Here is a 60,948-nt window from a genome sequence, read left to right on the forward strand (position 1 = left end):
GGATATATCCGTGCCTCTTCCTCCTCCTTCCACTGTTGGCAAATAATTTCTATCTGCCCCATTAGACTGTGGGTTATCTGAGGGGAGAAACTCTGTCTCTTGCTTTGTGCTCAATCGATTGATTGATTGTTTGATTGATTTACTCAAGATTACACAGTGAGTGGCAGAACTGGTATGAGAATTCAGTTTCCGGCCTGCTGCTTGGTCAAATGAGCCAGGCCAGCCACCTGTTTGCATTGGTCTGGGCAGTTGCCGGAATACAGCTTTCTTTTTAGCCCCGGGGTGGAAGTGTTCTCTCTGCCAAGGACATTCACAGTGGAATTCCCCACCGCAGCTTATCAAATGAAATGCCACTTCTCTGAAAAAAAAAAAAACCCCAAAAAAAACCCAAAGTCCAGAGGGGCAGAACAAGAAGGGCACTGAGGCCACATGGTTTGGAGTGGGATCCCCTGAGGCTGCTCTCAACTGGCCATCCCCCAACAGCTTCTGACCCTGCTCTGAAGATCTGCCTGCTCTCTGGCCCAGATGCTGGGGGCTCCTTCACATTCCTCCTTGCCACTGTCTGTATTGTGTTTGATCTCTCCCCCCAGCCCCCACCCTCCTCCTCAATGCTGGAAAGAACAAAGATCCTTGTGCAGTTCCACCTGAAGGGTAGCACCCAGTGACAAGTGGGAGGGAGGAGAGAAAGGTGAGTAGAGGGGAGGGGAGGAGAGGAGAAGAGAGAGAGGTGGACATGACAGAGGAGAGGCAGCCCAGCCGCCTGGGAAACATGTGGTCCAGAACAAGCCTGTTGTGTCAACCCAAGGGAACGGCAGGAATTTAGCTGTGGGGCCAAGCAGAGTGATATTAAACATATAACCCAAACCACACGCAGACCACATGTGTGTGCACACATGAGACATTTGCCTGGGCATGCACGCGCGCACACACACACACACACACACACACACACACACACACACACACACAGACACTCACACACATACCCTCAAGGCAAGACCCGATCCATCAGGCTATCTCTCTCCCACATATCCGAACCCGTCCACACCCACCGGGATACGAGATACATACGTATACATAGCCCTCCCACGGCTTTACTTACTTACCTTCCCCCTTCCCCACTCCCCCAACCTCTCCCCCTCCCACACCGTCTTTCCAAGCAGGGGGCCCTTACAGAACAATCCTCAGGGCAAATGTCCTTAATAATAATAATAATAATAATAATAATGGCATTTGTTAAGCGCTTACTATGTGCAAAGCACTGTTCTAAGCGCTGGGGGGATACAAGGTGATCAGGTTGTCCCACGTGGGTCTCACAGTCTTAATCCCCGTTTTACAGATGAGGGAACTGAGGCTCAGAGAAGTAAAGTGACTTGCCCAAGGTCACACAGCAGACATGTGGCAGAGCCGGGATCCAAACCCATGACCCCTGACTCCATCATTATCATCATCATCAATCGTATTTATTGAGCACTTACTATGTGCAGAGCACTGTACTAAGCGCTTGGGAAGTACAAATTGGCAACATATAGAGACAGTCCCTACCCAACAGTGGGCTCACAGTCTAAAAGGGGGAAACAGAGAACAAAACCAAACATACTAACAAAATAAAATAAATAGAATAGATATGTACAAGTAAAATAAATAAATAAGTAAATAGAGTAATAAATATGTACAAACATATATACATATATACAGGTGCTGTGGGGAAGGGAAGGAGGTAAGATGGGGGGGATGGAGAGGGGGACGAGGGGGAGAGGAAGGAAGGGGCTCAGTCTGGGAAGGCCTCTTTCCACTGAGCCACGCTGCTTCCTTGTCTTGCCTTTTGAAGGTAATAGGGTAAAGCAAGGCCAGGCATCTCAGCCTCATGGGATTGTGAAGGCCCAGGTCAGTCAGTGACCGCCAAGAAAGTCTTGCCTATTGGGGAACTTGGATCCATTCAGAAAAGTCAAGTAACAGCCAGATGACATCAGAAGGGCTTTTGAAGAAGGCCTAGTCAAAGTCAGGGATCTTTCCATATAATGATAATATTAATGATAGTAATAATAACAATAGTATTCATTCAATCATATTTATTGAGTGCTTATTGTATGCAGAGCACTGTACTATGTTAAGCATTTACTATGTTCCAAGCACTGTACTAAGCATTGGGGAGGATACAAGATCATCAGGTCAGACACAGTCCCTGTCCCACATGGAGCTCATAATCTAAGTCAGAGGCAGAACAGATGAGGAAACTGAGGCCCAGAGAAGTGAAGTGTCTTGCCCAAGGTCACATGGCAGGCAAGTGATGGAGCAGGGATTAGAACCCAGGTCCTCTGACTCCCAGGCCCATTCTTGTTCCACTAGGCCATGCTGCTTCCCCAGCTTTGAGGAGTTGGAAATGGAGCAAAGAGGTTCCCTCTAAGGAACCAGGCCTGAAACCTGTGACTTGGAGAGAAGGCCTGGGGAAAAACAACCAGCTGCTACCTTTGGGGATGAACTAGAATTGGTGGGAATAAGGTTTAAGAAAGGAGAAGCCGTAATTGGATCTTATTTCATGCTCTTTTTGTCCCTGCAATGGTGATTAATAGAACTGTTTCAATCAATCAACAGCATTTATCAAGCCCTACTGTGTGCAGTGCACTGAATAAGTACTTGGGAGAGTATAAGAGAATTAGCCCGGGCTTTGGAGTCGGAGGTCATGTGCTCGAATCCCGCTCTACCAATTGTCAGCTGTGTGACTTTGGGCAAGTCATTCAACTTCTCTGTGCCTCAGTTCTCTCATCTATAAAATGGGGATTAAGACTGTGAGCCCCACGTGGGACAACCTGATCACCTTGTAACCTCCCCAGCACTTAGAACAGTGCTTTGCACATAGTAAGTGCTTAATAAATGCCATTATTATTAGTAGCAGTAAACATGATCCCTACTCTTAAGAAATTTGCAATCTAGTGGGGCAACAGACACTAAAATTACAGACAAGAAGAAGTAACAGAGTACATAAGATATGTACAAAACTGCAATGGGGGTTGTGAGTACTTTAATGTTTAAGTGGCACAGAAGGGCTGAAGTGGTATTTTGGACTTGGGGGCAGATAGGGTGAGGATATGAGAGATTAATCAAGGAAGACCTTCTGGAGGAGATGGCAATTCAGAAGGGCTTTGAAGATGGGGAGAGCAGTGGTTTGCTAGATATGAAGGGTTAGGAACTTCCAAGCAGAAGAGAGGGTGTGAGCAAAAGGTCTACAGCAAGAAAAATGAAAGTGAGACACAATGAGTAGGTTAACTTGAGAGCAGCGAAGAAGTATGGACTGCCAAGGGGAGAGACTGGAGGCTGGGAGATCCATGATAATGTTGGCTGTGGTAAATGATATATTCTTGTTATTTTATTTAGTTTGCTCCTTACTTATAGCATCATACATTCCTTCCATACCTTTTCAAAATAAAACCTTCAGCTTCTACATTCTTAAGCAAAGTTCACATCTCATTCCCCTCCTACTAAAAACATAAACATTGCCATTCCTAGGTCAGACTAATAGTACATCCAGCCCAAGATTCTGTCTCCAATAGTGGTAACAGGACGCTTATAGGGACCATGTGATAATTTCCCCTCTTAATATCCATCCTAATGGTCAGGAATGTGCCAACTCATGTCCCTAAATTTCTCCTCCTTCTTTATCCTGTGCTTCCCAAGCACCTAGTACAATGCACTGCACAAAGTGGAAGCTTAATAAATGCTGCTATTTCTAATACTGCTACTACTACTACCACTCTCCCTCCTCTTCTCTACCTTTCCCTCTAGTAATAATAATAATAATAATGGCATTTGCTAAGTGCTTACTATGTGCAAAGCACTGTTCTAAGTGCTGGGGGGGATACAAGGGGATCAGGATGTCCCACATGGAGGTCACAGTCTTCATCCCCATTTTACAGATGAGGTAACTGAGGCACAGAGAAGTTGAGTGACTTGCCCAAAGTCACACAGCAGACATGTGGGGAAGCCAGGATTAGAACCCATGACTTCTGGCTCCCAAGCCCATGCCCTTTCCACTGAGCCACAGTGCTTCTCACAAGTAGTAGCCCTTTAGAGAATCTCTCATCCATTAATTCTTCCAAATCCTTCTTGACTCTGCTGATATTTACATCCTGTACAACTTCCTATGCTAGAAAACATACAATTCTATAGAGAGAAAGCAAATTCAACCCCAAGAACATCTGGGGAAAATCTGTCCAAGTCCCTGGGGTGGTAGCAGCCAGGAAAGGAGATATGTAGGAGGCCTGTCCCAGTCGGGAAGCACTCCATAAAGCAGAGGGAGATGCCAAAGACTCCTATGGGTTGGATCTGGGAAAATTCCTAGGGAAGGTAGACGAGCACTTATGTACCTACTCATCCTCTTCCTCAGCGCTGGTGAATATTCGTTCATTCAAATGTTCATTCATGGCTTAGTGGAAACAGCACGGGCTTGGGAGTCAGAGGTCATGGGTTCTAATCCCGGCTCTGCCACTTATCAGCTGTGTGACTTTGGGCAAGTCACTTAACTTCTCTGTGCCTCAGTTACCTCATCTGTAAAAATGGGGATTAAGACGGTGAGCTCCACATGAGACAACCTGATTACCTTGTATCTACCCTAGCACTTAGAACAGTGCTTGGCACATAGTAAGCGCTTACCAAATACCATCATTATTATTACTCTTAAGTCTTGCCTCCCTCATAGAGTGTAAGCTCTTTGTGGGCAGGGACTATCTCTTGCTCATATTGTACTTCTCAAATGTATTGCATAATGGGTGCTTGGTAACTACTGCTACTACTACTACTACTAATAATAATAGTATTTGTTAAGCGCTTACTATGTGTGAGGCACTGTACTAAGCACTCAGGTGGATACAAGCAAATTGGGTCGAACACAGTCCCCATCCCATGTGGAGCTCACAGTCTCAATCCCCATTTTAGTGATGAGGTAACTGTGGCACAGAGAAGTGAAGTGACTTGCCCAAGGTCACACAGCAGACAAGTGGTGGGCCAGGATTAGAACCCATGATCTTCTGACTCCCAGGCCCATGCTCTATTCACTACACCATGCTGTTTCTCATGCTGCTGCAGCTACTACTACTATTATTACTACTACCTCAAGCTAGGCTCAGCTCAGTCCCAGATAGGACCATAGGGTTCTAGCCTAATAATCCAAGTGGTACAGGTATGTCAAGTCTGAATCCTCCCACTCGTACATCCAAAGCTAAGCCCTTATGGAACAGCCTCCTTGCTCTGGACCACCAATACCACCTCCCTCCCCTCTTTTAAATCACAACTCAAAGCCACCTTTTCCTGATTACTCTCACCATTCTTCAACCTGTCCATACAATTCATGACCCATTCCCCCTCCTCCTGCTCTTCTTTCTCCTCTTCCTCCTCCTCAGGGCCCACTTGATCATCCTGTGTCCATTTGTCCTCACTCATGTGACTGTGTGTCAATCTTGTTTCCCCTATTGGCTGTGAGTTTGGTTCTCTGCTTCCTAAAGGCTCAGGAAGGGCTTGCCAGATGACTGAGATATTTGTCTGCCATTTCAGAACCATCCAAGGACAGATATGACTTTGGGATGTTTGAAAATCCCCACCACCCTCGGCCACTTTCCATGAGCTGCTTGAAACAGTTGTCCAGTACCGATGCCAGTTACTTCGGCCGTAACTAGACACTAAGGTCTCCCCCAATCCAGAATTCACCCGGACTGCTGGAAATCAAAGTCTCTGCTTGGGTGCCCAGAGAGAAAGGCTCAAAACAGCCCGGGAATGTCACCACCACAGCTGCTTCCACCTCCCCTTTTCCCAAATTTCCTAGGAGTTGACCCGGGACTGTCAATCCATGGATGCATTGCCACCTCTACCGCCTCCTTTCCTGGCTCGGAAAGCCCCCACTAGCATTTGCACTGAGGGACGTGGAACAGCCTGCCAATGTCATCTAGCCTTGGCCCTGCCCCGGCAACATGGACCTACTGGCCAAGTCTGCACAGGGGAAATCGAACAACAATTTGAAATCAATCTGCACAATCTACTCACTTCATAATCGCCCCAGTGAACTCTGCCTCGCAACCAATAGGGGAATTGGTTCCTTACACTTTTTGTTCAACTCAGGACAGTTGCCGGTGGGCACCTCGAGTTTCATCTATATGACTGCCCCCTGGTGTACCTCCTGATTGGCCCCCAACCTTCCTGAATGACAGCTGACAGCTGTCATCCCTCTGAAGGCCCGCCTGGATTCTGGAAGCTCTCTCAGGATAGGCCCTTCCCCGGTCCCATGCTGCCCCCACCCCATCTCCTCCCAGATGAAAGTGGAGTGAAAGGAACATGGATCGTGATGGAAAAGCTCAAAATGTTTTCTTTTGATCAATACAGGAGGTGATGGCATTGAGATTCCTGGAGCACTGGGATTCCTTCTAGACTGTGAGCCCATTGTTGGGTAGGGATTGTCTCTATCTGGTGCCGAATTGTACTTTCCAAGCACTTAGTACAGTGCTCTGCACACAGTAAGCACTCAATAAATACAATTGAATGAATGAATGGGGCAGGCAAGCTCTGAGGAGGGACTTGGAGAGCCTAGCTCCAAAAACCTGGAACAATCCCTGCTAACGTTGGCTTAGTTTCTGAGTTTGGTTTGCCCCCGCATGCAGAATCAGGCCAAAAAATGAATTTTCATGTACAAAGTCCCTTTCTAGAAATTTGCCTTCCCCAGCCAGCCCGGTAAGAGACTTGGAGAGGATCCCGGGGCAGAGGCACTTGCCAGGCCAAGGCCGGAAGGGAGCAAGAGCCCTGGTCAGCTCTCCCCAGCCTCACTCAGCTGGTACCAGCTATAGCAACAGTAATAATAATTGTGGTATTTGTTAAGCACTTACTTTATGCCAAGAACTGTACTAAGTGCTGGGGTAGAAGCAGCGTGGTCTTGTGGAAAGGGCATGGGTCTGGGAGTGAGAGGACCTGAGTTCCAATCCTGGCTCCGCCACTTGCATACTGGGTAACCTAGGGCAAGTCACAACTTCTCTAGCCTCAGTTTGCTCATCTGTAAAATGGGGGTTCAATACCTGTTCTCCTCCTACTTAGACTGTGAGCCCCATGTGGGACAGGGACAGTGTCCAACCTGATTATCTTGTTCCTCCCACCATGCTTAGTACAAGAGCTTAATAAACACCATTTTTCAAAGAACTGGCCCAGAAGGAAGGAAAACAGGTGCCTGGGTTCAGGAGGAGGGAAGGGAAACATGAAGGGAAGAGAAGAAGTCACAGTGTCTAGATGTCATTTTCCAGGTTTCAACTGTCCCCATAGCAGAGGCCCAAAGCAGCAGATTCCAAGTCAAATGAAACAGGCTTGCAGTAGGAGGGGGTTCAGGTTTGACATAAGGGAGAACTTCCTGAATTCAGGGTTGGAGACCCTGGAAAGAGGAACTGAGAGGCAGGAGGTCACTCTACCAAGGGTTACAGAAAGCCTTTCCCATCCATGCACACCCGTTAGTGCCTTCCTGCTCACCGATATTTGAGCGCCGTGCTTCCCCACTCTCCTAAAAAACTGATCCACCCCACCATACACGCCAACTAACAAATTCTCAAGGCCCTCAAAATGAGGTTTAAATCCTGATCCCTTCTTCCCTCCATCTCTGTGCCCGCCTGTCCCCCACCTCACCTCCGGCCCTGTTGCGCTCCCCACTTCCCTGAGTAGGACTTCTCTGCTGACTCTTGAGCATGGCACAGGGACCAGGCTGCCCACACTGTCCCTGCCAACCAGATGAGCTACCTCCTTCTCCCACAAGAAGCTAGCAGAATCTTGTGGTGGGGCCAGACCCAGAGGCCAGGTGCTGTGGCTAGGCCAGCAGGTGCTAGACCAGCAGAATTCTGGCTACAGGTGCAGAGACCAGCAGGGTAGCAAAATGGGGAGAGAACAGTGAGGGATGGGGAAGGCAAAGGTAGAGGTGACTTTAGCAATTTCCCTTTCGGTGGGCTCAGGGTCTGTCCTCACTTCTGATTTTCAATTTGCCTATCAGTTTGGAGCCAAAGAGAGAAGAGCGGGTCCTTATTGATCAAGGGGTGGCTGGACATCTGGAGTACTGTGTGGGAAGAGAGGGAGACAGACAGACAGAGAGAGCCACACAGAAAGATAAATTCCCATGGGCTCTATGACATTCCCTCCATAGAAGCTCTTCTGACGCCCAGGCCCATGCTCTATCCACTACTGTACCAAGCGCTTGGGTGAATAAACTATAACAATAGCATTTATGTCCATATCCATAATTTATTTATTTATAATAATGTCTGTCTCCCCCTCTAATCTGTAAGATCGGTGTTTGGAGTTTTTGTGGGGGGGGTTTATTATTATCTTATTATGTGCCAGACCAGCGTGGCTCAGTGGAAAGAGCACGGGCTTTGGAGTCAGAGGTCATGGGTTCAAATCCCCGTTCCGCCACTTGTCAGCTGTGTGACTTTGGGCAAGTCACTTAACTTCTCTGGGCCTCAGTTACCTCATCTGTAAAATGGGGATTAAGACTGTGAGCCCCCAGTGGGACAACCTGATCACCTTGTAACCTCTCCAGCGCTTAGAACCGTGCTTTGCACATAGTAAGCACTTAATAAATGCCATCATTATTATTATTACACCATGTGGTTCCAGGGGACAGAGCCCTTATCTGGGAATTAGGACACTGATTCTAGTCCCAGCTCTGTCACTGACTCACCAATGACAGATTAGGGGAAGGGGGAGAAGCAAGGCGGCCGACACCAATTCCCGTCCCCCCCACTGGGCCCAGAGCAGTATTGCCAAACTCTGGTTCCTCAGCACAATATTGTTTTTATTAATTCCTGTGGCCATGGTTACCGGGCTCAGCCTTCACCCCAAATGACATGCAGCTTTGGCTTGGACTGGGGTTCCTGCAGCCTGGGGAAAGGAAGAAGGGGCAAGGGGGAAGTAGAGGAGAGGACCAGGGAATGAAAGCATGGAGACAACAGGAACCCGGGGGGGTGGGGGTGGGGGGGCCGTGTTGAACTGCCCAGGTAGGAGGGAGCTGGGTACTCAAAGTGAGAGACAAGCAGAATATGAACTTAGGGACTCAGGGAAAGAGAACATCTCTGTGCCTGCCTGCATAATAATAATAACAATAATAATGGCATTTATTAAGTGCTTACTATTTGCAAAGCACTGCTCTCAGCGCTGGGGAGGTTACAAGGCGATCAGGTTGTCCCACGGGGGACTCACAGTCTTAATCCCCATTTTACAGATGAGCTAACTGAGGCTCAGAGAAGTTAAGTGACTTGCCCAAAGTCGAACAGCTGACAAGTGGTGGAACCGGGATTTGAACCCATGACCTCTGACTCCAAAGCCCGTGCTCTTTCCACTGAGCCACGCTGCTTCTCTACGCTGCTTCTCCATGCTGCTGCACGTGAATATGTGGGTCTCCTGTGACTATGCAAGTCTCCAACCCACAAAACTCCTGTCCTGTGGTCAAGCCCAAGTACTCAGCCCTAATAAGTGTCAAGTGACAGCCCTGAGCCAGTTGGTTAATAATGACCATTGGGATATTTGTTAAGTATTTACTCTGTGCCAAGCGCTATACTAAACATTGGAGTAGATACTAGATAATTAGGTCCAACACAGTCCCTGTCCCACATGGTGCTCACAGTTTAAAAGGGAGGGACACCAGGTATTGAATACTCATTTTACAGGTGAGGAAACTGAGGCCCAGAGAAGCCAAGTGACTCACCCAGGTCCCCTGACTCCCAGCTCCAGATTCTTTCCCCAAGGGGCCGTCCAAAGTTCTCAGTCCCCTGAGAAGGCGAGGGACACCCCAGGGCTTTCTGGGGGTACAAATGGAGCAGAGAAGAGTCCAAAAGAAGGAGAAAGATCACTGTGAGGGGGGTGTTGGGAGCCAGTTTTCAGGGCCCTCTACCCACCAATAGGAGCCAAAGGGACTTCTGTTGCCTGCCCCGTTCCTCTGCAGCCCAGCCTCCTTCTCTTCCTCCCTAAAGGAAGTAAAGTTCAAGGTCTAACCCATCCCTGCTGCCAAGATATTTTTGTGAGATCAATAGACACGCAAGACAGCACGAGCAAGTGACTGAGCTCGGGCAAAGGAGATTAGGAAATGCATTTTATCGACCCTGCACATCTCCATGCTGGGAAACTCTCACCGGGAAATTATTTACCCTCCAGTTAGAGAGAACTGCCAAGAGAATCCAAGTACTTAACGTGCAGCATAGGGAGCTGGGGGCCAGGGGAGCTGCCCAGCCCTGCCTGCTCCCTCCCTCCCTGTCTCTCTCTCTCTCTCTCTCTCTCTCTCTCTCTCTCTCTCTCTCTCTCTTTCTCTCTCTCTCTCTCTCTCTCCTCTCTTCTCTCTCTTTCACACTTGCTCTCTCTGAGGATTCTGGGATTTTAGGAAAGGGAAGGAGTGGGAGACCCATGCCCATGCTGTACCCACTGCTCACCACCAGACTGGACACAGACATTAAGCACACTCAGCCCTTGCTCAGTGCCAGGATGAGAGAAAACAACATTTCAGCAGATCCTGCAACACAGCCACTTCTGGGTCAGGGCCTGACTGTCGGATTCCTAGATGGGGCGATGGCTCCCCAGGTCCAACTAAAACAGTTAGGAAAAGCAAGAGTGGACGGAGAGGGAAACAGACTGGCAACTTAACTAGGTTCCCCTGAGAGTCAGGGGCTAATCTGGAAATGAAACCCAGGAGTAATGATTCCCAGTAGACTCTGAGGGGCTTGGGAAGTCAGGAACACCAACCCTGGGATACCATTTTCTTTCTCCACCTTGGAGGTGCTATGTGCCTGTGACTGGGTTCCACCCAAGAAGTGGCTGCATTTCAGTGCCAGGCCTGTCCTTTCCAGACAGTGCCCCACCTCCTTTGGGCTTGATTGCTGTCAGTTTGAGCTGGCCAAAGTTACAACCCATCAGAGCCCCACCCTGAGCACGTGGAGATTCAGAACTGGATTTAGGATCCAGTTTCAGGCAGCACTACACCCCGGGAGTCTGGGGGTGCTGCAGCCTTGTGGTGCTAGGTGACTTAGGTGGGACCTTCAGTTCCTATACCTCAGCTCTATTCACCCAGGACAGTCAACTCCCTCCCTACCTGAGAACATGAGGATATAGAGGAGTAAATAAAGTCCTCGAGGCACAAGGAGAAAAGGCCAGGCACGCAAAAATGGTCATCTCGCTCCCAGGCCTCCTCTTTGCCTCACACCAGGAAACACAACCCTCCCTGGGGTCTCTGTGGCCCCACCCTGGTGGGCCAATCTCAGGATCAGGGGAGTCTGAGCCCTGGCTGAGTCAGAGGGGTGGGGCTGGCATTCCCCCAAACAAGCCCAGGTCAGGTTGAAAGACTCTCCCATGGGGAAAAGTGGCTCCTCCGTTTCCCAGTGCCCCCCACATGGCACCAGCTGCCCTTGAGGAAATTGTGGACTGGCTCATGAAGGAGGGATGGATGTCAGCAGTGTTGCCTAGTGGAGAGAACATAGACCTAAGAGGCAGAAGGACCTGAGTTCTAATCCTGCCTCCACCATTTGTCTGCTGTGTGACCATGGGCAAGTCACTTAACTTCTCTGTGCTTGTTTCCTAATCTGCAAAATGGGGATTAAGACTATGAGCCCCACGTGAGACATGGACTGTGCCCAACCTGATTATCTTGCATCTACCCTGGCATTTAGCACAGTGCCTGGCACATTGCAAGCACTTGACAAATACCCTTAAAAAAAATGCTCCCCGAGGGGGAAACCACACAGAGAAGTGAGGATTGGAAAAGGACGTCCCCATATCCCCTACCTCATTGCTCCTGAGGCCTCCAAGAGCAGGCAAGGAACCTGAGGTTGAGGAGGGGGAAGACCTTGCCCAGGGTCACATGGGAATGGCCAGGCAGGGCTGAGACAGAAATAAAAATCAGGAGACATGACTTTCTGGGTGTGCACAACTCGGCAGATCCAGCTCAGCAGTGATGGTATTTATTGAGCACTTACTGTGTTAGGGCCACCGTACTAAGTGGTTGGGAGAGTACGATACAACAGAGTTGGGAGACACAATTCCTGCCCACAACGAGTTTACAGTCTGGAGGGGGAGACGGACATTAATATAAATAAATATTGATTTTATAGAGTGGAAGCCGCTCACAGCCCCACGCTAGATTGGCGTGGGTGTGCTGCCACCTGGTGGGCAGCCTGCGGCATGACTGCCTCATTTTGGGGATTGGCCGCTCCGGACCACTTTTTAGGTGTGATTCGAGGCACAGAATGCCCGCTTCCCTAACACGTCCGTTTTCTTTTTTTGTTCCTTCAATGTTTCAGTTGGCAGCTTTTCTTCTAGGATCAGGATGGCCAGGACTGGCGCCCTACAGACTGCATCTCTGCCCAGAGCTCAGTAGAATCCACCTCACCCCTGTCTCTGCCTGTCTGCAGTGGCTTATCCCCGCTCTGCCCACTCATCTGGGCTCAGAAAGAGCTTTGAAGAGCCGCCGCAACAGCTGCTATCGCTTCTTCCTCCCTCGGCCTCGCCCTGTCCGGGGTAGCCCACCCAAAGGCCTGGCTGTTGGAACCGAGGTGCCCTGGGCTGACCCAGCAGCTGTCAGCCTCCAGAAGGGGAGGGGGGGCAAGGGGAGCCGAGCAAGAAAGAGGTGAGAGGAGAATAGTGATGGTTCCTGGGGGAGGTTTCTCAGCATCAGAAGCTGAGCCTCCCTCCACTCGTCCCACCTTACAGGGTGGCCTTCACCATAGGATTGCTCCATGGAGGCAGGAAAGGTAATGCAGGAGGCAAGAGTGGCTTAAGGCGACACCAAGTGATGTTAGCAGACCCAAAGCCCAGGCTGCTCAGTCAAAGGCTTATTTGCCTGAGTCTTCTCAAGTCTAACCCAAGCATAGCAAACTGTTAGTGTCAGAAGCCACTACTCTTGATCCTCCTGGGAAGAATTCGATGATCCAAAATGCAGCCTCTACAACCACTTAAGATAGAGTTGGCTGGAGTAGAACCTGCCCTTTGCCTGGGCTGGGCTGAGGTGGGCAAAGATGGAGCTGGCCTTTGGCCTAACTCAGAGGAGGACTTTCTGGTTTGCACTGCCTTGAGGGGAGAAGGGGCTGGGGGAGGGATCTGGGAAGCAAATAGCACCACAGGCTGTATCCCTCCAAACCCAAGACCCTGCATCCAGAGCACCTGCTGCCAAGCTATTAGCCTACCAGCTAACACCTTAGTGCCACTGCTGAGTGGAAGCAGTATACCTGAGGTATACAGGTAAGACAATGCAATTTGAGGCTTAGCAAGTCTGAAGGGAGGGCTCAAAAAGTCATCAAGGATCCACCCAACTGCTTCCCAGCCTCTCCTCCTTGTTCATGGTACTCATGGACTGTGCAGCTCTGTGGCTCAGCTGCTGCTCCTGCAAACGATCCCCCAGGGTAGAGGGGAGACTCCAGCTTCAGTCTTTGATGAGCTAGGCTCCCATAATTAAAGAGTTTGGAGATCCCATTATGTGTGCCCTCACCTGGAATCCTCACATGCTGACGCTATCAGATGTGCCTAATTAGGCCACTTGTGACCACAGTTTAGAAATCAGCCAGCAGGAGCATTCAACTTGGATCCCTGCACCTCAAGGCTTGGTAACCTTTTCCCTGCAAAACAGTTCTTGGCCAAGTTGCTTCCCTAGCATCTGCTTCCACTAGAGCTCCTGCCATCCAATCAAGCAGGCCTGGGGGTTCCACCATTAGTTAACTCATCTCTTTACACTCCACAGAAGGTAACCTGTGGTCCATGAAAGCACAGGTACCCTTGGGACACTGAAGCCAAATGACACTCAAAGTCTGCTCTCCACTAGAGCTGTTTCCCTCCCAGAAATGTGCCTTGCCTTTTTTTTTTAAAAAAAAAAAATGGTACTTGTTAAAGCACTTACTGTGTGTCAAACACTGTCCTAAGCCCTGGGGTAGATATAAGCTTTGCTCATCTGTCTCCTGCAAGAGGCATCTGCTTCTATTTTTAGAACAGGACTATGACCATAATTTCTGCATGGAGTTTTGCCCCACCTCAACCTACAGATTGGGGGGTGGGGGGGTGCAGCACGCGCACACACACACACACACACACACACACATAATCTAGGTTCCCTCCTTTCCCCAATCCTGAGCCCATGCTTCCAGCACTTAGAACAGTGCTTGGCACATAGTAAGCGCTTAACAAATACCAAAATTATTATCGTTATGCAGAGAACTCATCTACCTCTTTCAGAGTCAAGCTCCACTGGGCAAACTGACCACTTTTATTGCCTGGCCTGTTCAAAAGCAGGTTACAAAGGACTGTAATAGCAAGCAAGAGCTGCTCACCACAAAGCCTCGATTCACCAAAGGTGGGGAGACACGGTAGATGATCACTGTGATAGCCATACTGGATTCCCTCCAATTGGCCTTGAAAAGTTCAAAGGGGCAGGCAGCTTGAGGATGGAGTGAAGCTCGGCACTTTCCCAGGCCCTAGGGAGGTCAGTCCCTAACCCCTTTACTTTCCTGGAGCCAAAATCCTGTCAGAGAGCACAGTGATAAGGCGACCAGCACTGTTCATGAAAGAGGGACAGAGGGGAGGAGTGATCATCCAGCATGTCCACAAGCCTTTGGAAAAGTCATTACAATAACACCTCACTTTTCTTAAGGCAGGTAAAGGGGCACACCTTTTATCTAATTCCACAACCATTCTCTAAATTGGAGAATTAAATTGAGACTGCTGAAGACGCTCGGGCATCATTAACAAAACTAATCTGCCTGGAAGCTACATCCGGACAGAAATAGCTGATGGAGATAAGTAGCAAGGCCAGGACGTTTAGAGAAATGCAAGTTGTGTCCAGGCTGCTGGACATCAGTTAAGTACCATGCCCCCTCCTCCCACCAGACTTGGGGAGTGCTGGGATGAAAGGGAGGGGCAGCATGAAGTTGGGCTCTAGAACCCTAGCAGGTAGGAGAGTTCGTGACACATAACAGGGGAAAGGGGGAGTGCATTCTCCCACAGCACAGCTCATCTGGAGTGTTTGAAGTGATCTTTGCAGTGGGTGATAAGCTGGAGGTGAGGGGGACCTTCTGAGATCAGGAGAGGGGCTGGAACCAAACCACAACTAGGGTCAAATTGCCCACCTGTGGAAGGCAAGCCCCCTCAAATTTGATAGTACAGAGAGTATCCAAGAATTGACGACCATGGCATGGCCACAGAGCAATGCTGACTGAGCTCCCTTTTCTCCCCTTTGATGCTCAGGCTGCCCCGGCCCCTTTCAGTAACCTCTCACTAGCTCCAAAGTGAACCCCTAAGGTCAGGATGGTTCTGGCTTCTACTTTCCTTTCTCCCTGCAAACAGTGCAAGACAGGGAATAAGTTGTAAGCAGCTTGAGGACAGGGATCGCATTTACTAACTCTACTGTCCCAAGCCCTTAGTACAGTACTCGGCAGAGAGTTAATGCTTAATGAATACTATAGATTGGAGTGACAAGGGCAAGCAAAGACACCTGGGGTCCCTGTGATCCCAGGCCTCCACGCCATGGTGAACCCGCCACAGAACTCAGCCTACAGATAGCTGACTGACAAACATGATCAGGGGACCAGCCTTGAAAAACTCAGCTTGCTACCACACCTCTGCCCAGAACTGGAAGAGGAAGAGGGAGGCTGTGCAGGAAGGGCAAAGGGACCGAGGTGCACGAAGCTGGAAGAAGTAGAGGGCCAAAAAAGCCAACTGAAAATTTGAAGTTCTGCTTGGGAATTTCTATTTCAATAACTATTACTATTACTTTCACCTAAGCCTTTTGGATGTTTGGTCACTGGAGAGTTGACAAAACTGAACCTGTTAAACATCCACTACTCAAGCCACCTAAAGACGAGGTAAGGAAGTGTTAGAGCCAGCCCAGATCCCAACATATTAGTCAATTCCCCTCTTAAATCTGACAATTCATCTGCGGGCAAGCTCTGCTGAGACATGCTTCCCCCACCCACTTAAGAAGGAAAGACGCTTTGCACACATATTTCAAGTTATTTCTTTTGGAAAGGGGCCAGAACTGGCACCTAGATTGAAAATCTTCGAAAAAATTCTGTACAAAGGTATCATACAAAATATACATAAGGCTTTTTGCCAAAATAGACAGCACAACAGCAGAATGTTGATGGAGACTTCAGTGTCAAACAACAGCTAACACTTCACCATCTGCAGAGGAGAGGAGTGGCATCTTTTAACTGGAACACAGTTGCACACATTAAATTACAGTATATACAAGACAGTATAAAATGTGCAGCATCCCAGTTCAACTGACCGCGATTTCCCCTTGCACGGAGGTGGAGTAATGGCCACCAAACACTCCCGAGTAGAGAAATCATTATCATATGGAAGAGAAGTCCCCGGAAAAGGAAATAATTCATCATAAGCCCGTCAATGGCACTAGTCCCGGACAAGGGTACAGGTTGTAACAGTCAATTCTGTAGAAGGGAGTCCTGTGGACTTCTACATATATAAAGGTGCTGAGCAACAGGGGAAAGGAGTTGTTCTATTTCATTCCATCTCGGTGAATCGAGCGAACATGGCTTTCCGGACAGCATCTTTGTAAGAATCTGCAGTCGATACTCCATAAGAACTGCCTTTTGCCCCTAGGCCAGCTCCCCTCATTCGTACTTGAGCCTGAAAAGAGATTACAAAAAGATCTCAGCTACTAGCCATGAACCAACTTCTAACTGTCCTCAACTGGAACTGGACTTCACTCCCTTTTGGTTTCAGGTTCAGTTGCAGAGTATCTTTGGTATCAAGATAACGATATCCTTCCTAGACACCTGGAGCAAGCTTTAAGGAGTGAAAGGGTCACACACGTACAGAGTTACACCAACACTACTAACAAAGTGGATATGCTATAGGACACACATCTCTAAAAGCCAGCCACTTAGTTGCTTCAATAATCCAGTGCTAAAAGAACCTGCCTAAACAGGACTAGTTGTCAAACTAGTTTGACTGTAAGGAGAATTGGGGCAAGCACAGTGGCTTTCCTATTTCCAGCAAACTTTGGGGCAATTTTCTGGCTCTGACACTTGTCTGCTGTGTGACCTTGAGCAAGTCACGTCACTTCTCTGTGCCTCAGTTACCTCATCTATAAAATGGGGACTGAGACTGTGAGCCCCACATGGGACAGGGACTCCATCCAACTCCATTTGCTTGTATCCACCCCAGAGCTTAGTACAGTGCCTGGCACATAGGAAGTGCTTAACAAATACCATTATTATTATTATTATGTGTATGTTAAAATTCCAACTTCAATATTTAACTATGTCAGACATGACTGTTTTCCCACACAGTGGCAAGACAACTGTAAAAAAGTTATAGTTCCTTTGGTGTGTAGAAAATCTGCTAGGAAAAAAACTTTCAATAAAGCACTTCAACAACAGACTACTGGTCTGGTTTTGTGTTGAAGTACAGACAGGAAAATGTGATGTCTGGAGGAAGATGGCTTTCCATAAGAACACATTTGGGTGGCATTTAAAGAGGTGGTGGCACACTGTCCCCATTTCATTCATTCAAATTTACTGAGCGTTTACTGTGTGCAGAGCACTGTACTAAGTGCTTGATATCACAGAAACAACAGGAGGCTCAGCTAGTGAGGCTCTCCTACCTATCCAGCCTGATGTCAGCCCAAAATTCCAGTTTGTTATGCTTACCTCAATGGGTGCGGTGATACCCTGACACTTTCTTCCTAGGCCTGATCCTTCCCGCCAGCCCATGGCCTGTAGCATTTTATTGCCAATATTACTATGGTCGATGCCATCTTTAGTAGGTTGCTCATAATTCCTATGCAAGACAAAAACAAAGAGTTAGATGAACTGAAGATTTTTCAATTAGTGGTACTGTGGGATTTTGGAAACACATACACTGTGGCAGCATCGAACTGTTTCTTGCGTTTTGGCTCTGGAGGTTCTGGGATTCCATATTTCTCCCTCCTCTCAGCTGCTCTATCTCTGTACTTCATCTGAAACAGGAAAATAAAAACTATTAGGATCTCACCTAAAACCCAATCGCAACCCTTATATCCCCCCGCTACCTACAAATTTCAAGCTTTTCTACTAGCAAAGCTTGGGGGGGGGGGGGGGGGGGCAGGGGTCCTCTCTGAACAAGTCTGTAACACCAGCCTGACTTCCTTCTGTCAGAGCTCTGACATCCTACTGTAAGGCTGCAAGCTTTTTGTTTGTTACAATAGTCAGTATCTAACAGTCTCTTACGGAGAGTAAATGTTCCACAATACATGGGCCCCTTCATCCAACAGTTAAAGGCATCCCACAATAAGCAAGGTGCGGACTATGCTCCAGGAACACCAGAGTACAATGAAGGCCCTGGGGCACAGCTTATTCAGCAGACCTCAACACTGGGCTAATGGTGATTTTCAAAATTACAACAACTAAATTTAGGACCGTTCACCCAACAACGGACTCCTGCCCAGATATGGCAGGTCAAGGTGGTGGAAGAAAGGGCTCGTGTGCACATATGGGCCAACAAAATGGATGAGCAACTACAGCAGTAGTTTTCTTTAAATGTGAGGTTTTATAAGAATGAAATCTCCACGTTATGGGAGAACTGGGTGTACTACTGATTGATTTCATTTATCACCACCACTCTCCCCATTAAGTGGCAAACCACCACCATACCCTGCCACAAAACAAACAGGAGTTCCAGCCCTCATACTCTGGCGACATCTCAATTAGTAACAGCTGGTGTGCCCAGATGTGCCCATCACTTACCTCTCTCTCCCTTAGTTCTAAAGCTTCTAGTTCCTGCTCAGACAGCCTGGATCGTCTGTAGATATCCATGTTTTGCTGAGTAAAAGATTTAATACATGTTAAAGGGATTGATGAAACACAATTTTAGAATGTTAGAGTTCACAGGGCATCTGTTCTTTAGAGCAAAGGCCAACTTCAATATTTTCTGCTGCACATACTTAAAACAGCAGTAACATGAAAACTGTTTATTTTGTGTTGTGTTGAGAAGAGTCTTTCTATTGAACCAACCCGTCCCCGCAAAAAAAAAAAAAGATGCAAACAGGCAACCTATCTCCAGAAACTGAAATGGCCATACATTTAGCTACCTTATGCAAATCTGAGAGCTGCTGGTGTCTGACCAAAGCATCTTTGTTTGGAAACTGCCTTCTACAGAGCAGACATGCCATTTTCTTCCAGTCAGTCAGTTTTTCTTCTTCACTTTCAATTCTTTCCATCAGTTCTTCCTCATTGTCACTGTCTCCACTGTAAGCAGCAACTAAACCACGCTGTAAAGATGAAAAATTGATCATTAAGAAGTAAAGCACAGCTAAACCAGTGATGCAATAAACTATTTTGCTGTGGCCACTTTGGTGGCCAACAGCTTGTAAAAATTCACCTAGGAGCCCCAAATATTTTATGGGGAAGGAGAAAGCAGTTCTGCCATAAAACATGTTCCCATTACACATTTTGGATAGAAGCTACCACAAAATTAATGAAGGTTCTTCTGACAATGTGTGCTTTCTACAAAGGACATGAGGAAGTGTTAGATGAAAAGGTTCTGTGCATGCAGGTATCAAAAACAACCTATTACGACATGTTTCTGTGAATACATGGTTCTTCGGACATGCAACACCCATGAAGGACAGAACTGACTTTCGAGGCAAATGATCAAATACTTTCAACAAAATCAAGGACATATTCTGAGCACTGTAATAACACTGAACAACTTGGTGGTGGCTGCTCTACACCACCACTGGACCTGCCAGCCTGAAAGCACAGCCACAGAGATGGGAATTGGTGAATACATTCCTTAGCTGCACTGATTTATTTTTTCTGAACCCTCAACAAATATTTCAAAAAGGTTTATTTTGCTCATCTGCTAATGCAGGTACTTCAAAATTCTTCCTCTGTCTCACCTATCAGAACTTTGCAGCTTTAAAGGCAACCTGCTTTGCAACTGGAAATACTTCCTGAGTTGCCTCAACAAGTAAAGAATTTAGGCAATGAATTTATCTTCTCAACTTAAATCTGAATATGAAGCTCAAATCCACAAATAAACGTTTAACTTGTGCTGGCTGCCCAGCAAAGCCTAATGACACCCAATTTGAAATAGGAGCGAGAGCAGCCTCACTCCCAAGGGTGGAGAAAGAGAGTCACTATAGCCCAGCAAATATTTAACAAATCAACCTAAACCTCTAGACTATGCCCTTCCAGATTTTTGCCTGGGATTGTGAAACCTGGAAAAAGTTAAAGCTATATTCTTACTTTGAGTGGGTTTTCCTCATCTCCATTTTTCACCAGCTCTGGGATGAGCTGCTGTCTTTCAGCCAATGCTCCCTAGAAAACAAAGATCCCTAAGGTCACGATTTTGTTTTCTCTTCCCTCCTCTTTTAGATCCCTACCACTGGTCTACAACTTTACCTTCTTTTCAAAGAGAGCAAAGCCAGCATCGGCCGCCGCTGATTCTCTCCTCTCTTCATCTCTCAAGGAATTGACAGGTTGGAAGCTATTCTTAAAATTTTCTTTTTGCTTATTTAGACTCTTCGCCCAGCGTTCCATATCTTTGGCAATCTAAAGAAAAATCACCACCATACAAACTAGTTTAAAAAATGCATGCAGTATGTGAAACAGTCAGGTCTTGGTGCTTGGCACCGTGCATTTGGTCAAAAAAGGTCTTCTTTTTCTCTAAGACTTAAAGCATCCTTAATATCAGTCCTCAAGTATTTTCCCAAGATACCATGAATACAATTAGGGCTTTTGAATGAACGAATACTACAACTAAACCCTAGAGACTTTCAGGGTGTCTCTGAGTGAACCAGCAAATTGTGTCAGGAATTTTAAGAGTTTGAAAATAATAGGTCTGATGACAAGAGCCTGCCCAACCCATTTCCAAGCCAGCATATAAAAGTTGCCATCCACCAGAGAAAAATGTGCAAGAGTGTTTTAAAAAGAACCATAATTAATTTCCTTAAAAAAGCTCAGGACCCCAATGTCATTTCAGGTGCGGCTTTAGAGCAGCCACACCTCAGATGAGTTTCGACAAGGAAATTAGCAGAAGCAGGTACCTCCCCCTCCCCTGGTAAAATCAGACTAGATCCACAAAGGAATTAAGATTCTGAGAAGGTAATACACGATAAGCCACATCAATGCCCTCCTTCAAGCTACTGATGCTCACTGCCACAAGTAGGCAGACAGTGAAGCACAATCCTACACAATGCAGCATAGCTATTAATCACAGGGAGGTAACAGAAACTGTCTGGCACTTGGTAGACTAATGGTAAATAGTGCCAAAGACTAAGAAATGGAATTACTCAACCAAGGACAATTTTCGCATGTACACTGAATGAAAGACAGCAGTGGCCACTTGATATTTTAAGCCACAAATGGGTAGAGGCACCCGTGGCATCACCTTCAAATGTGAAGGACAATTACATAAACTGGCCATCAAGGGCCAACGGATTTTTTTTTAGATTATCTGCAAAACTCCTTAGGTATTGAAGTGGCAAAATAGCTACCACTCAAAATTAATGCACAGAATACTTAAATGTTTCATAAATACTAATCCAAGACATTGAGTAAAAAGCAACAACTCAAACATGAACTTTCTTACCTGTTGTGCCGTTTTGCTCTTGGGTTTCTCTTTCTTCTCTTTCCCTTCTTTATTGGAAGGCAAGCCAGTTTGCTGGTGTGCTATGCACTCTGCAGCAGGCACATAGGTCTCTTTCTCTCCATCCCAGTAAAGATACTGCTGGGTTAAGGAATTGTAATAGTACTGGAAAAACCAAAAATGAAAATACCCACTTTTACTCAATTTCTGCTATAAGCCAAAGGGTCTCTGGGCTCCTTGGCCAGAAAGCATTATTAATAATAATAATGATGGCATTTATTAAGCGCTTACTATGTGCAAAGCACTGTTCTAAGTGCTGGGGAGGTTACAAGGTGATCAGGTTGTCCCAGAGGGGGCTCACAGTCTTCATCCCCATTTGACAGATGAGGTAACTGAGGCCCAGAGAAGTTAAGTGACTTGCCCAAAGTCACACAGCAGACAAGTGGCGGAGCCGGAGTTTGAACCCATGACCTGACTCCAAAGCCCGTGCTCGTTCCACTGAGCCACACTGCTTCAACAGCATTCCAGCTGTTGCCTTTGGACTGGGTAACACAGACATAATTCTTCTGCAAAAATCACCCTGTGCAAATGGGAGCTCCGATAAGTTGCCCTTACCAGGTCAATTAAGAATCAATAGCAGCCACGTGAACAGTCAACCTACTCATGGTACCTCGATCTGATCTATCTCACCACAGACCCTTTGTCCATGTCCTCCCCTTGGAGGCCTGGAACTCCTTCCCCCTTCAGATCCCACAAACCACTACTCCCCAAAGCAGCATAGCCTAGTGGACAGAGCACAGACCTAGAAGTCAGAAGGCCCTGGGTTCTAATCCCAGCTCTGCCACTTGTCTGCTGTGTGACTTTGGGCAAATCACTTCAATTCTCTGTGCCTCAGTTACTGTGAGCCCGTGGGACAGGGTCCAACCCGATTTGCTTGTACCCATTACAGCACTATGTGCCAGACACTGAACTAAGTTTTTTAACAAATACAATTTTTATTACATCTCCTTCAAGACATCGTCCCCAACTGAGCCCTCATCTCCCCCTACTCGCCTTCCCTTCTGCCATCACCTATGCACTTGATTCTGTACCCCACAGCCCTTATCTGTAATTTGTCTGTCCACCACCTCTAGCCTGTAAACTCTTTGAGGACTGAGATTGTATCTATCTACTGTTGTTATATTGTACCTTCCCAAGTGCTTAGTTCAGTGCTCTGCACACAGTAAGCATTCAATGAATATCACTGAACCATCGTTCACTCAGAATCAAAGAACACTTAAAAGCTTAAGTCTTGAAAAAAAAATGGAATGTTAAGTGCTTATTATGTGCCAAGCACTGGAGTAGATACAAAATAGTGAAGTTGGATGGTCTCTGTCTCGCATGGGGCTCACAGTCCAAGTAGGAGGGAGACCAGGGATATGATCCCCATTTTATAGATGAGGAAACTGAGCGACAGGGAAGTTAGGTGACTTGCCCAAGGTCACACAGTGGTAAGTGGCACAGCCGGGAAGACATCCTTCTAGACAGCCTGCAAAGGAGGTGGAGGTCATGATTTTAGAACACTAGAAGCAACATTCCAGCTGTTTTGCTTGGCATGTCAATAAACACACCTGGGTGATATCAGCTGGAACACAGATTACTACAGAGAAGGAACTGGGCAAGGAGAAGGGCCTAGAAAAGGGGGAAAGCATGTCAGAGACATAAGGGGCACTCCATCTTAAACTCCTAATAGGGAAGGAAGTAGGGAGCTGGTGTTTGTAAGCTCATTATGGGCAGGGAATATGTCTGCTAATTTCTCTTGTATTGTACTCTCCCAAGCAGTTAGAAAAGTACTCCACACATAGTTGGTGCTCAATAAATAGCACTGATTGATTTTATTGGGATCGGCAGAGTGAACAAGCAGGGACCGACCTGTGGATTGAGGAGCTGTCTTTCCCATCACTACAGACCATGCTACCATTCTCCGTCTCACAAGTCTGTAATCTTGGCATTACCCTCAACTCGCCTCTCTCATTCAACCCATATATTCACTCTGTCAACAAAGCCTGTCGGTTCTGCTTTCATAACATCACTAAAATCTGCTCATTTCTCTCCATCCAAACTGCCATCCCTCCTTGGCTTAGTAGTCAGCCTCCCTGCTGGCCTCCCTACCTCCTGCCTCTCCCCATTCCAGTCCTTACTTCTCTCTGCTGCGTGGATCATTTTTCTAAAAAAAAGTTCAGTCTGTCTCTCCCCACTCCTCAAGAATCTCCAGTGGTTGTCCATCCACTTCCGCATCAAACAGAAACTCCTTACCATCTACTTGAAAGCATTTAATAAGCTTGCCCACTCCTATCTTACCTTGCTGGTTTCCTACTACAACCTGGCCCAAACACTTCACTCGTCCAATATCAACCTATTCACCATACCTTGACCTCAACTTTTTTTTTAAATGGCATTTATTACGTGCTTACTATGTGCAAAGCACTGTTCTAAGCGCTGGATTGTCACCAGCCTCTTGGAACACCCTCCCTCTTTATATACAGCCGACCACCGCTCTCCCCACCTTCAAAGCCTTCTTAAAATCACGTCTCCTTGAGGCCTTTCCCGACTAGGCTCACATTTCTTCTACTCCCTTCCCCCTTGTGTCACCTGTGCACTTGGATCTGTATCCTTTAAACATTTGATATTCACCCCAGCCCCAGGGCACTTATGCATAAAGCCATAATGTATTTTTATGTCTGTCTCCCCCTCTAGACTATAAGCTCCTTGTGGACAGGGATCGTCTGACAACTCTACTGTGCTCTCCCAAGCATTTAGTACCATGCTCTGCACACAGTAGGCACTCAATCAAAACAACTGATCGATTCAGGGGGATGAGAACCCCTGGGGATCTGTTAGGGATTCCAAATATAGGAGCCCCAGGTTGGTGACAGTAAACTAGTTTCTTACTCCCTCCCGCTTTCAGCAGCTGCCTTGTGCATGATAATGGATGAACCTTTCACGACTAGGTGGTTGGGTCCTTAGCAACTTCTTTTATCTGCTGTATAGTGAGGCTGGCTGGGGAAATTGGCTAAATACAAGAAATAAGACTTTTACAGGAGCCAATTAGAACTGTTTAGGGCAGGCCAGACCAGGTAAGCAACAGCCGCTTTAAAGATTGCAAGTGAGCATTAACTCTCCTTGGTCAGACAAATAAGGTGAGTAGAGGTGACCTGGCAGTTGTAAATTTGGAAAACTGGTTAAAGATAGATAATTTTGGCGGCCATCTTATTCGTGGGTTTGCAGGACTGCCCTATACAGCCCAATTTCTCCTTATACAGGCCTAATCTTGTCCTCAGGAATGAATAGGTAGGAAACAGCAGGCAATAGACAATTACTAACTTGATCTTTTCCACAGTGGCCCCTATCATTGTTGTCTGAATCAAAAGCAAGCTAACCAGTTACCATAGAGTAGTTATCAACAGTCTTTTATGGGCTAAACGGCTATCTGGGTCAGAGAGAAGAAAGCTAAAGGAAACGGAAAGCCTGAGATCCACCGGCTACACCCAGAAGAACTATCCATCTGGATAATTCTACAGCCCCATCACTTCACCTACGCAAAACTAAGAGATTTTAAAATGGCATTCATGGTGTATGGAGAACTTGCATTTACCTGGGAATTTGGATCATAATAGAGTCCTGTTATTGGATCATAATAATATCCCGAAGATTCATCATACTGGTAGGTAGAAGTGTCAGGGACAGCTGTAAAGATCAAAATTCAGATCATTCTCTCCTAAAGTCTTTAGGCAACTGAGGGGTTCACGGTCCTTAATGCATTCATTAGGTACATGGCTCTTCATTACCCCAGTGCAGTTAAACTGCTCGCAAAAATGAGCCAATGGTGTCCTGAGCCAATTCAATCACAACCATGGTCCATGTTTCACTTCAGCTTGCTTACCACATTTGGTTCCGGGAACTACACCAGGCGGTGAAGTCACTGGTGCTGGAGGGCTAGTGCTAGTGCTGGGTTGCGCCTCCTCAGTCTGAGGGGGAGGAAAGAGAAAAAAGCATATCGGTATTCTGATCATTGAAACCATTTCAAGAGAGAACTAAAGCACTAACATTTTCCTGGGAGAAATGTTCCTCTGACAAGCCACGGCTATAGTTCTCACGTGATCCTCCAACGAGCAATGCATACTACAGCAGTTTTAGATATTTCTTTCCATACAGTTTAAACCAATGCATGCAGAAAGTTATTAGAAACAAGCCATCTGGGGAGCCTTCAATTAGAAAAAGCAATTAAACTATTCATCTAGTCCTACCAAGAATACATGACAATAAGATGGGACTTGCATATAACCTTCAGTTATGAATCATGCAAGTCTGCACAAAAAGCAGGGCAGTGTAATACTTGCCCAGCAAGACAGTAAAGTTTCCACGATAGTCAACAGTTCTAGATGAAAAACTACAGATTACCGGTGAGCCTGGTGAATTGGAGGTTTGATTATAGAGCTGGGGACTCTGAGATACCACAGCTGCTGAAGTGGTCACTGCCGCCCCTGACAATAAAAATAGTTGGTTAGGAAGCCAGTCAGCTCGTGTAGATTGTGTAAGTTTTTTTTTTATTCAACAGCATTCACCTTCAGTGTCATGCTCCCAACTGACATTGTACTGTGATAAAGCTCAAACATTCTTTTTCTTTAAAATGAGTCAAACCAAGTGTCTATTTTTGCGATCTCTTCCACAATCTGATCCGGCTGCAGATCCTACCCCTTGGGTCTCTCGACCAGAGTGCAGCTGGGCAAAGAACAAGTTGGAAGTACCTGATACTGAAGATGCATCAGACTCCAACTCTCCTGCCTGCTGCTGGTAAAACTGCTGGTAGTCCTGTGGGTACTGCAGGAGATCAAATGGCAATGTTAGTGTGCCACATACAATCTTCTGGGACAAAAAATACCTTATTTCTTCAACCTCTCTACTAACCTGAGCATACTGGGAGTAGCCATCCTGGCCTGGCTGGAGATAACTGTAGTCTACACTGCCCCCTTCTCCACTCTGAGACTGCAAATTCCAGCAGAGAAGGAAAAAAAGGAGAAATTTTCATATCACAAACGGCTACGAGACATACTAGGAACCATGCTCTACTATGCTTGGGTCTCGGAAGCAAGAAAAAAGGAACGGTAACTCAGGAGGGTGCGGCGGTCACTGTCATTTCAGCCACAAACAAACAAAAACACAAGGAAACTCGAGCAAGAAGACCCTCGATCATACCTGGGTGGACGACCACTGAGCCGCAGCAATGGCTGTGCTAGCCACAGAGAAGGCGCTGACCCGGTTACCATCGGGGAGAACCAAGTCTCTGAAACCAGGAAGATTAAGTCACATGAACTAATTCTACCTTTTCATTTCAACCTCAATGTATCCAAACTCACTGAATTTTCTGTTGCAGGAGGGTGCCACAGAGGATTCCTGCCCACTGAGTTTTTAGAGATTACTTAAAAGTCAGATTAGAGATTACTTAAAGCACAAAGAGTGCTTTGGTCTCTCATGGTCACATTTCTTAGGTGGCCTCCCAAAGCCAATTTCCCTAAAAACCGGTGCCATTAGGGCACTATTTTCTTCCATAGTAATTGGCAACCTAGTCAAGTGTCTAGCAAGTACTGACTAGAAAGTTTATGGGAACCGAGTAAGCAAGGAGGTTAACTTGCGCAATTGTGTAAAACAAGGACTGTTTCCAAATGGGTTCCCCCCCCCCCCCACACTTCTACAGCCTGCATATTCATTATTTCTCACTAATTCTTGAGCAGTCATGCCCTCTCACCCGCTAGAGCAAATGGATTCTCAGTTATTTCGAAGTGCAAATGAGGGGCCGGGGGGGGGGGACACACCATATAAAACCTCACAGATAAACCTTACTTTCATGTTTCTAGCCACAAGGACATCAAATATCAATTCAAAAAGCACCAGCTTCACTACAGATCTAAACGTTTACATTATCAAAACAAAAACTCAGAACAAAGCTGCAGCAGGCCATCTCCAATGAAGACAATGAAGCTCAATGTCTGGCAACTCACTTTCTGGCACTCTTGGCAAAATCGACTCCAATGGTTTTCCCATCAATCTTCAATGGGGGATGAAGGCTTTGTAATATTTGCAACAGCTGAGAGGCATCCTAAAGGGGAGAACACATTCTGGTCTAATAGGTAGTCATCTCCATTAAAAACAAGGTAAGAGAACTATTGTGCATACAGATTAGTAATCATTAAAATTCTGACTTTCATTTGTCTAAAATGAGGATTTTTTGGCCTTATGACAACCAAGAGCCAAATCAATCAGAAAGAGATTCAGATAGGAAACAGGCCAGACCTAGGGCATGAAGCTTGCTTGCTCACTTATTCTCAGGTCATCTGGAATTAGCAAAATTATCCAATTATTTGGTTTAAAAATAAAAAAAAGTCAGGCAACCATGAATAACTGATACAGGAACTGAACTTAAAATCTTTAGAAATGCAACCCTCATCCTGCTGCATTACATCAAAGCAGCCCAGGTTCCTTTTAAAAGCTAAGTGATTTGAAAATGAAATGCAAGGATTCCTTAAAAAACAAAACACCATCCTCACCATTGCAGAAGATAGTTGTACAAATGCAAAGCCTCTGTTCTGCTGTGTCTGTTTGTCTTTGATAAGGCGAATATTATTGACAGCCAGTGATGCATACGGCGACAGTGCAGTCATAATGGAATCCACTACAGTATGGGGAGCTATGTTCCGGAGAATGATTGCTGAATCGGGGAGGGAGGAAATAGAACAAATGTTACACAGGCGCTCCCCTTATCTTCTTCTTGACTGACAGTATTCCTTACAGTATGCTTCAAGATAAAACACCCCCCTTTCCTTCTTTATAACCTGTTCTCTTAAAAAGCAAGGGTTATAGCTTCACAAAAATCCCAATTAAGTAAAACTTGTTCTGTAGTACTCAGTGGATGATGCTGCACAAATGCCCATGGGCTTCTGAATCCAGACAGACTCGGGGCTATGAAGACATTCACCCCAATTCTCTAACATAGTGAAAACATCCTCCTTGGCAACACTGGTGTATTTTGGCTGGCTTGAATAGTGATTAGAGCCCATTTCAAATTAGCATTAAATAGTGGGAGATCCATTTTGCTTAGATAATTACAGAGCTCTAGAATGTTAGGAAAAGGTAACACTTCAGAAGCAAATATTTATATTTGTATTGAAAACCCAACTCAAAATCACTTCTTATTGGGATCAATTTTTATACTGGACTTTGACCACGTTCCACTTATCACAGTTTAACGTAAATATATTTACGTTAAACTGTGATAAGTGGAACGTGGTCAAAGTCCAGTATAAAAATTGATATATATTTACATATCTTTTGACCCATTTTGTAGACTTGGGAGACAAATTAATACATGTCGCACATTATTTCCTATTGCATTTAGCACTGCTCAGCTTCACACTATTTTGGTGGACAATTCAGGGCACTAACCACAGTAGAACATTACCTGACTGGTAGGTAAGGTCAGGTGTTAGTGAAATCCTGCATGCAGAAAAGCCCTACAAATTAAAAGTCAGACCATTGGGAGATGGACCCAAGAAACTGCACCCAGATTACTGCTGCAACCAACAAGGCTTTCATTTCTTCAGTGCCTTCATGCTAGCTCGATTCATACTTTTCATCAGGTCAGAAGAGACTCCAGCCCTTAAGAAGCAAGGATTTTGTGATAGGCCGAGAGTGTGTGCCTTCACTTACTATCACAGTAGTAATCCACAGACTGAACAGCCTCTGCAGCTCCAGGTGGTACCTCCTGTTCTGAGTCTTCATGGGGAAGGGAAAAATATGAAAAAATTACAAAATTCCCAAAATGGGAACTCAAAGATCACAACCCCCTGAGATTTGATCTGTGGTACGTTCATGTACAGTGACAATAGTTAAAAACAAAGGTATTGCATATACTTTAAAAGAAAATAAAATTTACCAAATTTATCCGCTCCACACCGAAAACATTTTAGTCTTTTCCTGAAGTTATTAAGGCAGCACTGAAAAAAACAAAAGTGTTGTGTGAGGATTTATAAACTGGGGGCATAGGGGAGTGGGGAGGAACCTGCATAGGCAATTTTTCCTGCCATCTTGTCGACCTAAGTATTTTTGTGTGTGTGTGTGTGTGTGTGTGTGTGTGTGTGTGTGTGTGTGTATTAAAGACTCAATGACAATTCCAAGTGCTATCAAATATGCTAGATAAGACGAACTGCTTGGAGAAGAAATGTAATGAACAGATTCCTAGAAAAGTTTACCCATAGTTTCCCAATGAGGGATTCTGCAGGCTCTTTATCCCTAGGTCTGAATGGGAAATAAATTTCAGTTTATTCTAGAGAACTAGGGAATTATCCAGGAGCACTACTTTTCAAGTAATGAAATATTTTACTTTGAATATTTTGCCATCGTGCCCTTGAACAACCTGAAATTTCTCCAGTTTCGGGCCATATTGTTGAATCAAATTTAACAGACATTTCTGCCCATTACCGGACATGAGGTACCCTGCTGAACCGAAAGTTCATGTACTTCCACAGTGCTGATGACATTGCCGAAGCTCAAAAAGGGGAAGCAGCCCGGTCTAGTGGATAGAGCAGAGTCAGAAGGACCTGGGTTCTAATTCCAGCTTCAACACTTGTCTGCTGTGCGACCTTGAGCGAGTCACTTAACTTCTCTATTCCTCAGTTACCTCATCTATAAAATGGGGATTAAGACTGCGAGCTCTATATGGGACATGGATTGTGTCCAACCTGATTAGCTCATATCTACTCCAAGGCTTAGTATAGTACCTGGCACATAGTAAGCACTTAAATACCATAACTTACTCTACCTTCCAAAAGGAAATAAAAAATTTAGCATTTGCTGGAAAATAATGGATGAACTGAAGAGAGCAAAGGGCACAATTAGTAGCCTAGAATGAATTCAGAATATATGATTTTAACGGATGTGTACATACATGGTGTTTGCTAAAACTATGCCAGGTTGATATTAAGGTAAAGGCTTTAGGTCAGGAATGAGCCATGGATTCTGGGTATCTGGTACACAAAATGTGTTTGGAAATAGGATTGCATAAACCTACTCGAGTTGATTTAGGGGTATTGGCATTATTCAAACTACATTAAAAGCCTCAATTGTCTAAAATATTGTTCAAAAAACAAACACTGTGTGCAACTTAAAACAAAATAAATGAGTCAACTTCAAAGAAGAACTTCTTGACTTCTGTAGAACTACATAAAGAACTTTCACCTGAAAATGATGTGTCTTATGTAACTGAAGTGATCTGAAAATACAAGTGCCACACTGAATAGTCATACGAGTAGTCTATAGCACATTTGGAGTCTAATAAGCTTAAGGAGTTTCCTAAAATCTTCCACGTGCTGTCCTTGAAGGTACCGGAGCAACCCACGTTCACCGACAAGTTGCACGGCTGCTGGCGATTTGAGGGTCAATTCAAGCTACATCCCTACCTGAAACTACCCATTTGGGAGAGGTCAGTCAGTCTCTGGGATCCAAACCCCCTCAGATTTCTCCTGCTGAGTAAGAAATAATCTAAGGGGGCTCTCTCAAAGGTATTCCCGAAGTCTGGCCCATTAAATAACTGCCGCCAACCCCCAGATGGCTGGCCGGTCCTCATTCCATAGGTCTGGTTGCTGGGATGTTTGGAGGAGTCTCTCTCTCCTCTTGCTCTGCTCTACTACAATGATGCTGGCCCCCACTCCCTCTTTGCACAGATTCTAGAAGTAATTGACCATTGCCAGTTTTACTCATTGCCCATTTTTCCAAACAAGCATCAGCACCAAAGCAATAATTAGGAGAAGCGGCATGGCACAGTGGATAGAGCACGGGCCAGGGAGTAAGCAGGTCATGAGTTCTAATCCCAGCTCTGTCACTTGTCTGCTGTTTGGCCTTGGGCAAGTCACTTCACTTCTCTTTGCGGTAAAATGGGGATTAAGACTGTGAGCCCCAATAATAATAATGATGGCATTTAAGTGCTTACTATGTGCCAAGCACTGTTCTAAGCACTGGGGTAGATACAAGGTAATCGGGTTGTCCCACATGGGGCCCGCAGTCTTAATCCCCATTTTACAGATGAGGTAACTGAGGCATAGAAGTTGAGTGACTTGCCCAAAGTCACGCAACAAGTGGCGGGGCCAGGATTAGAACCCATGACCTCTGACTCCCAAGCTCGTGTTCTTTCCACTGAGCCACGCTGCTTCTCTGTCCTTCCCCAAGCAGGACAGGGACTGTGTCCAACCCGATATGCTTATATTCACCCCAGCACTTAGTACAGCGCTTGGCACATAGTAAGCACTTAAACACCACAATTACTATTGTAATTTCCCAACGATGCCATCCCAAGTACGGGTGGCCCTCGGCTTTACAGTATTCAGCACACCACAGGTCTTCCGATGTTTTATCTGACACCCTGGTTGAACTTTTCAACACCCCTTCCAAAACTCTGCTTTTATAATGCTGCCTCTACCACATTAGCTGGTGATGCAGCAACGGGCATGGTTTACACCCCACTGAAAGGAAAGCGGATGTGTGGCTCCTCCCTGGCAACTCCACCAGACCATCAGGTAACCTCACTCCTCCCTGCCTCCATCCATCGATTCTCCCCCGTCCTAACACTGCTCCGAACCAGCACCAAAAATCTGCAAGGTGCTGAGAATGACCACACAAATGGTTCGGGGTGGGGGGAGGGAGTAGAACGATGTTGTGGTTACACTCTCATCATCTACTTTCGCTGAATCAGAGGAACTAACTACTGTATGTGATCTGTAATACTGCCTCTATTGCCTAGGAAAGCAAACTTGATTTACAGAGACAAATCAAGACCAAAGGCGCAAAACTGAGGTGTCTGAATCATACCCGGGTACCTTGCAGATTGTGTTTGCTTTACAATATTCTATTTTACCACACACCACCACTAAAGTTAGTAAAGGGTCCACAACCATTTATTCCAAAACCGTGCTGAACTGAATCCAGAAAGACGTGCACTGTCGGAAGAATGTCCCTTGAGACTTTCATTGCGTTCCAGCCCAAGTGTGTAATGAAGGCACGTGTTCTGGCAGATTCGATTGTATTCGTGAAATGAGTAATTGCGAACTATTGGTTTAACAGAAAATAGGAGCTATACTCCAACCCGCTCCACCAAACTCCATATGGCCCCCCAACACACATATATCTCCTTCATAGCTTTCAAGGACCCTTTATTAATTTTAGTGGCAAGGGCTGTCAATCTATCATTTCGTACCTACCCTACTGCTTGACACGGTGCTTGGTACATAGCACTTGGTACTGAACAAACACCACTGTTAATGGCACTTTACCTAGACCCCTATTTCACTAGCATTTTCTCTATCCTACCTCACATCCCAAAATGCAACTCAATACTTTCCGGCTCCCTGTGAGAAATAGAAATAAAGTGCCAAGTCCAATTCAAGACCATCTGTTCCTCACAATACACAAGCAGATGCTATGCAGTTTACCTTGTTACAAAGCCAATCTTCAAATTTGGGCCTGGGATTGCTGTAGTGCATTGCAATGTGTTTTCCTTGAATCACCAACTTTTTCTGCAAAAAAAAAAGTAGTGCTTAGTTATTCCCATTGTGAGGAACGTGTGTCCATTTTCCCAGGGCAGAGCACACTTCGGAAGAATCAGTGCTCTGGAATTAAATGGACAACATACGGGGAAGACCAACCACCGCCACCTATACCCTGCCCATCCAATCCTTCAAAGAGGCGGACACAGGCAGTAAGAGAATGGGATGTGGAATAAAAGTAAATGGAACCAGGGAGTGTTGCGAGAGCTGCCAAAACACTAAACACTGACAAGGAACAGAAAGTGTCTCTGCAGAGACAGAAGTTCTAACATTCAGCATTGACAGGTTTGCTAAAGAGTGATCATCTATTTCAGAAACTCACACACACCTAACCCAAGTGGTTGTTTTGCTTCTGCTCTAGCCCTTAGAGCATCTGTCCTTAGGCAATGCTTCACTTTTCCCCTACTCCCAATACCTATAGCGAGCCAAGGTATTTTCACTTTTTTTTTTCCAAGTCCTTTTCTTCAAGATGTGTCCCTTGGAAAAGGAGGGAACTCATCTCAAAGGGAACCTGGTTAAACTTCTCCTCAGATGGGATTATTTTGACTGCCACCAACTGAAAATGTAAATAGACTGCATATCTTCAGACTACTGCATCAGTTCATGATTTGGTCCCATGCCAGATGCGGTCTTCATTGAAACAGACAGTAAACTCTCTTCAAAATGAGTCACCAGGAGGCCAATGAAGCTTCTTCAGGGGGTAGGAAAAGTTTAGAAATGCATTCACCACCATGTCCTTCAAGTCAACAGTGTGACTTTAAGGGTAACCATCTATTTTAAGAAGCCAAAGCTGAGATTCAACCACTCTGACCATAAGGTTGCCTAGAACCTGCCCCCAAAGAGCCTTCATTTAATGGGAGCATCTCTGAAGTGAGTCCTGGGGTGTGAAGAGTGGCTTGGGTCAAAACAGGTGAAACTGAGGTTACACTCAGAGATCGACAGGAAAAATCGTGTCGATACACCAAGAAATAGCGGGCCCTAGCAAGTAGAGGCCCTGGAAGACTTCAGGTCTGACATGAATGGCCTTCTTGTAATGTCTTTACTACTTAAGAGGGCAGGATGTCAGCCCAGCTAGGGAAGGGATGAAGGGCCTTCCATTCACTGGGATATGCAGATACAGAAACAAGATGCTGGCATTTATAACACATCATCCCATCACTAGGAGTCAGCTAAGTAGGGCCATTTGTGGGAGACAAACTACTTGTGCTTCCCTGACTCAATAATGCTTTTATTTCTGGAGTGAATTTGGATTGAACTTGTTTCAAGTATTACATATCAATAGAGCTTTGTATACATTAAAATTGTGAAGTTTTTGTTTTTCGAGAGGTTGATTATTTTAAACTCTTGTGCACTGGCACACAGTAAAACCTCAATAAATGTGGTTGATTGGTACTGTGTGTGTGTGTATAAATATGTATATACATATGCGCATACATATGTACATATATCTATATATGGATATATATATATATATCCATCACAATCCATAGAAGTAATGCCGGGGAATTTTTACTTAAGTACCCTTGAGCTTTACTATGAAGGTGTCCATGGTATGAAATGCATGATGCCCTAGTCCCCATAAGGCTATATGCCATGACTTCAGAATATTGAAAAGAAGTAGAAATATCTAACAAGCTGGTCAGTTAAAATACTGTAACATCAACTGAGCCTGCTCAATTTTTGAATAGCTGTGCAAATATCATGATGCTTTATGATAATTACAACTGAACAGCATTTAGCATCATGCTTTTTAAACCCCGGCAAAAATAGGATTCACGGGTAAAGCATTTCTTCACAGTCAACGATAACATTACATGAAGAAACCATTAGCGGTTTGCTTCAGATTGGAACTGTGTGCTATCCTCATTAAAGGGCACTCAGCAAAAGATCAGCATTTCAAAAGCACTTTAACCAGAATATCTGAACAGCACCTGGACACCTCCAAATGACTAGTTTTCAGATTACACTTCTACGGACCTATTTCTTAAATAGCACACAGAGAGCAGTCCCTAATGGACATATATTTATGCCCACAAGTGGCACATTGTCTCTAGGCAAAGATTATGGACTACTTAAAAAGTCTTAACAGCTATCCGAGAGCATTATCACATCACCAAAGTGTGTGGTAAGCCAAGATTACAGAACTTTCAATGATCAGAGTGAATAGGCAATGTTATTAAGTGGGGTGGGGGGCGGGGAAACATTTGGAAGTAGTCTAGTTAATGAAGAGTTTTCAAGAGTCAATAAGAAATATAGTTAGAGATTAACAAAGCCCTGCCTTGCAATCAAGTTTAAATGCACAGCAGAGAATGTGTTTTAAAAACTATTCTAAGGATGTGAATTTTAATATATACAAAGCTTTTTTTTAGTCACTAGTTTGGAATAAACCACTCCTTCCACCTCTTTTTTTTTTTTAAACTGTACAGACTTGTTCCATTTTCAGGAATATCTAGACTTGGTGAGTGAAGCAACCTGATTGGCTTCCATCCAGCTGGTAGCATCTTGCAAGTGATAAAACTCCACGAAGGCGAAACCACGGCTTACACCTAGAGACAGCATTCAGATATAGACGGGATACTTGTGTTAGTCAGTTCCTTTAAAAACAGGTGAATCTCTCTCCAACTGCTTCATTACTTCAACGACAAAGCCAATTTGAGAAGCAGTTTTACAAATGTTTTGAATCTTCTCTATTTTGCCATGGCAAGGAACAAAGTTGCCACAACTTGCTAATGTAGCTCGATTTGATTCCAGACTAAAGTAACCATGCAACAGACTACAAATAGTCAAAGGGGGGGGTTACATTATTGTTACTTACCAGAAAAGCCCCAGTATAACAGCTTAAAAAAAAAATCATCAACTGCTAACACCTTTTCAAAGTGTCATGTTCCTTAGCCATGGCAAACCTTTTGGATTTCATGTGCTTGCAGATTTGGGGGAGGGAAGGGCGGGGGGATTCTTCAGGGACCGGAATGGGGATGGGGAAGAGAAACAGCCACAAAGACAAGGCTAAAACCCTCACCTGTTTTTCGCTTCATCAGCCGCACATCTGCAGGCTGAGGGCCTTCAAAGGATTCCATTATCTCTCGAATCTGTACAGGATTTTATATACACTCGGTTAATTTCAAATTTTCCAGAGTATTTAAAAGAATGTCCACACTTGGGAAAGTCACTTGTGGTCTAACACTAAGTTCACAAGTCTCTCTTCAGTATTTTGCATTATTTTGACTGTAAGTGCTTGGTTTTTTTTTTTATTTCAACAGACTCGAAAGAAGCTGGAGATCAAAATAGCCAGTGTTAGCAACGATAGAAACTGGAGACATTGTTACGGTTCACAGCACTATCAAGTGAAACATGCGACTAATGCGCCCTCTGCTGGCTCAATAGCAGCTATTCACTAACCTCTGAGATTCGCAGCCACCTGTGTTGCTGGCATGCAATTATTTGCAGGAGTAATGATCTTGTAATTTTAGGGGAAGCATTCCCATCAAGAGGACTTCCCCTGTCTTAGACAAGCAACTTGAGCTCCTTGGAAATCAGGAGACACAGAAATGCAAAAGAACAGCATGCTACCGTCAGCTGTTTTCACATAAGAAAACAGATACTGGCCAGATATCAATCACATCAAGCGACATTCCTACACTCCTAATAAAAAATAAAACCTGTGGCATTTGTTAAGCGCTTACTATGGGTCAAGAAAACTGGGGTAGACACAAGATCATCAGGTCCCACATGGGGCTCACAGTCAAAGTAGGAGGGAGAACAGCCATTTTGCAGATATGGGAATTGAGGCCCCCAAGTCACTTGATTTGCCCAAGGTCACACAGCAGGTAAGTGGCAGAGCCGGGATTAGAACCCATGTCCTCTGACTTCCAAGCCTGTGCTATTGCCACTAGGCAACGCTGCTTCACTAAAAAAGATAAAATAAAATGGTAAGGGAGCATATTGATCCCTTTATGAAAAGAGCTTGCCAATGCTTAAAGCTCTGGTGTTTCGGTTAAGTAGCCTGAACTCCATTTATCCAGTATACAAAACCCAGCTTTTAAGTGGTCAATGAAGAGCAAGGACTTCTAATTATTGTCTAATTAAAAGCATCAACAAATAGGCAAGTAAGTCTTACTTGTTTGAAACCAAAAATTTTAGACAACTCTACCCCAAAATGGCATAACACTCTTCAAACAAAAATAATCAGGATTATGTGTAAACATAGGAACTAATATCAGACAATTCCACCCCAAAAGGCACATGTGGCCTAGGATGCAGTTCATCTACAAGCATCTAGAACAGTCAAGACCTAGAGGCATAGGCCTTTTACAACAATATCATTTCAGGAAAAAAAAGCACATTGGAAGAGAGAGCACATCAGAGGACCTCAAGGAATTTGGATGATTTAGATTTCACATTTAGTAAGCTGATTTGGAGTTATTTGCTTTTGACACTTACATCATTTTCTGAGACAGTAATGGGAAGCCCCCGCAACATGATCGTCTTACTCTCCCTCTCATCACTAATGTCATTCCTGTAGTCATGCTCTCCGTAGTCTCCATCAGAATGATAACCGTCTTCTGATCTGTCGCTATTTCTTCTCTCGCGTTCCCTCTGGGTAAGAATGAAGACCAAATGCCATTAAAATCAGCTTGAAATTATTTCAGATGTGCATCTTTCACTCCAAAGCAAAGAATGCAGTGCTTCACTTTTGATATGTAATTCCAACTGAGGCCTTGGGGCAAGTTGTTAGGCTTTTGAAAGAGCATGAGACATTACAAGATGACAGAGGAACATTAGTTTTCAAATTCTGGGCTTCTGAAAAGGACAGGATCAGGAAATATATCAAATCGGGGTCCATAGTCTCCCTTCCTCCTTGCAGCTCTAGCTAATGGCAGAGGGGGCAAGAGATACTGCTGCAAAGATAGCCAAGAGGATCACTTGGTCCTCACTAAGATGATAGCACTAGCCCTATGCTTAAATTGGTTTTGAAAGCAGGAAGGGCTGTGGAATTGGATCGAATTATGGCAATGATACATAATGGGTTAGATCATATTGAATTAACTGATTGGGAACAAGTCACCGGGACCATCTGGCATCCAAGAACTCTGAACCCATCCTCAGAAAGTCACCAAACCAGAGAACTGATGGAATATCAATGGGACACTATCTATAAGGGTTTATAAGTAATCTTGGGGATTATAGTTCAGTGAAGACAGGTGAATCTCACTTCGCCACCTGGCCAAGAGTAGTTTAAGTTTAGGCTCAATAAGTAATTCAACAAACACGACCTGCTGGGAGAAAAGACAGCAAGGCTTCTGTAAGGGAAAACTGTGGGTCACTAATACACCAGAATTCTTTGAATGGGTCACCAAGCCTGTGGCTAGAGGGTTAACATAAATTTGTACTTTGATCTTATGATTCACAAATTGGATCAGTTCATGGATGGCTGTCTCCCCACTAGACTGCAAGCTGCTTGAGGACAGGGATCATGTCTACCAACTCTCCCAAGTGCTTTGAGTCCAGTGCTTTGCACACAGTAAGGGCTCCATAAATACCACTGATTGACTGACTGATCGAAAAGTTCCTAAAAGGCTACTAAACAGAAAGCTAAGCATGTAGGGGGAAAAGTTAATGCTAGATGGTCCACCCCTAAACTTTTAGATGTTGAAGAGGACAGCCACCTCAGGGTTCTTCCAAGTATCCTGTTGCCATTGTCAAAGACAAGTGGCTTCATGGACAACTGGCTTGACCCACTAATGGCATGTCTTGTGTTTTAACATACTTCTCCCTTTTCTGTAGCAGCCAGAGCAGGCAGAGAAAGAGGGTCCAATCCCCAGTTCCCTGCAGAATAACCGTTAAGAACACATTTCCTCATTAGCAATACTCAATGACCCTCAACAGCCCAGGTTCAGGGAGCTTGTTCAGGAAAGTATTCTGAGCATGCAAGGGAAGGGGTATCCACTTGAAAGCAAAAGATCAAACTACACAGTAGTAACTAAGATAAATAGGACCCAACCACACCTGGTCAGCAAGAAGGTTTCTAAAATGGGGCTCAACTACAGGTTATATATTAAGCCTCTTGAAGGTATTTCCCTTCCTTAATGCCTACACAGCAGGGATGCTTCAAAGAATGAACTGAACACACTTTAGGGAAGTAGGAGGGGGATTTAACTGCCAACAGCCATGCATACATAGTTCATGGCCCAATAAATTATTCTAGCAGCCAATATGCAATTTAGTAGCCTAAAATAGACATACTTGGGAAAATTAATACATTTAAGAATACAGGGTTTGAGTACTGAATCAAATCAGTACTTTAGAAAATAATTCCAATTAAGTATTCAGTAGCATTTTATTACCTATGTGCAAACACTGTACTACGTGCCTGGGAGAGTACAACAGAGTTAGCAGATATGAGCCCTATTCTCAGAGCTTACAATTTAGTGGAAAACACAGATGTTGAAATTGTTTACAGATAAGAGGAAGAAAGGGATACAATAGGAGTTGGTGCTTCAATAGTAGGATATGCAAGTCAATTTGTATAGAAGGGCCACGTGATTGTAAGTGTGTAATTGGTGCTGAAGTGGCAGTCGAGGGGCTACAACCTGAAAGGAGGGGGGAGATATGTTAACCAAGAAGGGTTTCCTAAAGAAAGTCATTTCAGAAGGGCTCTGAAGATGGGGTGAACTGGGATCTGACGGACGTAGTGGGTGGTACATGAGCAACAGGTCAGGGACGAGAGATGAGAATGAGGCACAATGAGTAGATTAGTTTGACAAGAATGAAGAGTGGGAGCTAAAGTGTAGGGGGAGAACAGAGTGGGTAAGTAGGGAGAGAGCTGAGTGTTAGCCAGTAGTCAGGAGTTTCTGCTTGATGTGGAGAGGAATGTAGTACTAATGGTGTTAAGTGCTTACTGCTTGTGCAAAGCACTGTACTAAGCACTGGGAAAATGCACAGGAATTAGACATGGACCCTGCCCCTAGAGGAGCTCTCAATCTATGAATTTATAATCATTGTAGGTTGCTGAGGACAGGGGAGTCACGCAGAACATTTTCAGATACGATCCAGGCACCAGAGTGAAGTATTAATGGAGGAAGGGAGAGATTTGAGGTAAGACGACCAGCAAGGAGGTTAACAGAGTGGTCAAGTCAGAATAGGACAAGTGCCTGGACCAGCATGGTGACAGCTTGGAGAGGAAGATACGGCTTCCAGAAAAATTGTGGAAGAATGACAGGATTTGGTGACAGACTGAATATGAGAGGGGGAAGTCAAGGACAATGCTTAAGGTTGCAGACTTCAGGAAACAGGATGGATGGTGATGTTAGCAATTGCAATGGGAAAAAGTACAGCAACAAAAAATTAGATTCTACTATTGAATGCCATGAATCAGTTGCTTAATATTAAATTTTTCTATCAGGGTATTTGAAATTAATTTCACCATCATCATCATCACCTGTATATATGTATATATGTTTGTACATATTTATTACTCTATTTATTTATTTATTTTACTTGTACATATCTATTCTATTTATTTTATTTTGTTAGTATGTTTGGTTTTGTTCTGTCTCCCCCTTTTAGACTGTGAGCCCACTGTTGGGTAGGGACTGTCTCTATATGTTGCCAATTGGTACTTCCCAAGCGCTTAGTACAGTGCTCTGCACATAGTAAGTGCTCAATAAATACGATTGATGATGATGATCATCAATGGTACTGAGTTTGTAGACACATTCCCTGCCCACAGTGAGCTTAGTCTAGAAGGGGAGGCAGACACTAATGTAATTTATAATACATACTTTATGGATATGCATGTAAGTGCCATGGGACTGAGGATGGGGCAAATATTAAATGCCCAAAGTGCACAAAGGACACAAAAGGCAAGGGAGCCGGGGAAAAGAGGGCTTACTAGGGGAAGGGATATGGACTGCGTCCAACCTGATTAGCTTGTATCTCCCCCAGCGCTTAGAACAGTGTTTGACACACAGTAAACGCTTAACATCATCATCATCATCAAAGGACTCTCGGAGATGCTTTGCACATAGTAAGCACTCAATATGACTGAATGAATGAATGAGGGTGACCTTAATAATAATTTGAAGGTGCCGAGAATGGTGGTCTGGCATATGTGGAGGGGTAGAGAGTTACAGACCAGAGGGAGGATGTGGGAAAGGGACCAGCAGCTAAATAGATGAGATTGGGCCACAGGGAGCAAGCTGGCACTAGAGGAACAAAGTGTGTGGGTTGGACTGTAGTAGATCAGTGAGGTAAGGTAGGAAGGGGCAACCTGATTGACTGCTTTAAAGGATGATGATGAGGAATTTCTCTCTGATGTGGAGTTGGATGGGCAACCAGTGGATGTTCTTGATGATGATGAGTGCGGACTGAACTTTCTTTTTTAATAGAAAAATGATTCAGGCAGCGGAATGAAGTAATGACTACAGTGGGGAGAGAGGAGAGACAGACAGATGCAGAAATCAAGGTGAGATAGACTAAGGGCTTGGCTCAGCAGAAGAGCAGTTTGGATGGAGGGAAGGCCAGATTTTAGTGACATTGTGAAGGTAGAAACAACAGGATTTGGTGACATTGACTATGCGAGTCGAATGAGAGACGAGTCGAGGACAACACCAAGGTTACATATGGGCTTGTGATATAGAGTGGACAGTGTTATTTTCTGCATTGATGGGAAAGAGGAGGACTGGGTTTGGGTGGGAAGATAATGAGTTCTGTTTTGGATATATTTACTTTGAGGTGTCGGTGGGACAGCTTATCTTTGCTCCCATTTTCTTATTAGTATCTGGATTATAAAAACAAAATAGATGCCTTTCAAATTCTATGATGGAGTGTAAACCTCCCTCATAGAACTAAATTCAGGTCTCATTCACTTACCTCTGGACTGTCATAATCCCTGTAGTCATCGTATCTGTCACTCCTACGATCATCACTAGATCTCTTGTACTCTGAATCCCTCCGTCTGCTTCGGGATTCCCGCTCATCACGATCATCCCTATCAATGATGGAACCATATCTCCCACTACGCTCTGTTCTGCTCACTCTGCAAAGGAAAATGTTTATTTAGATTAAAGGCTACCGCATTTTGAGGATAAGTTTACTCTGCCATATGACTTTCACTAAGCATCAGCCATTTTAGTTTCTCAAGACAACCACTCTTCAAAATGGAAAGACCACCAGGGATTCAAGTTCCTATCATCCTCAATTCAGGAGTTAACTGTCTACTTTCTTGGACAGGAGTTTTTGAAAGACCTAAGAGGATAATTTACCACTCATGCTTACAAGAAAGAATTTATTGATCAACATTTACAAAACATTTCACAAACTCCACTAGCCCACAAAATGAATGCCCTACACCAGGCTACCTTGATCCCAGGGCACATGATTTATGCCCTGCCAAAAAATCTTTGCAGTGAGAAGGGCACAGATCAGCAGCAACATGGATGAACCAGCCTGTAATAATTGCGTTTACTGTATTGATTTTAGTTTACTTGCAATAATCCAGAGCAAATAAAAATAAGAATTGCCTAGTCATTAATTTAACTTTTTTTGCCATTTTGCTGGCTATTCAATGTTATTTATTGAGCACTTACTATGTGCAGAGCACTGTACTAAGCGCTTGGGAGAATACAATACAATGGAATTAACAGACATATACCCTGCCCACAAGTCAATTTACCAGCCTCATTTCTGGAGCTTATTTGTGCATGAGGGGAGCATGTCCACTAACCTTACTGTATTGTACTCTCCCAAGCACTTAGTACAGTGCTCTGCACATAGTAAGTGTTCAATACCACTGATTGATTGGTTGAATGATATAAGATTAACATGCCACTATGAAGCTTAATTTCCCCACTTACATCTGAAGAGTTGCCATATTTTATCATTTCCATGGGGGAAATTCAGATACATTCATTCATTCATTCAATCGTATTTATTGAGCGCTTACTGTGTGCAGAGCACTGTACTAAGCGCTTGGGAAGTACAAGTTGGCAACATATAGAGACGGTCCCTACCCAGACACATCTTTAACTCAAGTATATACACTAAAGCAGGCCTTGGAAAGATGTTTAAAAGGTTTTTAAATTGCCCACCCTAAATTTTACTTGTGCCCCTTTCTGGCTGCCTCACCTCAATGGCTGATACTGGCTAAACTATTCACTCAATCTTAGTGCCCAAGGTGTCAGGATTGGCCTCCTTATACCAGAGTAGAAATGTTCAAGGTAGGCTCAGATTAATGGTATGTATTAAGTGCTTACTTTGTGCAGAGCACTGTACTAAGCACTTGGGAGAGTACAATGCAACAATGCTGGCAGACATCCTTGCTCATAAGCTTACAGCCTGAGGGTGGGAGACAGAAATTAACATAATTATAGATATGTAGGGGCTGAGGGTGGGGTGAATGATGCAAATTCAAGTGCCAGGAAGACAAAGAAGGGATAGAGAATAGAGGAAATGAGGGCTTAATGAGGGAAGGCCCCTTGGAGATGTGATTTTAATAAGGCTCTGAAGGTGGAGAGAGTGATCACCTGCCAGATATACAGGGGGAGGGAGTTCCAGGCAGAGGCAGGATGTGGATAAGGGGTCAGTGGTGAGATGAGTTAGAGTTACAGTGAACAGGCTGGCATAAGAGGAGCAAAGTGAGTGGGCTGGGTTGGTATAGGATATCAGCGGGTTAAGATAGAAGGGGGCAAAGGGATTGAGTGCTTTAAAACTGGTGGAAAGAAGTTTCTTTTCAACAAGGAGGTGGAAGGGCAATCACTGGAGGTTCTTGAGGAGTGGGGAAACAGACAGTGGTTTTGTAGAAAAATGATCTGGACAGCAGAATGAAGTATGGACTGGAGTGGGGAGAGACAGGAGGCAGGGAGGTCAGCAAGGCTGATGCAGTAATCAAGGTTGGATAGGACAAGAGTCCTGGAAGGAGAAGCTGCACTTCAAAATGCATTCCCTCTAGACTGTAAGCTCCTTGTGGGCCAGGAACATTTGTACCAACTCCTATATATATTAAATATATTTTAATGGTATTTGTTCAATGCTTACTATGTGCCACGCACTGCATTCATTCATTTATTCAACCATATTTACTGAGTGCTTACTATGTGCTGAGCACTGCACTGAGTACTGTGTTAGATACAAGGCAATCAGGTTGGACAGAGGCCCTGTACCACATGGGGCTGACCCTCTTAATCTCCATTTTACAGATGAGGTAACTGAAGCACAGAAGTTAAGTGACTTGCCCAAGGTCACGCAGCAGACAACTGTGGAGCCAGGATTAGAACCCAGGTCCTGATTCCCAGGCCTGGGCTTTGTCCACTAGGCCATGCTGCTTCTAATAATTGCACTCCCCCACTGCTTAGTACAGTGCTCTGCACACAATAAGCGCTTAATAAACTAATTGATTGATCCCCTATTGTCCTGGAATAACAGCAGGTTATTCCACAGGTTCATATAGCTCAAGACTGACTCCCAGCTTCACACAAGCACCATAGTCAAGCTTATCCCCCTGCTGTACAGGAGTGTGGCTAGAACCTGGGACAACCTACATGTCCAGATCTCACCACCACCAGGGACTCCAGCTTCCTAACTCCAACCCTCCCCCCGGCCCAGACTTGCAGTAACCAAGCTGACCAATCCCAACTTTTACAATTTTGCCACGGTTTCTGGCAGTTTATAGTCAGACTGCTCACCTGCAGTGGAGAGAAACCCAAGGACTGCTCCTCCAAGTACTCAATTATATATTTTAATATTGCTATTTTGATATGTTGAATTTTTACTTGCTCTTATTGTTGCTTGCAATACATTCCGATTCTGCTTATGTATCTCTCCTCCCTGACTTACCTTGTAAACCTGTGGGATAGGAATCATGCACTCAATTAGTTATCCTGTGTTTTGCCTAATGCTTAGTAATAATAATAATTGTGGTATTTGTTATGTGCTTACTATGTGCCAGGCACTGTACTAAGCGCTGAGGTGGGTTCAAGAAAATTGGGTTGGACAGTCCCTGTCCCACATGGGGCTCACAGTCTCAATCCCCATTTTCCAGATGAGGTAACTGAGGCACAGGGAAGTGAAATGACTTACCCAAGGTCACACAGCGGACAAGTGGCAGAGTTGGGATTAGAACCCACGACCTATAAAGTGCTCTACGCACCCAAGGAACCTAATACATGTCAGTAATGACATTAAGTGACATGATGCCGCAAAGCACAGAGTGTAGGTAATATTCATAATGTGCTGCATCCTCACTTCCAACTCTCAGGGGTGGCCGGGATCACCTCTGAGGTAACAGGGAAGGTGACCTCAGGCCCTCAGGGCTACCTTTACCCAGCCAGAACAGATGCTCGAGCCACTTATTCATCTATTAGATCTATTCACTCCCATTCCACTCCTTGTGAAAACTTACTGTTCCCCGCCTCACCACACAGTATAAGCTCCTTGTAAGCAGAGAACGTTTTGAGTGCTTCTAATGTACTTCCTAAGTGCTTAGCTCAGTGCATTTCATTCAGTAGGGGCTCAATAAATACTACTACTAGTGAAACATACATTATTGACATTAATTGCCAAATTTACAAAGTTCTGTGAAATAATTACACTCCAAACCCACTATATTGCACTCAAACAATGACATATTTCAAATGCTACAAGCCGTGGCTACTCTGCCCTCCCATCCCAAACAAGCTCCCTTTGGTGCTGGGCTAGGAGTTAGGAAGCCGTTCATCCGTGTTGGCTGAAGCAACCAGACAGTGATTCTCTGCTGGAACTAGGCATGAATCCAGGTCCAGCAAGGACTCAAGAAAGAGCAGAGACCATACTGCTTCTCCTCTGGGAGCTACAATGGGAAAATTAAGTTCAGTATCTATATCAGTGACTTTGAAAAATAAATTGAGTATGCTCATTAAGTTTGGATATGTCATTTAATCAGACAGGGATGCTGCCTCCCTTAAAGGCAGAAATAATATTCCAGGAGGTCTGCTCAATTTAGAGAAATGATCAAAAACCGGTAGAAATTCAGTCTCCCTTCCTGTGAAAACCGTAATGCCAGCACCAAGCACCTCATCAACCTTTAGGCCCTTTTCACCCTCTTCCAAAACCAGCCGTCCTATCACTCCAACATGGCTTCATGGATAGAGCCCAGGCCTGGGAGTCGGAAGGATCCGAGTTCTAACCCCGGTTTTGCCACTTATCTGCTGTGTGACCTGGGCCAGTCACTTAACTTTTCTGTGCCTCAGTTACCTCATCTGTAAAATGGGGATTAAGACTGAGTTAACCTGATTAACTGGTATCTAGCTCAGTGCCTGGCACACAGTAAGCACTATGAAGAAAATAAAAACCTCCCCTCAACCCCTCCCTGGGTGGGGGCTTACAAAGTGCCTGGTCTGCAAAAGGAGTTTGCCTAGGCTACCTAGGGTTGCAGCAGCCACTCCACTATACCACCCTCCTCCTCTGGGTTGAGACTGTCAACATGCCAGGCGCCAGACCCCGTGGAGGCTGCACAGAGAAGTTGGTGAGATGCTGGCCTCTACAACAGTCTCCAGTGCTGAAAGGAAAAGGGAGGGAGGGAAAGAAATTAAGTGAATGGGTAGGAAAATCTTTTCCTTCTGGGTAGGAGTTTGGGCATCCCCCTCCTCCTGCTCAGGAGTGGGGCACTCCCTATCAGACTGTTTGCAAGTGGGTACATTGCGGGGAGGGCCGAGGGAAAGGGGTGTGGGGAATGAGCATGATAAAAGCACAGAAAAGAGCAAGACAAGCTTTTATGAGAACAATGAAAATAGCCAAATGATTGGCATGATAAAAATGTATAATTGTCGTATCTTTTAAGAACAATAGACACAGAAAATGGTGGTCTTTTTCTTAAAATTCTCCAAGGATGGAGTCTACCCAGCCCTTCTTCTTAGCCTAACCCTGTACACCATCACCCTGTTAAATTCCTTATGTGCAACCTACCTGGAGAACAAATGGTCAATATTCATTCCTCTATGTCCCTCACGGCTTTCTCTTTAGTCTAAACAATCCCAATTCTTTTAACCTTTCTTCACAAATCCATTTTCCACCCCTCTATTTTACTATGCCAAAGCAGCACTTTTGAAACACGAAAATGTTCGGTATGATTTGCACATAATTGCTTTTCCATTCTGAAGCAAAGGATTTTCTACGATTGCTTTAAATCCAGGGTCAATTAGGTTTCAGAATACAGCAACTGGACCAATTTTACAAAAGCACACTTATAGATTAGAACCAATCTGTCAAATTTGACAGAGCAAGCCATTAACAGAGGCAATAAGAACACTGAATGCTTTTCATGTCCTTGGTCGGTAGAACATCCATTCTACACTAGTTGTTTCTGGGTAGTTTTCCCCAAAGGCAATATGACTGGTATGAGACAGGATACTGAGGTTCTAATCCCAGATATACCACTGGCCTGATGCACAACCTTGCCCCAGTCTCAACCTCTGGACCTCATTTTCATCATCTGTAAAATGGGTAAGAGCTACTCTCCCTCACCCTTGTGTACCCTATGTGAGATAGAGCCTGGTCTGATTATCTTGCATCTACCCCAGCACATAAGTGCTTAACCCATGTAGCCCACTCCATTCTTCACCCTGGGATCCCAACCCAACTCCAAAAAATTTAGACCACTGGAAGGTCATAACTGTGGCTGCTGGACTCTAAGTTGAGAAAAGCCCAAAACTGCTCTTCAAGGCACGGGGCCCTTTGCCTATCTGCTTTGTATTTATCCCTGTCCATCATCTTTTATGTTGCTCCTGTGTTCTTAGTGCTTTATCCTTCCTTACGTGTCTGTCACAAGTCCCTATTTCCCCTTTATTCTTAGATTGTGAGCTATTTGAGGGCCAGGGATCATGCCTAATTCTCACCCACGTATTCTTTCCCAGGGCTTAGTACAGTGCTTTGCATCCCATTTATGCTTAATCCTATTACTATTATAATAACAATCACAAAACACCTTTTAAAAATAAACCCAACCTCCAGAACTCAGTCTTTTGCTTCTTTCACCTTCCTTTCTTTAGCAGTCTCCTATTTAGTCTACTAAACTGTCCATTATGATGATGGGCAAAACAAACACTACTTGTTTCAATTTTCAAGGGTTTCTCACAGGTGACAAAATAATTTCCACTAAATATTAGGGCCAAAATGTGCCCTCTGACCAGTGCTGCTCACACTGCAGGTAGCCAGAGTCTTTCGTACAGGTCCCCCAGCAAATCACTCAAATTTATGACCTTATTTTAAGCATTAGTCCAAGCAGTTTTTGTTCCTTTGAACCTGTTTCAATAGTAACACAGTAAAACCAAACAAGGCACTGGGGGAGAGGTCCAGTCGACATGCAAGACAGCCCCAGGTTTGAAGTATCACTTCCGGAAGTGGAAACCCATGCATGGGAGGTCACAGGACAAACACCCATAATAACTACAGTCCTTGGTGGCATCCATTAGCTTTACAAAACACTTCCAAACATGGGTTATGTTTTCTCATAGACTTGTGATAAACTGGAATCTATTCCAGAGCCTCTGCAAAAATATGAAATTTTTTTCATGCAATATTATGTAACTTTAAACCTCGATAAACGATTATTCATTCTCTACTGAGGTAATTCAGGGTGAAATATCACGACTACATAAGTCACAATCTGATTTTTAGTGTTTGCAGGAAGCTGAAGAAATAGAAGCTTGGTCTGCTGCCTCTGGTGGTGGTTTTTTTAATTTGTTTTTAATGATATTTGTTAAGCACTATGAATCGGGCACTGTACTAAGCACTGGGATAAATACCAGATAATTAAGTTGGACACAGTCCCTGTCCCGCAAGGGGCTCACAATCTTAAATGGGAGGATTTGATCCCCATTTGACAGATGAGGTAACTGAGGCAGAGAATTTAAGTGACTTGCCCACAGTCACACAGCAGAAAAGTGGCAGATAATAATAATAATGATGACATTTGTTAAGCACTTACTATTCTAAGCGCTGGGGGGATAAAAGGTAATCAGGTTGCCCCACATGGGGCTCACAGTCTTAATCCCCATTTTCCAGCTGAGGGAACTGAGGCACAGAGATGTGACTTGCCCAAAGTCACACAGCTGACAAGTGGTGCAGTCCGGATTAGAACTATGACCTCTGGTTCCCAAGCTCGTGCTCTGTGTTTAGAACCCAGGCACCACGCTCATTCGACCCACATATCCAATGTCACCAAAACCTGCCCGTCTACACATCACCAAGATCTGCCCTTTCCTCTCTATCCAAACCACTACCACATTAGGAGAATCACTCATCCTAACCTGACTGGATTACTGCATCAGCCTCCTTTCTGACCACCCAGCCTCCTGCCTCGCCCCACTTCAGCCCATATTTCACTCCATTGCCTGGATTATCTTTCTACAGAAATGTTCAAGGCATGTCACCCCCCTCCACAAAAATCTCCAGTGGTTGCCTATCCACCTCCGTATCAAACAAAAACTCCTTTCACTATTAGCTTTAAAACTTCCCATCACCTTGCCCCCTCCTACCTCACCTCCCTTCTCTCCTACAACCCAGCCCACACTCTGCTCCTCTGGTGCTAACCTTCTCACTGTGCCTCAATCTCTTCTGTCTTGCTGCCAACCCCTGGCCCACATCATACCTCTGGCATGGAACGCCCTCCCTCTTCAAATCTGCCAATCACTCCTCCCCCCGACCCCGCTTCAAGGCACTACTGCAGGCACACCTCCTCCAAGACGTCTTCCCAGACTAAGCCCAGCATTTCCTCAGCTCCCCCTCCCTTCAGCATCACCCTGACTTGCTCCCTGTTCTTCCCCTCTCCCCACCCCACAGCACTCATGTATAGATCTGTAATTCTATTTATTTATATTGATGCCTGTTTACTTGTATTGATGTCTGTCTCCCCCCCCACCCCCAGTAGACTGTGAGCCCAGTGTGGGCAGGGAATGTCTTTCTCTATTGCTGAATTGTACTTTCCAAGCGCATAGTACAGTGCTCTGCACACAGTAAGTGATCAATACAACTGAATGAATGACTGACTCATGGTCACTTGGCCACACCGCTGTATGCTGCTTTGAACTTAGTAAAAAATAAAATAATGATGATGGCATTTATTAAGCGCTTACTATGTGCAAAGCACTGTTCTAAGCGCTGGGGAGGTTACAAGGCGATCAGGTTGTCCCACGTGGGGCTCACAGTCTTCATCCCCATTTTACAGATGAGGTAACTGAGGCACAGAGAAGTTAAGTGACTTGCCCAAAGTCACACAGCTGACAATTGGCAGAGCCAGGATTTGAACCCATGACCTCTGACTCCAAAACCCGCGCTCTTTCCACTGAGCCACGCTGCTTCTCTAGCAATCCTGTGGATATACCCAATGTAGGTTGAACAAGCAGCTTTCACTTCATAAAGCACCTTCTAGTAGGCTAAGTTCCTACTGATGATCCCCTGGAATGACTCTGCACACCTTCAAACTTTACCAGTCTTCAATCATTTTTAAAAACTTTCCTGAAAATTGATGCAAGGCTTTTTAATCCCCAAATCCTAGCTGGCAGTGGAGCTAAGATTCTAGCTTTAGCAAGAAACAGCCAAGACACCTCCTCCGCCCCAGGGACCAGAGGTTCCTCCACTTCATCTGAAAGCAGCCCAGAATTCAGGAGAGGGAAATGGGCAGAGATTTTAGCCCAGTCCTGACAGCCTCTTCTACCACACTACAATTCTCTACTGCTTTCAGATAGAGGAGAAGAGGCAAGAGAAATGGAGCAGGGGGGGAACTGAATTCCCTGCAGAGACTGGGAGTACTGTAGGACGGGGCTTATGGACCCTGGGCTGCATTAGCAATTAGTGTGTGCTGCATCTCTATGTATTACTATATAGTAGCATTGTGGTTTTTCACAACTGGATGTAAACCAGCATATAGATAGGTGGAAGTAATGAAGTATATGATATGTACATAAGGGCAGTATTGATTGGGGGAGGTTGTAAGTAGCAAAAAAGTGCTGATGTAGGTGTTGGAGGGGGGTTTAAAGTGGGAAGATTAAAAATCAATTGGGGAAGGCCTCCTAGGTCCTATGCTATATATGGTATGTTTGCTTACCAAAGCCAACAGAGAATTGAATTTGTCTCCATATCTGACCTAATTTGGTTTGTAAGTAAATCCCCTCACATTAACTTTGGGAACAAAAGGCTTCAATCCATTTGATCCTGGAAAAAGATAGCCTGTCAGGAGACCTGACTACTTTCACTCAGGAGCTGTTTATCCTAAAGGGACAGAATGGATGATTAAATGGAGAGATGGTGCTTACTATTAAACCCCTCGCCTTAACCCTTTGCTTTATAAGGTGGGGGGGAGATTATAATAAAGTTACATCACTAATTCTTCTCCCCTCGACTCCCCAAGCTCCTACTTCCTACTTCTCTAGAAACCACTATCTTTATTGATGCTACTCACAGGATTGCCAAAAGGTGGTTTTTTTTTATGGTAGATGTTAAGTCCTACATGCCATGCACTGTACTAAGTGCTGGGGTAGGTACAAGCTAATCAGATTGGACAGTCCATGACCCACATGGGGCTCAGTCTTAAACCCCATTTTACAAATCAATTGTATTTACTGAGCACTTACATCCAAACTACTGCAAATCAGGTAACTGAGGCCCAGAGAAGTTAAGTGACTTGTTCAAGGTTACACAGCAGACAAGTGACCAGCAGAGAAGCAGCGTGGCCTAGTGGATACAGCACGGGCCTTGGACCCAGCGGACCTGGGTTCTAACTCCATCTCCGCCACTTGCCTATGTGACCTTGGGCAAGTCATTTAACTTCTCCGTGCCCCAGCTCCCTCATCTGCAAAATGGGGATTCAATTAATACCTGCTCTCCCTCCTTAAACCCTATGTGGGACCTGATTATCCTGTATCTACCTCAGCACTTGTGTGGCACAGTAAGCGCTTAACGAATACCATTATTATGAGGCGGAGCCAGGATTAGAACCCAGGTCCTTCTGACTCCCAGGCCCATGTTCTAGCCACTAGGCTCTGCTCCTTCCTCACTCCCTCTCCCTGACTTTTTTTTCTTTAAACTTCCCTTTTGCTATCTGCTCCCGTCAATCAGTTTGTACCACCAAATCTCAGAAACTTAAGTATCTCCATGAGTAGATCCAACATTCAGATGGAAGAATGGGTAAGGTGAGAGGGTGTGGGGTAGTCCTGCCCATAATGCAGTGTGGTTCAGTGGGTGGATAAGCAAACACCTAGGTTACACATATCAATACAAGCTGCTGTAGGTTTTAACCCACATATTTCCCCTCAAATCCTATCTAAATTTTTTGGTTAATTTCAAAATGGCTCATAACCATTTCTTCTTAGCAGCATTTTGTGACAAAGGAAACAGCAACATGTTGCTATTCCTAAGGTTACTAAACTTCCCCTCTAAACTCTACTGGAGGACTATCACATCTCCTTTACCATAATCATTTCCCTCTTCCCTTTAACTTTCTAGCAAAAGGCCACAATTTATATTGTGCAGCAGTCCTCTACTATAATCTCTTTCGCTCTTTCTTCGGTAGCACTAATGCATTTTAATGCCACCATGGCACTCCAGGTTTTGCCATGCATATACTGTGAGCAGCGTGCGTACGCTCGGAGTTTAGCGTGCATGGGCCCCATACAAACAGCAGCACCAACACCAATTCAAGTCTTCTACTTACAGTCATCAGTTACCCCAGGACAGCACTGAATTTATCCATCTTAGGTTTTTGAGTGTCACTAGGCCTTTAACCTCACCCCACCTTTCTACTCAGCTTCCCCAGCATGCAACTTCACTGCTGACCCCCTCCATGACCCAAGGACCCCACGGACAGGCTGTCAGGCTTCCGCCTCTGAAGGTTGCTACAGTCTAAGTGCAGTAACTGTTGCAGCAGGAAAATGTCAGGGTCCCCTCTGGCCCCTGCAGACTGCTGCAGCCCAGGGTTGGGGAACCCCATCCCCAGACTACAACCTGCTTGTTTGTAGTGATGCCAAGGTGTCACCCTGCCAGCTCCAGTGATGTTAATGCCCCTTTCTCTCCAAACTTCTCCACATTTGGCTTGTCAGCCCTTTTCTGGACTTTCCCCCCACTTTCTCCTTGTTTCCACTGGCCTGGGTCGGAATGGATAGCACAAAGAAAATAACGCAAGATAGGAGTTTCACCCCTTCACCTATTCCCTGTCAACTTGCCTTAGAGATGAAGACAAACCCTGGGAAGCTGGGTGACTTTCAGAAACTACAACAGAGAGTTCATCAACAGGAAATTATTGGCCACTCCCTGAAGCTGCATTTGTTTCAAAATGTGCTCAGGTTTATCAGGTCATTTGTATGTCAGCACACTGCACACTGTAAAGTATCGTACTATTTATTTCCTGTGATTTTTATGATTTCTATTTACAACATGAATACATTTATGTAGCTGCAGTATTCATCCTTGATTGAGTACGCAATTGTAGGTAACGAGTAAAAATAGTATCCAGCCTGCATTCAGGAACCAATCTTACAGGACCTGGGTTCTAATCCTTGGGCACTTCTCTGTGCCTGTTACCTCACCTATAAAATGGAGATTGAGACCCTGAGTCCCATGTGGGACATGCTGTATTCAAAATGATTAGCTTATATCTACCCCAGCAGTAAGGACTTTAACAAGAACCAAAAAAGCCCTCCATCTGCAACACTCCTGTGGGAAAATAAGATGTTTGCAGATTCCAGGAACCATTTGTGTTATTTGAGAACTTTCTGTATTTATTACTTACCTCTCAATCAGTTGTATTTACTGAACACCTAAGTGCTTGGCTGGGTATAGTAGAATTAGTAGACTTGATTGCTGCCCATAGGGACGGTACGATCTAACCAGGGAGAGGTAATAGAGTATAAAAAAAAGTACATAAGCACTGCAGGAGGGGAAACGAATACTAAAGTATTTACTGGAAGTACTGAGGTGGCAGTTGGAGAAATATTATAGAAGAGATGCAATATTAGTTGAGGGACAGCTTCCTGCAGATACGATTTCAGAATTTTCTATCTTTGTGGACAGTGTGTGCAAAAGGTGCTCTCTACAGGAATATCATGTATGCAATCTCACCATCTTAGAACTGAAGCAAACCTCAAATAATGTAACAAATAATAGTCTGCTGGAAAGCAATGAGGGAGGGAAAGAGGGAGGGGGAGAAGGGAGGGAGGGAGAGAGAAAGAAAGAGTGTGCGCACGCGCTGCACAAAATTCAGAGGCTTTTTGAGCAGTCACGGGAGTTACAAAGACTGAAAGCACTTTCTCTGGCAGGTAAATTTGCTGTGCCCAAGTTTTTGGATTCAAATGAGTATCAAATTAACATGTGCAAAAATGTCAGGTGACAGTTTGTGTACCTATGTTAACATTTCGCTGCTTAAATTCATTAACTTATTGGTATATTGACTACTGATTAATATTTAATCACAAATTAATACCTTTAACAATATTCATTACTTTGTAAAATATATTTACACTGCTTAGGTCAATTGAGGGGGAATCTTTGGGAACGAATGCATAAGCTTTCCAGGAAACAATGTAAGATACTTTGTTAGGCCCTCTTTACAGGGGACATTTAGTGTGTTAACCAGGGTAGAACAACACTGGTTATGTCTGGAGACTTGCCCATCTTGGAAAAAGTTGTTTTTTCAAAAATAATTAGGTGGTATCTATTCCAGGTGCCAGAGTTTCATTAAAAAAAAAAAAACATGTGATTTTAAAGAATGTTTATGCTTCAGCTTTGTGGAACACATGCATGCAACCAGCAAAAATGCTGAGATTAGTCCGATGACTACCTACCGCTTGTCAGAACCCATGGTATTGTTTTAAATCTTGTACACGGCTCCAACAAATTCAACTTTTCAATCTGGAGGATAAAAGAAACCGGTTGGTGCATATTTATCAGCATGGATGTTAAGGGGATCAGTGTTCAGTCTTAAATACCATCTTCATCAACAAGCCTGCAAATGGATCAGGGCAAAAGGATCCATCCCTCCCAACTCAACCATTTATGCTCACATTGATAGGGAAAAAGATGACAATGTTGCATAACAAAACCAAATCCAAAAACATAAGAGATCATGTACCAAGTTAGGCCAAAAGGATCTCCTTAGTTCTGATACCAAAAAAAGGAAATCTGCATGTTTCAAACTAGAAATTTGGATATTCTGATACAATTTAAAAAGGCTTTCTTGACAGCACCAGAGGAATCGATACAAGTCACAAGTCTGCTCCACTTAGGCTCTGAATAATAGCAAAATGGCTGCTTGAAAACTACATGCATCTTGAGGTTTGGCCTGTGACGTAAATTTAAGAATTCCTCTAAAAACTTTCGCATCATTTTCTGAAGAAAACCACTCTCGAAAAATATGGATGCTGAATTCTTGCCGTGTGCAAGCCTAGGAATTGATGTATACACCCGACTGCCAATTTTGAAATACTGGCTAAGGTTTTTATTTTTAAACGGATTAGTGATATCTCACATCTGAAAAAAAAAACCTGGAATGGGTATGGAGAAAGCACTTAGCTTCGAAGAAAAAAAAGCTAGTATAATACTCGGGAATATTTTCTGGGTGTGATTTCCCCCAGAAACTTGTCACTTGCAGCAACTTATCACTTGTTTCGCATTTTTCGAACAGGAAGATGCCAGCACGTAACTGCACCTCCCAGGGACTCCTAAAGCTAGAAGATGGCTTCTACGGTCTGTCTTTCACGCCAAGGAAGCTAATCCCTTCACAGGTCGCCGACCTGCTCGATGAGAATGAGACAACGCCAAACAAGGATGCAGGCAGGGCAAATTTGATTCAATAACCTTGATGAAATGGAGAATAGGATTCAGGGCAGAGACAAAGGAGGGCTGCAGAATGGCCGCCTGACCTCTTAAAGAGAGGCCCACCTCACGCCTTCCCTCCGAAAAAGAAGGGGGGAGGGAGAGAAAATGGGGGTGACGAGTTGACTTTAACGGCCGGCAGCCGAGGGAATTTAGCACTTCTTCCTGGAGATTCCCTTCGGACTCACGAGCATGTATAAACTTGGGGAGAGACTAAAGAATGGGGAAGGAAATGCCCAGGGCCGTTCACTCTCCTGGGAAGGGGGTCTCCCGGCATAGTACCTCCCCTCGGAGGGCCGAGAGGGGCAGTTCCGCTGGGCCTGGGGGGGAGAAGGGAAAGAAGGGTATGTTTGGGGGAGCTGCTCCAGGCGGCTCTTTGTGGCAGTCCATTCCCTCCGCCGAGGCGAGGAGCCGCGTTCCGCTTCCCGAGGCCCCTTCCTGCTTAAATGGGGGCTTTGGGAGGGAGGATGGGGTAGGGGCTGGTGCCCGCCCAAGAGTGGTTCACCGCAGTGGAAAACCCTCTGCACAGCGGGGGGTGGCCTCAGCCCGCCGCACTCACCTCCAACCGTGCCGACAGACGCGTCACACCGCCGATGACTTGGGCGCCCCACAAAATGGCGTTTCCACCGCCCGTCTCCTACCCACAGTGCCCCGCCATTCGGCGGGTCCCCGCCTGCTGGAAGGTTCCACTCGGCGCGCATGCGCGACGGGCCAACGGCTCGGAGGGGGGGCGGGGAGGGATTGTGGTTTCGGTTACCCCGTTCTCTTCCCTGCTGGGCTGCCCCCACCTTGCTAGCTACTGCTCGGTCACACTCGCTTTCCAATCCCGTGGGGTTGTTCTTAACCCGGGTTCTCCCTTTCCCGACTATCTTAATAATAATAGTGATAATGATGGTATTTGGTGAGCGCTTACTGTGTGCACTGTTCTAAGCACTGGGATATACGCGCTTACTGTGTGCACTTCCAAGCACTGGGATAGACACAAGGTAATCAGGTTGTCCCACGTGCGGCTCACGAACTTACTCCCCATTTTACAGATGAGGTAACAGGCCCAGAGAAGTTAAGTGACCTGCCCAAGGTCACACAGCAGGCATGTGGCAGAGCAGGGATTAGAACCCACTGCCTCTGACTCCCAAGCCCGTGCTCTTTCCACTAAACCATGCTGCTTCTCATCTTGAGTTTATGTCACACATTCGCCTCTTCGCTTTCAAGAACCCAAGGACTACATATGATTCAGCAATTTAATCACGGAACCACTGATTCAAGCAGTCGTTGTTGACAACCTCACCTATAACCCTTAAACTTCTCTAAGGTAGGGTGCTGGAAAAGGGAGAACCGGGAAGGGCTGATTGGAGGGAGGGGATCATTCATTCAATCGTATTTATTGAGCACTTACCATGTGGAGAGCACTGTACTAAGCACTTGGAAATGGTGGGGTCAGAGTCATTCAATCAATCATATTTATTGAGCGCTTACTGTGTGCAGAGCACCGTACTAAGCGATTGGGAGAGTATAACACTAAACATGCCCACAACGAGCGTACAGTCTAGAGAGGCGAGACAGACAATAATATAAATAAATAAATTAACAGATACATAAGTGCTGTGGGGCTGGGAGAAGTGATGAATAAACGGACTAAAGGTGACAGAGGGAGTGGGAGAAGAGGGAAGACCTCTTGGAGGAGACGTACCTTCAATAAGGCTTTAAAGGTGGGGGCAGCGGGGAATTGCCTGTCGGATATGAGAAGGAAGGGCGTTCCATGCCGAAGGTCGGCAGCGAGATAGATGAGATTGAGGCCCACTGAGAAGGTTAGGCACTAGAAGAGTGAAGTGTGTGGGCTGTGCTGTAGTAGGGAAGTAGAGATGTGAGATAGGAAAGCGGCAAGGTGATTGAGTGCTTTGAAGCCAATGGTGAGGAGTTTTTGTGTGATGCGGAGGTGGATGGGCAACCACTGGAAGGTCTTGAGGAGTGTGGAAACATGTCCTGAGCGTTTTTGTCGAAAAATGATCGGGGCAGCAGAGTGAAATATGGACTGGAGTAGGGAGAGACAGGAGGCAGGGAGGTCAGTAAGGAGGCTGATACATTAATATGGGTGGAAGAGGATAAGTCATTGTATGAACATGGTAGCTGTTTGGATGGAAAGGAAAGAACAGATTTTAGTGATGTTGTGAAGGTGGAACCGACAGGATTTAGTGATGGATTGAATGTGTGGGTTGAATGAGAGAGAGGAGTCCAGGATAATGCCAAGGATGTGGGCTTGTGAGACAGGAAGGATGGCGGTGCTGTCTCCATTGATGGAAAAGTCATGGAGAAGACAGGGTTTGGGAAGGAAGATAAGGAGTTCAGTTTTGGACATGTTAAACTTGAGGTGACAGGAGGACATCCAAGTATAGATATCTTGAAGGCAGGAGGAAATGCGAGACTGCAGAGAGGGAGAGAGATCAGGGCTGGAGATGTAGATTTGGGTGTCATCCGCATAGAGTTAAGCATGGTAGTTGCTTAGTACTTAGCCATGAGCTAAGCACTAAGGTTATAATAATAATAATGGTATTTGTTAAGTGTTTACTATGTGTCAAGCACTGGGGTAGATACAAGTTAACCAGGTTGGACACCATCTATGTCCCACATAAGGCTCACAGTCTTAATTCCCACTTTACAGATGAGATAACTGAGGCACAGAGAAGTTAAGTGACTTGCCCAAGGTCACACAGCAGACAGGAGGCATAGCTGGGATTAGAACCCAGGTCCTTCTGACTCCCAGGTCCTTGCTCTATCCTCTAGGCCATGCTGCTTCCCTAGGGTAGATACAGGATAAATGCATCAGACTGTTCCTGGCCCACAGAGCTTTACTATTTTACTGAGGGAAGACACGGTGGGTCCTTGATAAATAGTATTACCACTCTAGAAGCTTCCCCCCGAGTGAGCTCCAATTTGAAGATCACATGGCACCCCTACTTTTAAGTCCTCAAATAATTCCTCCGACTTTTGCTGGGAACCTTCTGAACCTGGAGATGGGAATGCGAAGGGAGGAGAGGGATCAGGGCCAGGAGTGAAGTTGGGGTAGTCTGTTACTCAGGGACAACGTTTTCACACATAAAATGGAGTGTGAATACCCGTTCTTCCTCCTTCTTTGACTCTGAGCCTCAGGTGTGTCCAACCCGATTATCTTGTACATACCCCAGTGCTTAGCATATTGATGCCTGTTTACCTGTATTGATGTCTGCCTCCCCCTCTCTAGACTGTGAGCCCACTGTGGGACTGTCTCTCTTTATTGCTGTATTGTACTTTCCCAAGTGCTTAGAACAGTACTCTGCACACAGTAAGCGCTTAATAGACTGAATGAATTAAGACATTAGTCCATACCCCACTTGCCCTGGCTAGCACCTAGTAGTGACCATATTTCTCTTTGAACTGTGTACATCACGAGAGCAGGTACTACAAAAGATGCCACCCATACTAAATCAGTCAATAAATTCCATATTAACAAATACCATAATTATAATTATTACTGTTCAGATGTGTGGCAATGAGTAAATGCCTCTGGCAATTTTTCCAGGGGTTTAATGCTCTCTGTTACTCTACTGATGGCTTCTGAAAGGACTAAAAGGAGGTTCTGGGTTTGTGGTTTGAGCAGTATAGCCATGTCCTTAGAACAGTGCTTTGCACATAGTAAGTGCTAAATAAATGCCATTATTATTATTATTGTGTCCACTGTAGGAACCAGAAAGCAATTCTCTGCTGGAATTGGGCATAAATCCAGGTCCAGCAAAGAATCCAGGAAGGGGCAAGAAGGCATATTACCTCTCTCCTTGGGAGCTGCAATGGGAAAATTAAGTTCAATGTCTTTATCGATGACTTGTAAAAGAAAATTGTGAGCACGTTCATTGAGTTTGGATATGTTATTAAATCAGGCAGAGTTGCTAACATCCCCAAAGGCCCCCCCTACAAAAAATTAAAGTGATCTATTACATTTAGAGAGCTGTTCAAAGGCAGGTTGAAATTCAATAGGGATAAACAAGTGCAAGGTAGTACACTTAAGGAGCAAAAAACAAATACCACATTGAGAAGAGAGGCTAGAAAGGCATAAATATGTGAAAAAGAACCAAGGGTCATAGTGACCACAAACTGAATTCAAATCAGCAATGCGAAGCAGCGTGGCCTAGTGGAAATCAATCAATCAATCAATCGTATTTATTGAGCGCTTACTGTGTGCAGAGCACTGTACTAAGCGCTTGGGAAGTACAAGTTGGCAACCTATAGAGACAGTCCCTACCCAACAGTGGGCTCACAGTCTAGAAGGGGGAGACAGAGAACAAAACCAAACATATTAACAAAATAAAATAAATAGAATAGATATGTACAAGTTAAACAAATAAATAAATAAAGTAAAATAAATAAATAAGTAAAATAAATAAATAAAGTAAAATAAATAAAGAGTAGGGGCCTGGGAGTCAGAGGACCTGGGTTCCAATCCCTGTTCTGCCACTTGGCTGCTGTGTGACTTTATGCAAGTCAATCAATCAATGGAATTTATTGAGCTCTTACTGTGTTGAGTTGGTAGATATGTTCCCTGCCTACAACAAGCACCTAACTTCTCTGTGCCTCAGATACCTCATCTGTAAAATGGGGATTAAGACTGTGAACCCCAGGTGGGATATGGACTGTATCCAGAATTAGCTTGTATCTACCCCAGTACTTAGTACAGTGCCTGGCACATAGTAAATGCCTAACAAATACACCTACAAAAATAAAAATAAATAAATAATGTACGACCATAACTTAAAACAACAGAGAAGCAGTTCAGCCCAATGGAAAGAGCATAGGCCTGGGCATCAGAGAACTTGAATTCTACCACTTGCCTGCTGTGTGACTTCAGGCAAGTTTCAACTTCTCAGTGCCTCAGTTTCCTCAT

At 44.9% G+C, this 60,948-nt stretch overlaps 1 protein-coding gene across 2 annotated transcripts; it reads right to left on the minus strand.

The window, feature by feature from the left end:
- Nucleotides 1-15,975: 15,975 nt before the first annotated feature.
- RBM5 (RNA binding motif protein 5) lies at nt 15,976-56,683 on the minus strand. 2 transcript variants are annotated; one of them, XM_038739919.1, is made up of 25 exons: nt 56,596-56,683; nt 55,007-55,073; nt 42,072-42,237; nt 37,641-37,796; nt 36,220-36,289; nt 35,673-35,746; nt 33,087-33,170; nt 29,540-29,600; nt 29,314-29,379; nt 28,155-28,321; nt 27,609-27,706; nt 26,806-26,893; nt 26,518-26,595; nt 26,358-26,430; nt 26,011-26,093; nt 25,493-25,577; nt 25,205-25,296; nt 21,574-21,735; nt 20,385-20,534; nt 20,229-20,300; nt 19,070-19,249; nt 18,726-18,800; nt 17,862-17,959; nt 17,652-17,781; nt 15,976-16,626 (listed from the first exon to the last, which is right to left on the minus strand). In XM_038739919.1, the coding sequence occupies exons 2-25, from the start codon at nt 55,021-55,023 to the stop codon at nt 16,501-16,503; spliced, it is 2,451 nt and encodes an 816-aa protein (XP_038595847.1). In that variant the 5' UTR covers nt 55,024-55,073; nt 56,596-56,683; the 3' UTR covers nt 15,976-16,500. The 2 variants fall into 2 exon arrangements, with proteins under 2 accessions (XP_038595847.1, XP_038595848.1); XM_038739920.1 differs by having other exon boundaries at nt 16,446-16,626; nt 28,155-28,315; nt 56,596-56,682.
- Nucleotides 56,684-60,948: the final 4,265 nt, after the last annotated feature.

The sequence above is a fragment of the Tachyglossus aculeatus genome, chromosome X1 (genome assembly GCF_015852505.1).
Source record: "Tachyglossus aculeatus isolate mTacAcu1 chromosome X1, mTacAcu1.pri, whole genome shotgun sequence".
Lineage (NCBI taxonomy): Eukaryota > Metazoa > Chordata > Mammalia > Monotremata > Tachyglossidae > Tachyglossus > Tachyglossus aculeatus.

Excerpts from the sequence above, each read along its gene's own strand:
- RBM5 (XM_038739919.1), bottom strand. Across the intron at positions 21,736-25,204 it reads ATTATGATCCAAATTCCCAG|TACTATTACAATTCCTTAAC; the intron begins GTAAATGCAAGT and ends TGGTTTTTCCAG. Across the intron at positions 19,250-20,228 it reads ATGAGGAAAACCCACTCAAA|CGTGGTTTAGTTGCTGCTTA; the intron begins GTAAGAATATAG and ends TCATCTTTACAG.